At 42.0% G+C, this 72089-nt stretch overlaps 1 long non-coding RNA gene across 1 annotated transcript; it reads left to right on the forward strand.

Annotated features, from left to right (window-relative positions):
- Positions 1-31326: 31326 nt before the first annotated feature.
- On the forward strand, positions 31327-56924 carry LOC123368400. The gene is made up of 3 exons (XR_006578765.1): positions 31327-31387; positions 53470-53528; positions 56775-56924. It is a non-coding gene; the product is annotated as an uncharacterized LOC123368400 (long non-coding RNA).
- The last annotated feature ends 15165 nt before the right edge of the window (positions 56925-72089 follow it).

A 72089-nucleotide genomic window follows, 5' to 3' on the forward strand; every position in this document is an offset into this window, starting at 1 on the left:
GTAAGATGTAGTCCAGCCTGGGAGCCTGGCTAATAGAGGAGAATGGGGATATAAGGCCACTGAACTTCAGCCTCCATGAGGCATTGCAGCAGCATTTTCAATATTGAAATATTTTGGCTTTAGGGATTTCTTTTTTCAATACTTTTCACGCAGACTTTATATATAGTAGGAAACCCAATTTTCTATTGAACAGTTGTGATGGAAAATTTTTAACCACCCCTAAATTAGATTTCCCCCCGAAAAAACTGCCATGCACAACCAAGAAGTGAACCAAGAAGAATACAAACAGGAAGTGACACAGGCTGCAATTCATAGCAGATGACATCAGTAAGGTGTGAATTCCACTGAATACTTTTAAAGGTACCTTGTCATTTTCTGCCATGGTGCCTAGCTATCCTAGAAAAAATGCTCCATGCTGCCTTCAAACTTCAAATCCACTCACTCATCATAGGATGGAGACCAGAGCACCTTTACCCCTGTGGTATGGAACAGAGACCAAACATTTAACTTGCTGTCCTTCATACTTCATACTTCACCCCTTCCCCCAAGACTTTGCCAGCAGTATGTTCCTCACAGGTATAAGGATCTGCCTTGTATAGATCTGCTTTCAGTATTGGAACCATAATTCATACGCTCAACTGCATGCATGTAGCACAAGGAATTTGAGTGTGATTGCATGATGGTGCTGCTGATGATGGTAGGGGGCAGGGCTCAGCAGTCCTGGAGCTCATTCTCAGTTTCTTATGTTCCTAAAAGCTCATGCTTCATGGTTTCAGCCAGCCACCTGCAGAGGTCAAGAAGGCATCTTTTCCCCCCAAAAAATCTTTCTCTGAAGCATCAGTGATAGTCATGGCTGGAGAAGGAACCAGAGATCTGAGGAGGCACTGAGGGTACGTTTACACTTACCGGGACGGTCGACGCGGCGAGTTCGACTGCTCGGAGTTCGAACTATCGCGTCTGATCTAGACGCGATAGTTCGAACCCCGGAAGCGCTAGTTCGAACTCCGGTACTCCACCGCGGCAGGAGGAGTTGCCGGAGTCGACCCTGGAGACGCGGAGTTCGCTTCCGCGGCGTCTGGACGGTAAGTAAGTCGAACTAGGGTAGTTCGAATTCAGCTACGTTATTCACGTAGCTGAATTCGCGTACCCTAGTTCGACCCCCGAGCTTAGTGTAGACCAGGGCTGAGCATTCCTCTCTCAGGGATTTGGCTGTCTGGTTCTTGCTCTCATACTCAAGGTCTAACTGATCACCATATATGGGATCAGGAAGGAATTTTCCCCCAGGCTAGATTGGCAGTAATCTTATAGGGGGATGGGGTGCCTTCCTCTGCAGCATGTGGGTGCAGGTCACTTGCCAGGATTATTTGGATATATCTCACTTAACTATTTCCCTGACAGCTCAGGGGCCTTGGGCATTGGTGCACTTTGGCCATTCCTACTCTCTGTTCCTGTGGCATATAATAATCTGTAGGTCTCCTGTAGGCTGTAATACTTTGGTCTAATTTTGGCTGTTGGGTTTAGTGTGTGGATGCTGGTGGCCTGTGATGTGCAGAAGGTCCGATGAGATGATCTGGTGGTCCCTTCTGGCTTTAAATTCTATTACTATGATTTTATGCAGCCCAGAAAGCATAGATCTGTTTCCCTTTTAATTGTATGCAGTGTTGTTGTAGCTGTGTTGGTCCTAGGATATTAGAGAGACAAGGTGGGTGAGGTAATATCTTTCATTGGACCAACTTCTTTTGGTAAGAGAGACAAACTTTTGAGTTTACACAGAGCTCTTCTTCAGGTCTGTGAAAGTACTAAGCATGTCACAGCTAAATACAAAGTGAAACAGATTGTTTAGCATAAGGGATTAACACATTTCAAGTGACTATTCAAGATGGAGTGGGACCATTAACACCATTCCAGTCATGGGTAAGTGATGGAGGAAAAGCAAACTAACAACACACACACACACCTGCATTCCCCCACAACCCCTCTTTCCTTTCCCTCTGACTGAAGAACTGTTAACAGGCCACTTCACCTTGAATAGTCTCTTGAAATATGGGTTAACTTTTTATGCTAAACAATCTGTTCTAGCATCCTTGAGTGATGCAGTAAAGCCAACCTAACCCCTGGTGTAGACAGTGCTAAGAATTCTCCTGTCAACCAGCCACCATCTCTCAGGGAGGTGGAATTAGGGTTGCCAACCCTCCAGGTTTCGCCGGGAGTCTCTCAGAATCTGGCTCATCTCCTGGAGATGTTACTGTAGCCAAATTGGGAGACTTTAGGTGCTAATAGTCTGGCAGGGCTAAGGCTGGCTCCCTGCCTGCCCTGGCCCCGTGCCACTCCAGGTAGCAGCCTGTACATCTCTGTGGCCCCTAGGGGGGAGGCAAAGGGTCTCCGCACACTGCCCTCACCCCGAGCACCAACTCCACAGCTCCCATTGGCCAGGAAATGCAGTCAGGGGGTGGTGCCTGGGGGCTGCAGGGGCCGCAGGGACATGCTCACCGCTTCCTGGAGTGGCGCGGGGCCAGGGCAGGCAGGGAGCCTGCCTTAGCCCCGCTGTGTCTGCCGACCAGGAGCCACTTGGGGTAAGCACTGCCCAGCCAGCTCACACCCTTCACCCCTCCTGCACCCAACCCCTCTGCTTCAGTCCTGAGCCACCTCCCGAAGCCAACACCCCAAATCCCCTCACGCACCCCAACCTCCAGCCCTGAGACCCCCCTCCTAGGGTGACCAGATGAGATGAAATATTGGGACACATGGGGGGAGGGGGGCAAAAAAAAAAGCAGAGTGCTGCCGCCGGAACAAAAAAAAATGTTTTTTAAATGAGTGCTGTCAGCAGAGTGAAATATCGGGACAAAGATCAGTCGGGATGCGGGATAACCACTCAAATATCGGGACGGACCCTACCCCCTCCTGCACCCAAACTCCCTCCCAGAGCTTGCACCCCCTCCTGCATCCAACCCCCTGCCCCAGGCTAAGCCCAGCACCCCTCCCACACTCTTAACCCCTTGACCAGAGCCCAGAGCCCAAACCCCCTCCTGCACTCCAATACCTTGCCCGAGCCCAGTGAGAATGGGAGAGACTGAGCAACAGAGGGAGAGGGTATGGAGCGAGCGGGGTGGGACCTTGGAGAAGGGGTGGGGTGGGGCCTCGGGGCAGGTTCGGGGAAAGGGTGTTTGGGTTTGTGTGATTAGACAGTTGGCAAAAAATCTAGAGCCACCCCTGTATCACGTAAAAGCAGAGTAAATGAGAAGGATTAAGATCAGTATTGAAAACTTGCCAGAGTATTTCCAGCCTTTCTGTTATTTAGGTTTTTTTCAGCTACATTGAGCCTAAAACATTTATTTGCTTATTAAAGTTACATCTTTAATTTTAATAAGGATGAGCAGTGCTTGAAAAGTTTGTTGTTTCTTTTTTTGGTTTCTTTTTACTGTTTTATTGCAATAAAGGAAGATATCTGCAGAAGATGTTGAATTTCCTCACTCTAAAAATTTGTAATACTGCACATATTTTAAATATATCAATAGCTGTCTGTTAACCACCTTTAGTATGATTTTTGTCTGATTAAGATATATGTACTAATTGGCAACTTAATTGTTGTAAAATTGTAACACAGAAGTGGTGACTTTACCATTTGTCCACTAGAGGGAAATTGCAGGAATGTCTAGATTAAAAAAATAGAATGAAACAGGAGAGACTGAGCAGAGCTTGAAAAGTGGTATGTTTTTTGCTGTTTTGTTTTTATGGTTTCAGTGTAATAAATGAATATATCTACAGACAATGTGAAATAAACAAAATACATAATGAGTGGTGCATTTCCTAGATATTGATTTCACTAAAGAATGCAAATTAAGACCCCAGTCCTGCAACAATTTATGCATGAGATTAAAATGATATACTGTGTGTGCGTAGTACCATTGGCCTATGTTAAACAGTAATGATAAGCACATGCATAAATCATTGCAGAATTGGGGCCTAAAAATGAATAGGGAAAGAAAGGCTGCATCAATCCTATTCCTGGAAACATACGTGTGTGTGTGTGTGTGTGTGTGTGTGTTTATGTGCATGTGTATACATGTATCCAGTCATGGATTGTTAAACTATTTAAAGCAGGCTATGTTCTTGCAATACTGTATTTGCGCCCTCTGTATAGTATGGGACTCATTCACCTTTGGTGAGGAGCAACTGTCCTCTATAGAGTTGAATTTTTGTCTCCTGCTACATCTATGCAGTTTTCATTGATGTTCACTGGAGTTGTGAATGAGTATCTCAGGGAACTGTTTGGCTCATTGTACACTGTATTTAGCAGCAGAATTAGTACCCACAATATTCCATAGCTATGATAAGAGTGAGTTAAGTTTTCTATGAGAGAGACTGTGCACTTTTTTAGCTGGTATTCTCTTGGTAAGGGACAACTCATACACAATGTCCAATTCATAACCACATCTCCAAAGCCATGAGAGTTCCACCTTACCACTCCAAGGGCAAGTTGAAATGTTGGTGAGACATTTACTTTTTGTTTTCTGCTATCATGTGGTGTGGAGAATAAGCTCCTGCTGCTTGATTAAGAACACAGTGATAACATTCTCTGGAAACCACATCTTATCCTTTATTGTCAACTTGGCTGGGGCAGAGCAGAAGTTCTCATTAAAAGGAAACGCTTGCTCTAACTTCTACACACACACACAAGTTCTTAACTTGTATAGTTATGTTGTCCCTCTCTAGCTGACATATAAATTTGGAGCAGGGGATGGACAGGCTTGGAAAGGGAAATCTCCTGGGAGACCCCAGGTCTCCAAGGCCCCCCAAAACCAAGCAATGGCAGTTCAAATACAAATACCAATGATCTGTTGATCTAAGTCGAGGCTGGCAGGGGCCCCGGGACCAGTAGAACGTAGATCCACATGCATAGGTCAGGGGGATCCAATCGCTGGAAATGCATGCGTTCATGAGGTAGGAATTGAGTGAGGGCATGGGCTGACCCCAGCTTTCCTCCATTGCTTTTTGTGTTTGAGTTTAGTGTCCCGATACAGGCAACACTGTTGCCTCATGTGTTTCAGTTAAGCATTCTCCTAACAGCAGGAGGTAAGCACATGTGGCAGAGCTAGTGCAGGGGCAGTCAGACCCACCAGACAATCACAACATGAAATGGGGCCATTGGTGTTTCCAACCATCTTATCTGAGTGACTGGAGCAAAGACTATCCCCATGCCCCAGGTCCAAGAGGGAAAGGTGATGGGCAAACACAAGCTATCAATATCCAGATGACCCTGGGAGCCCTCTCTGCTCTCCCTGAAGGCCCTCACCTCTCCAGCTCAGTCCTGCTGATGGTCTGGAATAAGACGAAACATTACAACTTGGGCTTTATAATGGCTGGCCCAACCAAATGGGGACTTTGAAAGGCTCCTGGACTTTCTTGAACTGGCCCTGCTCTTGGTGAGATGAGCTGATATTAGTGCTCATTTGTGATGTGGCTTCTAGGCAACCAAATGCTATATATGTTTAGTTTAGCTGTGCATCACTTTAACTAAAACAAAAGTCCAATGTGTGAGTATATGCTGTGTATTTTAAAGCATTCTGCAGATATTTTTCTTTAAAAGGCATCTCTTTCACAAGAGGGATTGACAGGGATGCTTTAAATATAAACTTTATTTGTGACTAACCAGAAGAACTGGTTAGAAAACAGAAAATACATTTCCCAACTATTTGCATAAAACTGTTTCCATTCTCATGAAGTTTTCAAAGCACAGCTCTACTTAAAAACAGAAACTTACTGTCAACATTTAAAATGACAAGCAAATACAATTAGGTTTGCTACCTGCATGCAGTTAGCAGCACAGCAAAATCTGTTTAATAGAACACCAATTTCTTGTTGCAAATGACAGAAAGGAACAGGACTGACATAAGTTGCAACACATATTAAAAATACACACTATGCTTATGATGTAGTATTATATAAACTTCAAATACTATCTCTACTTTATTTAGTGTGAGATGTCTGCAGAAGTGAGGATATTTGTCCACAAGAGGGGGCTAGCAGTCTTTACTAGGATATGTAATTTCTCTAAGTACTACTAGAGGTTCCTTCATCAGAAATCTGAATCTTACCAGTGCTAAGGCCTGGTCTACACTAGGACTTTAATTCGAATTTAGCAGCGTTAATTCGAACTAACCGCTCAACCGTCCACACCAGGAAGCCATTTAATTCGAACTAGAGGGCTCTTTAGTTCAAATTCGGTACTCCACCCCGACAGGTGGAGTAACGCTAAATTCGACATGGCTAGCTCGAATTAGGCTAGGTGTGGATGCAAATCGAACTTAGTAGCTCCGGGAGCTATCCCACAGTGCACCATTCTGTTGACGCTATGGACAGCAGTCGGAGCTTGGATTCTCTGACCAGCCACACAGGAAATGACCCGGGAAAATTTGAATTCCTTTTCCTGTCTGGGCACTTTGAATCTGACGTCCTGGCTGGACATCGGGGCGAGCTCCGCAGCACCTGCAACGATGCAGAGCTCTCCAGCAGAGGAGTCCGGCCAATCCAAGAATAGAAAGAGGTCCCCAGCATGGACAGACCGGGAAGTCCTGGATCTGATCGGTGTGTGGGGCGAGGAGTCTGTGCTGTCGGAGCTGCGCTCCAGCAAGCGGAATGCAAAGACCTTCGAGAAGGTCTCCAAAGCAATGATAGAGAAAGGATACAGCCGGGATGCAATGCAGTGCCACGTGAAAATCAAAGACCTGAGACAAGGCTACCAAAAAGTCAGAGCGGCAAACGGACGCTCCGGAGCCCTTCCCCAGACATGCCGCTTCTACGAGGCACTGCATGCCATTCTAGGTGGGTCTGCCACCACTGCCCCACCAGTGACCGTGGACTCAGTGGATTGCATAGTGAACCGGGACAGTTCCTCCTCGATGTTCGCCGATGGGGAAGATGAGGAAGGGTCTGTGGAGGACGGCGCAGGCGACAGCGAACACAATACCGCTTTCCCTGACAGCCAGGATCTCTTCATCACCCTCACAGAGATCCCCTACCAACCCTCCCCGGCTGTTAACCCGGACTCTGAATCAGGGGAAGGATCAGGCGGTAAGTGCTATAAACATGTAAACATTTATTTTTTATAAAACAGGTATAAAAAAATAGAAATACTATATATAAAATTTTCAATGAAAAACTATATGAAAAGTAGGTCCACACATATAGGGATTGAACAATAATCCTCCAGGGACAATTCAACAAAGGTCTCATAGAGATCTTCGAAAAGCCTCCGCAGGAGGTTCCTGGGGAGAGGTGCCTTGTTGGGTGCTCTGTGGAAGCACACTCTTCCGCGCCAGGACATCCTTATGTAGATGGGAATCATCGCCTCCACAAGCATGGCCGCATATGGTCCTGGTCTCTGCAGGGCTTCCCTTAGCATCCGCTCTTTGTGACTCCGAGGGACCCGCATCAGGGTGATCTCGTTCATGAAATGCTGCATCTAATTAGGGCAATTAGTGTATTGTTACTGTTGTGAATGGTTGACTTTTACTTTGCATAACAATGACCCTCGCTTAACAGCCACGTGTTGTAGGCCACATAGGAAAAGCATACATTGATCTTTCCCGTGCACTAGCGGGAGTGGCTGGAAAAGGGTCAGAGTATATGATTTCCAGATTGCCTTTAGCGGGAGGGCACAGCTATCCATTAACTGATAAGCAGAATGTACTGTAAGGCTTACCAGGACTGTCTGCTAGACGGATTCAGCTGTCTCTCCCCACTTGTCCGCTCTCCTGTGCAATGCCGCAGCCAATGAGAGCGTATTCCGAAATCTCGAACTTGTCCTGAGATCTCGTGAGACTTGTTTCCCTGTATGGTCTTGTTCAGAGAAACTGACTAGACTGTGTTCACTGTTCGCAAACATGTATCTGTTCAAGGAAATCAGTTACTTTTCCCATCACACAGCTTCGGCTCTTTCCCGGACTGCCCCGGCATCCCCCTCGCAGAGGCTGGCGCAGATTAGGCGGCGAAAGAAAAAGACTAGGGACAAGATGTTCGCGGAACTGATGGCCTGCTCCAGAGCCGAGGCGGCAGAGCAGAGACAGTGGAGGGAGACCCTATGTCAACAGCATCGCACACACATCAAACGGGAGGACAGGTGGCGGCAGGAAGACCAGCAGGCGACTCAAACACTGCTTGGGCTAATGAGGGAGCAAACGGACACGCTCCGGCGCCTTGTTGATGTTCTGCAGGACCGCAGGCAGGAGGACAGAGCCCCCCTGCAGTGTATCTGCAACCGCCCTCCCCCGCCAAGAAGTCCTGCCCCCCCCTCACCCAAAAGTACAAGACGGAGGGGCGGTAGGGGCCGTGAGAACTGTCACTGCACCACTGCATAGCGCTAATGTACCACACACCTCTCACGCTATAAATTTGTAGAAGTGCTTCCCTTACAGGCTCACCCAGTCCCAAATCCAAGTTTCATCCCCCCACTGTGTATTAGATTATTAAAAGCTGTTTGCTGTTATTCACTGTTTCGGTCACGTCTTTCGTGTCAGAGGATTTTTTTGTGTATGGGGGGGGGAGGGGATTTATAATTGCACGGTATAGCCTACATTACCAGGGTACAGACTTGGGGCCATGATCAACTGCAGGGCACACACACACTGCAGTCAGTAGGCACCAGGGTCACTCTTTTGGTCCCCCGGGTCATTCTGTGATGTGTATGCTTGTCCAGGGTCCTAGTGCCTGCCACCCCCTTAATGTTAAGGCACGCTGCCCTTACCATGCACTTCCACCGTAGCAACGAGCCTCTCCGCTGCCCTGAGCCCCAACAAGAGCCCTCATCCACGGACAGATACTCACCCTTCCCCCACACCCTTCACCCCTTCCTACGCCCAAACCCGCAGCCCACTGCCGTCATCCAAACCCCTATCCAAAGAAGGCACCACTCGCCCCTTCCTGCAAACCCACCCCTTCCTGCAATCCCTCCCCTTCATGCACAACCACTTGCAACCGTCCCCCACCCCAGAGACCTATGTAGGAGCAGGAGGATGTCATTCCTCTATGGAACAAGCGGTCTGTACATCAGTGCACACTGTGCCCAGCACAGTATGCGTCCATGTTTCAACACCTGAACAGAAATGCAAAGTAAAACAAAGATTTATTAATAATGAGTGTAACAATTAATTTGCTTTAAAACGTGCTTTGGAAGTGGGGGAAACTTGGAGAACGGGGTATGTAACCGCAGATCGAAATCGACACATACAGACACAGGCCCAGGGTCAGTTTCTCTTGAAAGCAAGTTGAGAGTCATAGGTTACCCTGCTCTCCGAGGAAACTTGCTTTCAAAGCCTCCCGGATACACAGCGCTTCCCGCTGGGATATTCTCTCGGCACGGGTGTCTGGCTGAGCGTAAACTGCAGCCAGGCGATTTGCCTCAACCTCCCATCCGGACAAAAAGGTCTCGCCCTTGCTCTCACAGAGATTGTGTAGCACACAGCAAGCAGCAATAACTACGGGGATATTCTTTTCGCTGATGTCCGAGCGAGTCAGTAAGCGCCGCCATCTCCCCTTGAGACGTCCGAAAGCACACTCCACCACCAGTCTGCACTTGCTCAGCCGGTAGTTGAAGAGTTCCTTCTCTCTGTCCAAGGCGCCTGTATAGGGCTTCATGAGCCAGGGCATTAGCGGGTAGGCTGGGTCCCCGAGGATCACTGTAGGCATCTGCACATCCCCAACCGTTATTTTGTGGTCCAGGAAGAAAGTACCTGCCTGGAGGCGTTTAAACAGACCAGAGTTCCTGAACACACGCGCGTCATGAACCTTGCCCGCCCACCCAACGAAGATGTTGGTAAAACGTCCCCTATGGTCTACCAGTGCTTGCAGCACCATTGAAAAGTAGCCCTTTCGGTTAATGTACTCGCTGGCCTGGTGGGCTGGTGCCAGGAAAGGGATGTGAGTCCCATCTATAGCCCCACCGCAGTTTGGGAATCCCATCGCGGCGAAGCCATCTATGATGTCCTGGACGTTTCCGAGAGTCACTACCTTTGAGAGAAGTTGCTCAACGATTGCGTGGGCTACTTCAATCACAGCAACCCCCACGGTAGATTTGCCCACGCCAAAGTGGTACGCTACTGACCGGTAGCTGTTTGGCGTTGCAAGTTTCCAGAGGGCTATGGCCACTCGCTTCTGCACACTCAGAGCTGCTCGCATCCGGGTGTCCTGGCACTTCAGGGCAGGGGACAGCAAGTCACAGAGTTCAAGGAAAGTGCCCTTACGCATCCTGAAGTTTCGCAGCCACTGTGATTCATCCCAGACCTGCAGCACTATGCGGTCCCACCAGTCCGTGCTTGTTTCCCAGGCTCAGAATCGCCGTTCCACACCATGAACTTGACCCATTGCCACCATGATCTCCACTGCGCGGCGTACCCTGCTTTGTGAGAGGTCTGCGCCACTCTGTGAATTCCTGTCCTCACCGCGCTGCCGGAGCCTCCTCGCCCGATTTCTCAGCAGCTGACTGTGGAAGAGGTGGACGATAAGGTGCGAGGAGTTGACAACGGCCATAAGTGCAGCGATGATCGCAGCGGGCTCCATGCTCGCAGTGCTGTGGCGTACGCGCTGTAACTGACAAGAGAAGGGCGCGAACAGATTTCCCGCCGGAGCTTTCAGGGAGGGAGGGCGTGATTGACGGTTCAATGACAACAGTTACCCAAAAGCACCCTCGACACATTTTTCCCCCAGGAGGCATTGGGAGCTCTACCCAGCATTCCAATGGGCAGCGGGGACTGCGGGAACTGTGGGATAGCTTCCCACAGTGCACCGCTTCCAAAGTCGACGCCAGCCCCGTTACTGTGGACTCAGAAATTCGAATTAGTGTATTTACTGTGGATACACAAATTCGACTTCATAAGGTCGAATCCACAAATTCGACTTAAGTAGATTCGAAATAGTCTTGTAGTGTAGACAAGGCCTAAGAAGGATGACTAGTGAGGTTACTTTCTAGTTTAACATTAGTTTTACCTTTAGCTGGTGCCCTTACAATGTGTAAGAAGAAACCGGGACCCAGAGAGAAGCTGTCAGATTTTTCCTGACCAATAGTATAGTAGCGGAGAGACCAAGGGTGTTATGATGGAGAGGGAATAGTGTACAACTTCTTAACAGGAACATTCATTAGTCTTTTCTTTTTCCATGAAAGGCTCTGAATCTGTCCTCAGGCTATTTATTAACACCTGTTAAAGCAGCACTCCATATTTGGAATGTTATTAATGAAAAGCTACGCAGTCAGGACTGAAAGCTGGTGCTGGTCAGGAAATAGCTTTTGTTTATATGAAAAAAATACGATGAAAATTCAAAATGCTTTCTTCTGAAGTTTTATGTGTTTTGTGTAAAAACAGATTTTTTTATCAAAATCAGAATGTCCCAAAGAAAATGCCTTGTTTTTCCCCCAAACAAACAAAAAAACCTTAATTTCAAATAAACCATTTTGACCAGCTCTTCTGAAAATTGACAGGAGGCCCATGTCCTCCAGATGTGTGACATACAGAGTAAGAAGCAATTGAAATTTTGATGATTACTATTATTATTCATTGTTTTGGAGGGGAGGGATTGAGAGTTTATTCCTGGATGGTAGGAACCTGGTGGAGATGAGACGGCCTTTTCTATTGCTTTGATTTACTAGCTGGCTGGATGAATTTGTTGTTTGCTGTTTGACTGCTTTAAGCTACTGGCTGGCTCCGTTTATTTTTGTTACCTATGAATACTAATTCAAAACAGCATGGCTGAGTGAATAAAACAGCATAGTTGAGTTAATAATGTTAGCTGTATATGTGTATTGAATGCTGCCAGATAGTCATCATTATATTGCTGTATGTCTAATTGTTAGGACATCTACAGCTGTTTTATGTGGGTGTACTTGGTTATTTTTAAAATCTAATTAGAGAAAAGAAATATTTATTGTTAAATGGTTTATTTTTCTGATTGCAGCTGGTATGCTTTACCACATAGGTGAAAGACCTGTGCCTTAGAGGCTTTACTATCTAACCAAAGCAGTTGAGCATCAAATAGGAAAAACATCTTAATGTCTAGTCATTAAAATTAGAATATTCCAGGGACAGACAAGCTTTTGGAGTTTTTGAAGGAGATGAGTGAGAAGTGTGATGGTTATTGATTAGGAGGTTGTTCCAAGCACACACACTGGGCACAAAAGAAAGTCTAGAGTGGGTGAATGAGCCAAAGGGAGAGATCAGGAGTGAAGCACTGCGAAAGAACAGAGTGTATATTTAGCTGGAGAAGAGGACAGAGATGTAGGCAGGGTTATGGAAAGCTTTAAAAATAAAGAAATGGTTGAACTTTACACAGAAGAAGAGTGGCTTAGAGAGAAGCATTTAAGGTCTTTTTAAGTATATCTGTGGTTTCAAGGGTATCTGTCTAGTACTATAGGGCCGGTGCTAAACCAAATGGCCCATGCGAGGAGCATCTCCAGTGCCTCCCCCCCATTTGTGAAACTTTTGAATACCTTATTTTTATTGCATTTGTAGCCCATTTCACAACTTTGATTCATGATTTGCATGCATGATTTATCCCTGTTATATGAGACAATACATTTGCATGCAGGGCCGGTGCAACCATTTAGGCGACCTAGTTGGTCGCCTAGGATGCTGGCATTTGGGAGGTGCCATTTTCTTCGGCAGCGACCGCGGCGGCCGGATCTTCGGCCACCCCGGTCGCCACCGGCATTTAGGCGGAGGGTGCTGTGGCAGGGGAGTGCGGGAAGGGCTGCCTGCAGCAAGTAAGGGGGGAGAGGGCGGCACGCAGGAGAACTCCCTGCCCTAGCTCACCCCTGCCCCGCCTCCTCCCCAAGCACGCCGTGGCCGCTTCACTTCTCCCACCTCCCAGGCTTGTGGTGCCAATCAGCTTAGGCACCGCAAGCCTGGGAGGCGGGAGAAGTGAAGCGGCAACGGCGTGCTCGGGGTGCTCGTGCTCGTGCACGGAGCAGGGGTGAGCTGGGGTGGGGGGGTGCCTCAGGGCGGGGGGTGGGGGGTGGGGATCGGGGAGCTGCCACAAGGGGGGCACCTCAGGGCAGAGCGGGGGAGCATTGGAGAACTTGGAGTGGAGAATGCTTGCAGTGAAGAATGCTTCCTGTGTGGCAAAATGTGACGGATGTTGTCCAATTCGACATAGCGTTCTTTATCACCAACGTCCAAACAGTTCCCATGTGTCGGCATTCGGTGAAGGTCTGTACAATTGTTCAAGGGTGTTTTCCTGTCCACAGCAGCATACTAAGGTCATGCAAAAAAACCCAGGTCTTTTCATGGTGCTTCATTTGTCCACATTTTTCTTCAATGAATAGTCAAGCAGTGTCAATGAGCGAGCAAAAGAACTCCCTCTTCAATTTTTCTTCCAAGCTTCCCATCACCTCATCATTGCCCTTGCAACCAAACTGTCTCTTCTTCTAATTAAATAAGAGTTTCCCTGAACACAGACTCAACTTCTAAGTTTTCCACTATTTCTTTGGCAGCAGTGATGGCATCTTCAAATCCATTCTCTGTAGGCCACAACAAAATCAAGGCAGCTTCTCATCAAAGTAGTAGCAGTCACAATGTCCATCAACTGAGTTTGTAATGCTTACAACATTTACTTGAAACAGGATATCATGCCAAACCACAATTGAGACCAAAAATTTGAAGTCAGTGATCTGCAACAGTTTACTTCAAACATTCTATTTTCACTTTTGTCGCTCAAAACAAAAACAGCACCCTGAGCCTGGCAACCCCAAGCCCAGCAGTTGCCTAGGTCACCTGCCCCTAAATCTGGCCTTGTAGCACTACAGTTGTCTACAGCCAGCTAAGTCAGGTATACCTTAATAAGTATTTACAGTACAAATTATGACAGATGTTATTGTCCATGTCAGTTTTCCCCACTTGTTCCTGTATTTCAAATCATACACTATGTTGATGATAATGTGGAAAGTATCTAGCATAATAACAAGCACTTGGAAATTTAAAGTTCAACCTTAAACCTCCATTCCACCTCTGCCCTCACTGCATACAGTAAAGTTAAGCACTGGCAGTCAAATTCAATTCTGAGGTAAGTAGGTGTAACTCAGTTGTTTTCAATAATTACATGAGTTGAATTTGGTCTTGAGCTTCAGATTTCACTCTTGGCATTTATAATTTTAAACCAAACTCTTCATTTGAACCTAACTTTTTGTATTTATCACAAGCAAATAGCTTTTGAACACCCTTGCTGATTGAACATTTTCAACATCAGCCTTCAGATATAAAATTTCAAGAAAGCATCAGTGTAGCTATTCAGGAAAAATTACTACATTGGTACTACATTTTTCAGGGTCTCTTTCAAGTGAAACACTTATATTTTTCTAGTTTCTAGTCACCATTTATTATCCCTCTCACCAACCTGTTAAGTGTCTGAGAAATGTTTCTGTAAGAAAGTGACAAATGTTGGTGACTGGTCATTTTTAAAAAATATATTCTTTTTTTTAACTATTTTTCAAACTTTTTCATATGTACATTAAAAAAATCTGTATATGGACATTTAAAAAATCATGAAATGAGCATGTTTAATCAGATTCATGTTATGGTTTCAAGGTCAACAGTAATCAGAAAATTGCTTAATTCACAGATCCTGATGTCTCAACTATCTTTCCCATGCTCATCACTGTGGTCACTGAGCCTAAGAGGAGTCATTGTTAGTTCAGTAGGATTCTGAATGTGTGGTTGAGCCACAAAATAAAAATTCTGATGAAATGCTTGACAGCAAAATGTTTCTTTTTTTAAAGGTAAGTTAAATCTGTTCTGTTTTTCCAAAATAATCTTTGGTCTGGACTAATCATTGATAAGATTTGTTTTCTGTTACAAGAATATAGAAAGCCAGTTAAATAACACTTCCACCATTTAAAAATAAATTTATTTCTATGGTTTGACCTTATATGTCAAGCCTGTTGTGAATTTTTATAGCCAGTTATAAACCCATGAACACAGGGAATTCTAATGGAAATGCTGAAACAATTACTCATGGCTTCTAAATTGCTCTTCATAAACTTTAATTCAGTTACCATAAAATAAGATGTCTACTGAATGTTTACCCAACAACATTCCTTTACACTCTGAATGCGACATACAGAAGCATTTAAAAGCATGTGCTGCCAGGAACACATTTATTCTGGACTGACATCTTGCCTAATTCAATACCCAGCTAATGAGACTCCAGAAGTGGTAAGCGTGGAGATGGTTTCCTGTAGCAAATCATGCTGAAAAGCATGAAATATAAGGCATTCTACAATCAATCCTGTAGAGCCAAATCTCCACCCCTTATGCAGGAGCAAGTGCAAGTTGCAAAGTGTCAGGGCATTGCCAAAGAGTAGGCACATTTTGGCTTCATTACTCTTTCTTCCCTTCTGTGTATTTGATGTGCACACTCATGAACTAACCCAGAGAAACAAGGAGGAGTCCGGTGGCACCTTAAAGACAGATGTAAAGCTTTAGTGGGTAAAATACCTCACTTCTTCAGATGCATCTCCTTGTTGTTTTGTGGATACAGACTAACACGGGTACCCCCTGATATTTAACCCAGAGAAGTTCCCCCAAATTTTAACTTGAAGTCAGGGGCGGCTCTATGTATTTTGCCACTCCAAGCATGGCAGTCAGGCAGCCTTCGGCAGCGCGCCTACAGGCGGTCCACTGGTAACGCGGATTCGGCGGCATGCCTGCGGGAGGTCCGCTGGTTCCGTGCCTTTGGCATACCTGCCGCTGAATTGCCGCCGAAACCGAGGGACTGGTGGACCTCCCACAGGCATGCCACCGAAGGCAGCCTTACTGCCACCCTCACAACGACTGGCAGACTGCCCTCTGTGGCTTGATGCCCCAGGCAGGTGCTTGGTGCGCTGGTGCCTGGAGCCACCCCTGCTTGAAGTAACAGGGATTAGTCAGCAATAAGTCTGAGCCAAAGCCTCCTCTTGAAGGTCATGTCTTCCATTACCCAACTAGATGCAGGTGTGTCGTCCCATGCACAATGAAAGAGAAGCTGCCTACATAAAGATCGTGTTTTTCTGATATAATGGGGGGAGGGATAGCTCAGTGGTTTGAGCATTGGCCTGCTAAACCCAGGGTTGTGAGTTCAATCCTTGAGGAGGCCACTTAGGGATCTGGGGCAAAAATTGGTCCTGCTAGTGAAGGCAGGGGGCTGGACTCAATGACCTTTCAAGGTCCCTTCCAGTTCTAGGAGATTGGTATATCTCCAATTATTATATTATATTATAACTTTCATGGAGCAGTTGGTAGTACATGGTTATACATCATCATGCTCTGAATGACTTCATGAGGGATGGGAACTGTACAGCGCTAATTCACTGGGAGCAGAAAAGTCCAAAGGATGGACCAGTTGATCCAGTTAGGTCACCCAGATTTGTTGTTGCATGTCTAAGTGTTTGCTTGCTGTGGAAAAATATAGCAATGGTTTGTTCAAGAGGTACCTAGTAACTGTCCAACAGTGACTGTCCCAAGAAGCAAAAGTATCATATATGCATGGTCGGTGGAGACAGATGGCCACTCCCACCAGTAGCTAGGCTTTCTTCCCACATAGCCATCCCACAGTTGTGATGGTAAGCTGTATGTAGGGTGTGACAGTCCTGCTTGTGCAATGCGCTGGCTATAAAGACATGGAACTTCTCAGATATCTCCTCTAGATTTGATGCCATAGTCTCACTGCTCAGTTCTGGAAAGGACTCTTTTCCCCTGCAGTGCCGAAAGGCCTACATGGTCTCCATCAATCATTTATACATGCACTGATGCTTCTTGACAGCCACTGAGGAGAATCCCAGTGTTCCAAGAAAACTAGGCCTCCTGTATGGCAGTAGTTTCATGCACCATCACTATTAAAGAGAAATCCTTGACCAGAAAGTTGCTCAGAAGACAAAGCACTAATGGGAAGAGACAATGTTAATGATTTGCAAACCCAAGGCCCCAGAGCCCCTGAAATCATGGTAGTGCCAAATTATATGGGCGCTCATTGAACTTCAGTTTAATAAACATTTGTTTCCTCTTGACAGAAAGAGGGCCAAGGTGGTAAGAGCTATTGCATCCTGTTTGAAGCTATTTGTGCTAGTGGAGGGATATTCTTAGTCAGATATGAATGCATCATTTCCAGAGGCATCAGGTTCAGGTGTGTGACTAAGCACAAAGACTGGCCCACAGATTGCATGGGGATATTTGTGTGCCTTGGGGGCCATAATTTTCCTCTAGGTGGTAATTATTACAATAAAGGATATTGCAAGTTTCTAGAGCCATCACTGAAAGATCATTGTGGGCTTTGAGCATCACAAGCTTTGTAGTTAGAAGAAGAGGTTTTCTTTTTCATGGGCACCCTGAGAGAGAGAATTCCTAAACAGGGAGTCCAGGCTCTTGTTTTCTCAACTCCAAAAGACTTTGACTATCTAAGTGAAATATCTACCTTTTCTTCTCTCACCAGAAACACTTGGGTCATAAGATGCAGCATTCTTAGCTTTTCTTCCTTCTTCTCCCACTCTTCATTGTGAGGAAGTATTCCCATCTCCTGAATGGACCTCTACACCAGATGGAGACATGAAATAATCCCTAAATGAAATTAGTTACCGGCTCTTATTTTCTTAAGAAGAAAAAATATTAGTTTTATAATTAACAGAAATAGGAGTCGGTCCCAGAAAGCTAAGTGCACATAATCAATAAGTGGAAAGGACCACACTCCTCCATATGTGTCAAGATCTAAAAGTAGCCATACAAAGGGTATAATTAAAAAGAGAAAAATAACCCCACTCATTTACATAACATTAGAGGCTGAAAAAGGCCTTTTTGCTTTTGTGCTAACTATAGAAATGAGTGAAACAGACATAGATACTACTGAGACAGATAGATACTGCTTTCAAAAGTGCATTTAGAGCTATATTTATTAACTATTAATCACATTAGAGGTGGGAATTCCAAAGGCATCTACTAGAGTTAGGGCTCCAGGTCTTATTAAAATTAAATGGTATTTATGTGCTTAACTTCCTTAGATTCCTTTGCCTAGGCTTAATGGGAATATATGGCTAGTACCAGATTAATATTTTTCAATCACAACTATGAATCTCTCTGGAGATATAAAAAAGAACTCAAATACTTGATTAATGACTGGCGAAGCTCAGATAAGTTCAGAAGGTACAATAAGATGGCAAAAGATTCCTGTCCAAAGTTTATCTGAACCTACTAGATTTATAATACTCCAACAAGGTAGTGTGGGGGTTTTGTTTTGTTTTGCATTTGTTTGTTTTCCTTTTTTGTTTTCTGAGCACTAGGGTTTCTGATGCTGGCTGGAGCACAGATGGGAATGGGCCTGGGAAAAGGAAAATCATGAAGATAAAATTACAAATCCTTTGGCACTTCAAAATAAATAAATAAATAAAACAGAAGGCGTAATTAGTTATTTTCTGGATTAGGTTTTTCTATTATTGATCCCTGTGTTTGTGTCCTAGGCTATTACCTAAGAGCACTGGAATGCAGTTTTGATTTCATGGTTTGTCTTTTAGGAAAATGTAACAGTAAGGTAGAAATAAAATTTTTCTATTTGACAATGAAATAGGCTATCTCTGAAATAAATCATTCATCTCAACTGCCGGAGGAAAACATTCTCTGATATCTGGTCAATATTACATCTAAATCCTAATTCAGTAAAAGTAATATGCTTAGATCACTTCCATGCAGCATAGACACACATCAGAGTATTAGCCTGCACTATTTTAATTTTAAAAAAGAACAGGAGTACTTGTGGCACCTTAGAGACTAACAAATTTATTTCAGCATAAGCTTTCATGGGCTACAGCTATAGCCCACGAAAGCTTATGCTGAAATAAATTTGTTAGTCTCTAAGGTGCCACAAGTACTCCTGTTCTTTTTGCGGATACAGACTAAGGGTATGGCTACACTTGCAAATTTGCAGCGCTGCAGCAGGGTGTGAAAAAACACCCTCTGCAGCGCTGCAAATTGCGGCGCTACAAAGCGCCAGTGTAGTCAAAGCCCCAGCGCTGGGAGCGCGGCTCCCAGCGCTGTCCGTTATTCCCCACAGGGAGCTGGAGTACGGACAGCGCTGGGAGAGCTTTCTCCCAGCGCTGGGGCTTTGACTACACTTAGCGCTTCAAAGCGCTGCCGCGGGAGCGCTGCCGCGGCAGCGCTTTGAAGCGCTAATGTAGCCATAGCCTAACACAGCTGCTACTCTGAAACCTATTTTAATTTAGTAGTACCAATTATGCTGTTGTAAGTGGAGAAACAGGCCCGATATTGTGGGGAACTTTCCTGGCTTATACACTACCCCGGTGAAGTGGGCTAGCAAAAGGCTCTGAGTCCTCGCTCCCACTTCCTTTACCCAGAGGCCTACCTGTCCTCGAGGGCTCCCCTTCCACTCTCCTGTGTGGCAGAGTCCTCATAACCCCAACAAGGCTGGGCCCAGGATTCCTGGGCGGCTTGACCCCCAACCTTGTTGTGGTCACTTAAGGAAGGGGCTAGGGTGTCCCCACTCTGGGGTGCTCTCTCTGCACTGGACACTTCCCTGACCCACTGATCATTATATACAGTTCAAAGCAAATACAATTGACTAAACATCAATCAATTTTTAAAAATAAGGAAAAAATGGGAAAGGTTAAAGGAAAACATACAACCCCACTCTGTGGCATAGGGATATCACAACCAGTCTCTGGAATGTAAGGGAGGTTCACAGTCTGTTCCTCACAAGTCCCAGGCCTCCTTCTCAGGCCCTGGCTGTGCTGCAGGGATGCTGCAAGTCAGACACTTGCTGTGGCGGTGGCTACACGCTCTCAGGCTCTATGTGGCAGGACTCTTCTTCCCAGTGTCACCACCACCCCTCATCAGGATTACGATCCCACTCCAAGTCTGGCCAGCAAGGCCTCTTGGCTGGGGCATCTCTCTGCACTGGGCCAGCTTCCCATGGTCCCTCTCACTCTCCCCAGCTGCTCACCACACCTGGATCCGGACTGCTCCAGTCCCAGCTCCACTTTGTCTCAGCACTGATGCTGCTTTGGCTCCAGCCCCCTGCGCTGCTTTTTCTGGCCCCTCTGGCTCTGGTTGCTACAGCTCTCCTTCCAGCATAGGTCTGCCCTCTGGGCTGCTTCTGGGCTTTTGTTGCTGTGGCTCTACTCCCAGCACTGACCCACTCCCTGGGCTGCTTCTCTGGCTGACATGGCTCTTCTCCCCAGCTCAGCTTGGGCCACTGCTCTCTCCTTAGCTCGGCCTCACTCTGTCTGACCCAGGCAATTCCAGCTCACACGGAGGATAAGACCCCCCCCCCCCCCATCGCCTCCTGACTCCTTCATTAGCCTGCCTGCCCCATCAATCAGGCTGACCTGGAGCAATAGCCTCTCTCCATTGCCCCTGGGGACTGTCAGTCAGCGGGTCCTGATTTCCCATTGACCCTTCCCCTTACTTTTGGTACAGGGAGCTAGCCAATCAAGAAACCCCCACTGAGTTTTAGTAAGGGGCCAACAGTTCCCTTACACTATGATAAATAGGGATTATTACAGATTTCTTGACAAATTCATGAAGTAATGCATAGTTAGGTACAACTAACCAAGCCATCATTTTCTCTTCTCTTTGTATCATCTTTTGGGCAATAATAAGAAATATTAATGAATTCCTGGATCTTACATGGCACTTTTCATTCACAGATCTCAAAGTGCTTTACAAAGGAGGTAAGCATCATTATTCCCATTTCACAGATGGGGAACCTGAAGCACAAATAGGTGAAAAATCAGACAGCACCTGAAGTTGTAAAATATTTCAGCCCTGATCCTGCACTCAAATCTGCATTGCTGGTCCCCTGCACCTATCTAGAGCCCCAGTGATTTCAGGATCTTGGCTTTACAGATACCTTCCTGCTTTAATCATGAATTGGAGGTTATTCACAGCATACAATATCAAAGTTGTGAAAGACTGTGCAATTTTAACAGACTTTTGGATGTAAATAGTTGCTTCCCCCACAGCCTGACCCATAGAGTGACCAGACAGCAAGTGTGAAAAATCAGGATGGGGGTAGGAGGGTAATATATAGAGTCTATATAAGAAAATGACCCAAAAATTGGGACTGTCCCTATAAAATTGGGACATCTGGTCACCCTACTGACCCATAATTTTAGATACCCTCTTCCCCCCACCCATCTCAAATGTTGCTGTGTTTGGAAAAGTTTACCCAGTGGCTTTTTTCCATACTGCAAATGAGCAAAAAGATGCAATTTTGCATCTTTGTAATGTAAAGGTCATTGTTGCTTGAAAAATTGACTCCCTACCCCCGGTCACTTTGCTTGAAAACTGGTCTATTTCACTGGGAAAGTGGGCCTGGTTTTGCTTGAAAAATGTGCGTGCCTTAGTGACATTTTCCACAGAAATAGGCACCTCTTCAAGTTCATAACAAAATTAAAAAAAAACCCTAAATGTTAAGTAGTCCTGCATTAAATGAAAAGCTATGCCTATGAGTAATCAAATTCAGTGGCTCCATAATGAATGTAGTTTGCACCATTGGCTACTAGATGGCACTGTTCTTCATTACTAGTCAAACAGAAAAACAGTATCTGGATTCAACATTACAGTACGTTAATCCTTCAGCATTAACAAAACACCTTATTGAAAAGGGGAAAGAAACAACTCTTCATTCTCTCTTCTACCGTAGTTTTTCACTTCATTTACAGTTGTATCTTTAAAGAAAGCTGGTTTGTTTTGCTTAGCACTGCATTCTGAAAGATCACAGTATTTCTTGTCGTGGATTAATTAGTGGCTTTCTTGTAGCTTTTCAAGAGACAGCAGTGCGCTGGTTGCACAGACAGGGAGAGGGGAATGCAGAAATATAACACCCAAGTGACAGTTGCCAGAGGAATTGTGCCTATAAAAGACAAAGGCAGTCAGAAGATTTCTGGAGGTGCTGAGGGAGATCATTCAAAGACGGCTACTGTGCCGTCTAAAACAGTGTATCATGCATTCTTCCACAGCACTAGCTGTCACGAAAAAATGATAAACAATCACAGAGTCACTTTCACCTGACATTGAGCAAGGAAATGTATTAGAATAGGGAAAACTTTAATGTTGCCACCTCTTGCAATTTTATTGCAAATCTTGTGATACTTGGTATTTTATTTAAACCCTGGGATGAGCGATGAACTGAGAATCTGAGCTTTTGTTGTTTTTTTTTAATTATATGTCTCGTCCTCATGGTTGCAGAGATAAATTTGAAAATATGATGATAATAGCTAGCTCTCTCATGGCACTTTTCATCCAGAGATCTCAGAGATTTACAAAAGAGGCTAGTATCATTTCTCTCTGTTTTACAGATGGGGAAACTGAAGTACAGAGAAGTGAACTGGTCATCCAGCAGGCTAGTGGCAAAATGACTTGAGTGCACCCTGAAGGCAAACTTTTACCAAAAAAATATTATTTAATCTCATAGGTCTTAAAAGTGTGAGTCTGGCAATATTGAACAGTATTCCCCCTAAAGCTGCACTCTGTTTCTGTCTCTGCTTCACTATTGAGCTTCTCTGTAGAATCTTCACCAGCTTCTTGCAACAGATTTAAAGAAACAGTACACACACTGGCTGCCAGCTACTAATGAGTGGGCAGAGGTATCCAGCTGGTATCTATTTGTGCTGGCCTGCCCTCTTTGCATTGTCATTTTGACTGCCTTCTGCATGGGATGCATAATGGGAGGGCTCCCTATCCCCTTCTCTCCCCCCGCCCCCAACCTGCCCTTGGGCACCTATGCATATGTAGCCACAATGAAGCCCTATGAATGGAGCATAAAACTAAAATGTATAATAGGCACATCCAAGGTGACCTGTGAAGGCTGCATGTTTGCATAAGTGTCAGTCTTGCTCCAGGTTTCAGAGTGGTAGCCGTGTTCCAGTATTTCTAGGGTCCTTTTACTATTGGCTAGAGGAGCTGTCAGTACAGTCCTGTGTTTTCAGAGTTAAAAGATCATGAGAAGGATTCCTCATGTTCTATTTACACTCAGTGATTAACTTATGAGTTTGTCTGTGTGAGCACCTCCAGGCCAATACAAATCTAACATTTACAACATTGATAGGGAATCAACTGTCAGAATACAACGTAGATTCTCTTTTGTTTTTATACTAAGTTGATATGAACAAAACCCTTTTGTGTGATATGTAGGAGTCTGAGTTGAAGTCTTCCAGGTAGCTTTACATCGACTGAAATGATCAGCTGAAAAATCACGTGGATTTTGGAACTCTGGTCTTTCTGCAGAATTTTTATTTCAGCTGATACAGTTTTCCAGTTGATAATTTGGGTTCAGGAGTGTGGTGAAAAGCAAATACGGTGGCAATCACACATCTGGATGAGAAGGGAATAAATAAGGCATATTGGACATGGAAAGTCAACATAGAGAAATAATAGAAGACAAAATCAAATAGGAATACTTCTTGTATTGGGTTTGGATGGACAACAGTCCTCCCACAGCAAATGGAACGTGATCCAAACCAGATACAGTATAAATATCACTTCCATTGCAGTGCGTAGAGACACGTCAAACATTTTCACTTGCACATTTTTAATTCAAGGAGGGCATGGTTTGCCTATAGGTATCCAGAAATAAAGCAGTAAACACACACACACAACTGATTAGTAAAACTGGAACACAGGATGACTAATTGAAAACTCAATTAAATCAATGGAAATGCACTCATTGCTGATAATGGGCTTTTGATTGGGCCCAGGGTTTTTAAGACTGGATAGGACAGGCCTGATGTCCATGATGGCTAATAACCATCTTCTGGAAGTGACCAGTACATGATTCTTCAGAAGAAGGGAAAACAAACAAAAAAACCCCAAATGCATGTAGCCAGTTACAAATGACTAGGTGAAGAAAATTGTTTGAATAGAAATTTGTTTTTTTTAATCTGAGAAAATGATAATTATTTTTTTGAACTTTTCTTGCTGACAAAGTCTCTGAAAAGCACTAAAGGTATATTGTTGTGGAAAGTCTATCTTATTGGTCAAATCTTCATATATTTCCTAAATCCCTTTTAAATTCCATAATAATTACCCACTTTCTTTTTCAGTGTCATCTGTTGAAATTATCTCTATTATTCAGAGAGTCTTAAGCAAGGTTGTGGTAATTAACCTGAATAAAGGGGAGTGACTCAGATGCTCTTTATTTTTCCTAGAGCCTAAAATTCCAAAAATATCCTTTTATTAATCCAAAGAGACCCTGTCAATAGCATACTTGGTTCAGAGCATATGGTAATTAACTCTTTGTTCATGGGTAAAAATAAGCAAGAGGCCTTTTTCATTCCATTCTGCCCTTCAATCTGGCAATTTCCTCATGTAGATTTCTTGGCATTCAGCATGGAGAATAAACTCTTTAAAATGTAACCTTTAAACTTTTGATGCTGGAGGGAGGGACTCAAAGAAAGTTCTCAAACGCATCTGAGATGCTTTGGTCTGAAAATCAGGATGCAATCTCACAAGGACAGGCTTTCTTGCAAATTTTGTAATCTATCTTTGCTTTGGACAGCTCCAGAAATACCGCTCAGAAATACCGCTCAGAAATACCGCTCAGTCAGAAAGCCCGTTACCATTTCAGCTTCTGTTCTCATCCAAAACCAGAATAAGTCAGCACCAGATCTTATTTTACTTGCATCTGCTTAGCCTTCTCTAGTCATAATTAGTTATAGTGATTAAGACTGTAGGCCAGATACTCTGTCACACTGAGATATTTTTACTCCACTCTGATGGGGTACAGGAACCTGAAATGGCAGGAAATAGCTCCCTGAGGAGAGAATATGCCTTGTGCAGGGGACCTTCCTTGCCAGTGCAGAGCTGACATAATAGGGATCTCCCCCAAGAAAAGGCAGACCAAAGTTTGGAGTTGGAGGTTGGGGATAGGGCAGAGAAGACACAGAGAGGGAACATGTCTAGAGTGCATGGCACTATGACTCCCAGGAGCAATTGAGGGACATGATAAATTAGAGCAGATTCATGACTGCTAATTTATAGCTCCTGCACATATTCCTGACTGTCTCACAATTCAGGGATACAAAGCTGGCTTAAGGAGCAGGAATCGAGAAACAGATAATTGGGCCTTGAGAGAGGTCAGGGTTGATATGGTAAAAACCCAGGATGGTTGGATGCTTATCTAATGCTCCTGAGCCTGCAAAAATTGGAAGATTTCCGTTACTTCTTGATTCCACAGAAAATACAGAAGAACATGCATTTTAGCGCTTCCATTTCTGAAAGGAACAGACAGAGCTAGATCTTGGACTTGTAGAGTCATATGAAAATGAAAAATGGGATTTCACAGAAAGGAGCATCTTGGGATCAGTTCTAGGTCACAAGCAATGTGTCAGGGAGCCTGACTCCCCTGTGTAGTTACTCTCGTAATCAGAGTAATATGTACCTCATGATGGAGACCCAATTATTTTATTCTTATTCATTTAATGATCTCTAAAAGCACCTATCAACATACCAGCTAGATACAGTTTACAGCAGTTGAAAACAAGTACACAGGTGATTCTTGCAACACAACAATGACTCAACCTTCAAAGTAAATTAGGTTGCTTTACAGTGCAGACTTCTAACAGAAAATTAGCAACTGGAGTTATACAGTATTTACATTATTAATGTCAAATACTTAAAACACTAGAGGCAAATCTAATTATTTCCAATGTATGGAAAGGAAGGAATTTCAGGTTGAAATATGCATGGAACTAAACTAAACCTCTATGGGAATGTGCAGGAAGGGTCATAACTCTGTTCTCAGTTACACTAGGATAAATCTACGGGCTTCAGTGGAGTTACTTCACATTTATACTGATGTAACTGAGATCAGAAGCTGTTTAATATGGGGCACTGAAAAACAACAACAAAAACGCTGGCACAGAAACTGAAATGCCCCCTGTCCCAGTAAGCCCTAAAGGATTGCATGTTTTGCTTTGTCTTTTCTCCTCTTACTCTTAATTCTGAACTAAGGCCAGACAAAAGCTGTACCATTAGTACAGCATTTGCCATTTCTCACCCTTTCATCTGTTTGTTTTTCTTTCTCCTTTTCTTTTTAAAGTTGACCTGCCACCGAAGGCTCTGCTCTCTGAACCTGGCGCTGTGCTTAACTGGAGTTAAGAACCTAAGGCGGAATGGAGGGCATGTCTAGAATAAGCTCCTCGTACTTGAGGTAATAAAAACAAGGGGGTGGAACTGGGCCCTATATATAAATCTCTGTCCTGGGTGGTAGTCAATTTGGGCTAGCCCTGCATGAAGAAGGAGCTGAAGATACTTGCTTTAGGCTTGTCAAAGCCATGTTCCCCTGTGGCTGTGTTCCAGACATACAGACTTCTTATCCTGTGGTTGAGTGGTAGCCCTATCATTAGATAAATCAGTGACATGGAGTCGTGTATTTTCCAGTGGTATTTTTCTACACTATGTGCATAAATTCTGTTGATCTTAAACACCAAACAGCGCACAGGCACCTCCCTCTGCAGATTAACCTCAGTTCAGTCACCACAGCCCTGCTACCTAGAAACAGCTCTCTTCAGCCCCATCATACTTGGTCCCCATCTGCCTTTTGTTCACTCACTCACTCCAGCACCAATAGACAACCTGCTTCTCTCACCCACTCCTTGCCAATTGTTTCCCCAGCTGCCATGGAACCTAGTAACTTAGGTCCTTCCAGTGCATGAAGGAGAGCAGGAAACTCATTCCTTAACAGATTCATCACACCATCTTAACTGACCTAAGACTGGGCAGGAGATTCATCACAGCCTATGGTATTGTTCTGTTCATTTTTTCATTATCTGTCATTTGTACATTATAACCACAATTTGTAATACCCAACACAACCACCGTGACTGACAACCAGCACTCTAATTTGCCACCTTCACTCCCCTTTACAGAATGACAATCTGTTCAGATTTTGCACTTTAAAAATGGGCTGCGGTGTCTAAAATTAGGATATGTAACAGGTGAATTCACCTGCCACTAAGATATATGGGCATGTTTGGCCTCAGTCAGAAAGTTCTATAAAGATAGCTCCCTGGTGGCTGTATAGAAAAAGAGGTCATAATGGTGCTTGCAGTGACTCAAGAGCACCAACCAAGAATACCAGCCTCAGGGTAGACTGTTCGGAATGAGGGCAGAAACACCAAATTGGTTGTAAATTCTATACTTACATTTCACCAACTGATTATCAAGTGTAAACTTCCTCAGGCACTATAGTAGCCTTAACTTGGACTCACAGACAGTCCCCTTGAGATCTCTCATCTATCTTGCCACCCACTTGAGTCTACCTTTGTGACAGAGGGTCCTTTATACCAAGAATAACAGTAATATTCAAGTTACTCACAATCCCAAAGGACCAGTCACTTACTCTAGGTCAATTGTGCCATAGATCTCACACCAAAGACAACATTTGTAGCCAATTCTATAATAAACTATCTACATCTTCCTTAAATAGGAAAAGGACATGAGACTTATTTACAAGATTAAAGCAGGTGAACATATTCACAAATGAGTTACAATCTTAAATTTCAAAAGTTAATACAGGCTTCTATAATAAGTAAGCTCAATATGTCCTTTAGTGCTACATAGCTGGGGATCTCTTGCTTATGCCTATAAAACCTTGCCCCAGAGTCCAAGCGGCATAGCCATACAGTTCCTTCTTGTTAGAGGTTTTTATCCCCCTCCTCCTTTGTGCTCAGAGATGCAAACTCAGCTGATTGGAGGAATCCACTTTCATGATTCATTTTCATTGGGAGAGGAGGCTGAACACCCAATGCCTTTTGTCCTCTTAAATGTCCCACAGTATTCCATCTGTTGGCAATGGATCTTTCCTGTTGAGCAGGATGTAAATGAAACTGGGCCCAACTCTCCTGTTCCAGTCCAGCTGTACCCTCATTTGGTGTAATGAACCCAGAAGGGCTGCCCTAGGGAGTTATAAATGAGGGTTTGGAGGAAAAGAGAGAGAGTTCAGAACCCATAGGGAGTAGACAGTCGAGAGAGGGAGAGTCCAGAGATGAAGCTGAGAATAAGAGTTGAGTTGGACTAAGAGCAAGAAGGGGATATCCCTGAAGGAGGGAGTGCTGAGAGTTCCCTAGTTGGGCCATAGACCCAGATCTGGCTGGTGAAAGAAGTCATTCAAGTAATCATCCACAAACTTCCCCAAGCCCGTGAGCCATGGCAGGAAAGGGCTAAAGCCTGAGAGCAGAAGAAGGAGATGGATCCAGGCTCTCAGCCTGAGAACTGAAGCTAAAGGGCCAGAGAGGGCTGAAGGCTGGGAAATGATGGAGGGGTGAGCTGGCTGATGTCTCCTGGCAATAGCGAGAGTCAAACCTGAGGATAAACAGGGCAGAGAAGCACCCTAATTGAAGGGTGTAGTGAGGCATGGTGAGAGATGCTGGAGCTGTACTAGAGAGCTGGAGCATGGTGAGAGATGCTGGCACTATACTGGAGAGCTGGAGCACAATGAGAGATGCTAGAGCTGTGCTTGCTGTGTTGATTGACTGGTGGGACTATTTAAGATCTCAGATAACCTTTATAATTTAGGAGAATAAATAAGTTCTTCCAATCAAATTCTTGACTATAACTAGACAATGTAAATAACAGATAATCTATGTAGCTTCCATATACTGGATGGGCTAACAAGACACACTGTCTGTCTCACATGTATTGTGGGATCTGCTGGTGTTTGCAGATACCAGTAAACTGAAGTTCATTTTCTCCTTATCCTCCAGATTCTACAGATGCTGCAGTTGCTTGTCAGACTCTTCTGTTGAATGGCAGCTTTCCAAAGAGGAAAATAAGGCTCTGTTGCCTCTTCTTTCACAGCTAGTTGTGGTGCTATAACATCATGACAGACACTTTGCCTAAACATATATTTCCAAAGAAGGCTCCTTTACCCTTCTCCTAGTGACCGATTCAGTTTTCTTTGTTGTTTATTATACTTCAGACCAGGGCCAGCTCCAGGCACCAGCTGAGCAAGCTTGTGCTTGGGGCGGCAGATTCTACGGGCCGGCATTCTGCCCAATCCTAGGGCGGTATGGCTGCTTTTTTTTTGGTTGTTCGCTGCTCCGGCCACCCTGTTTCCTCCCCTCCCCCACTTTGCCGCTTCAGCCGCACTGTTTTAGTTTTGTTCCCGCCCCCCGCTTTGCTGCTCCAGCTGCGCCATGTCCCCCACCGCTTTGCCGCTCCAGCCGCACCATGCTTCCCCCGCTGCTTTGCCACTCCAGCTGTGCCGTTTCCCCCGCACACTTTGCCGCTCCAGCCATGCTGTTTTTTGTTTTGTCCCCGCCGCTTTGCCGCTGCAGCTGTGCCTTTTTTTTCCCCCTGCTTTGCCGCTCCGGCTGCCCCCCCCCATTCCATTTTTTTGTGCTTGGGGTGGCAAAAAAGCCAGAGCCAGCCCTGCTTCAGACCCATTATGCTTTGCAGCCGATGTAGAACCTCATCCAAAGCCAACAGAAGTTGATGGAAAGATTCTCACTGACTCCAGCAGACCATGGATTAAGTCCTGAGTGAATGAGCTGATGCTGAACTATTGGATGGTATTGCCATGGTCACAGTTTGCAGTGATATCCTATATGTCACTGGATGTGACTCATACTGCCACCAAATGCTTATAACTGTGTTTATCCTGTGTCAGTCACCTGTTACATTTGATAACTAAGATCCTGCATTTGTTCTGTGCCTGAAAACAATAATAATAGCCTATATATTCAGGAAAAAGGTAATTCTTTCTTACAGACCATTTTTGAATTGTGCAGTTTTGCACATCCCTTTACACCCATAACTCTCCAGCTGAATAATTAATTTGGAGAGCCATCCTGAAGTTGGCTTTTTGGCTGAAGTCATCACAAATGTTATTTTTCTATTTTCAGCACGTAGTTACCATAACTGTCCTCCTGCCACCACTTAAGAATCATCCCAGCCAACCTATATCTATCTGTCACTTACCAAGAACTTCTTTTCACCTTGTGAAATTTCTGTTCCTCCTCTGACAACCTATGCTCAGCTCATTCTTTTGCCCATGTACCAATTATTACAGTTGTGACATTCAAAAGCTGAAAAGCCTATGGTGGGATGAAATCTTCAAAACTCTGACATCAAGGGATGCAGCATAAGCTTCTCTACTTTGCTATAAGGTCTTTGATGTAGTAGGCCAATGTTTGATATTGCATTCATTTATTTTGTTTATGTTCTAACAAGCATACATACAAACAAACTAACAGCTTGTCTCACGCTAAAGAGAAATAAATAAATTTATAGCTTTGGGTTAAACGCTATTCATGTCTTAGAAAAATGATGTAAGGATTCACACGGACATCACTGGGCATTAACCCTCAGTTAACTTCATTGTTATATTGAAAACATGTACCTATGGAAAGGCATTGTAGTGATTAAAGTACAAGACTGGGAATCAGGAGATCTTGGGTCCATTCCTGCCCCTCTGATTTTGTTCTTGTTACTTAAGTTCTCTGCCTCACTTCTTAAACTGTGCACTCTGAGGGTAATAACATCTCACATAGGACTGTTATGAGGCTAAATTCATTAATGTTTGTAAAGCACTTAGTGGTGTTACATAACTGTTGTGGAAAAAGAATATCCATAAATATGTTATTAAAATTAAATGCTTCCTGTGGGGTAGAAATGATCTTAGGTTCTGTCTACACACAAAGTGGCAGCCATTTAACTAACAGTGTATTTTTTAATTGACTTGGTGAAAATGGTTCAAAACCCTGTGGGGATCTGATTTTAAACCTGGCTAAACTGAAGTGTCTTCTCAGGAGTTTGCAATCAGATTTTTAAATTATTTTAGTTGAACAAATGCAATGTTTGTGAGTAAACACGTTTGCTACAGCAGCAACACCCAAACCAGCAATATTAACAGGCTCCTACCTGTGGTAGATATTTGCTTATATATTAATAACCATATTGCCATACCTATTGGTTTAGAGGCAGCATAGTTTTCATATGTGCTCAATGAGTGCATGTGTAACTTGTGCTTTATACTGTAGCATTTGACTTTGGCTCAAAGAAAGGGAGAGAGAAACAGTGAAGAGGAGACATGGATTTTAGTTGGCATAGTGGGTTTCCACATACCTGCAGGGCAACTCAGCCACAGGGGCCCAGAAACACCTAGAACGGATGTGGCAGTTACTGGATATGTTCAGTAGCTGTTTCTGAAGCTCTCTCAGAACCTGTAATTGTGAGCAATCTGCTTGGTAGGTCATACCCTAGTTACCCCCTTAGAGCTGAGCCAATCAGAGCACACAATGGGGAAGGGGTGTGGGGAGGAAGGCTACAAATAGCGGAGTTAAAGAGCAGCAGCTGCTCCAGGTAGGACTAAGAGATGTGTCTGCTGTGGGGGCTGGCGTCTAATACCTGTACTACTTTGGATACAGGTAAGTGCTATTCCAACTCCATTTACAAGGGAAGCTCTCCATTAGGATAATGTTTGTCCACTGTGGTGTACTTTATGGCTATAGGAGAGCTGGGAAGGGATATTTGTTGCCCCTAGAGACTATGCTACCTAATGGAATTTACACTTACCAGCTAACTGCTTTAAACTGGGATTCTGTCTCAGTTGAAGAAAGAACAGGAGCAAAGCTGAGTGAAGTCAGGGTTTGCTGGTTCTTGCCTGATTTAGCTGGGCTTATGGTGAGAAGATACTGTCCTAGAGAGTGACACTTTGGATACTGGTTACAGATTTCTGTTTTACCTGTAACTGAGAGGGCCAATCAGCTGTTAACCCAAGGGCTGAAATGGTGGTACCTGTCAAGTACAGCTGGTTGAAATATGGAATTGCCCAGGTTGCAGGAGTTTTGCAATTTGGTTTCATTCCTAATAAATCCAAACAAATCTGAACAAATCCAAACTTTTTCAAATTTCTTGCAAACTAGAAGTTTTTTCAGGATTTCTGTTTCAGAACACCAACATATGGTATTACCTAAACAGTCTGCTCCTTGGATCCTGACAGCTGCTGACTGGAACTGACAAGATGTCAGTTTCACTCTGTAGCCACCTGGGCTCTCAGGCCTGCAGCTCTGAGGCAGCCCCACTATGCATATGACCCTTTGGCCAGGAACTCCACAGCTTCCAGACTTCGGGGCCAGAGTCAGGATCTCAGCTGCATGGCAGGGAGCTTGGAAGACTTGAGAGCCTGGCTTGAACTGGAGTTGTCAGGGTTCCAGGCTCCCTGCTGCAGAGCCCTAGTTAGAGGTGAGGCTTTCAGGCACCTGTCCTCAGGGCAGTTAGCCTGGAAGCCCTGGCATGGCAGGACTGCCTCAGAGCCCCAAACTCTGGAAGACCCGACTCCCCAGACTTGAGGCAGCCTGCATGGTGCAGTTCTCACTGCCTCTCCAGTTCCTGGAGCTGGAGCCATCTGGTGGGAAATTTCAGTTTTGCAAAAGGGGATTTTTTAAATTAATTTTGTTGTTGTTGGGAAGTTATTCCAATGAAAACTTTTCAACCTGCTTTATTGTGGAAATACCCAGACTGTCTGTTTGCTGACAGAGAGTCCTGAAGAGTTTGAAAGGACAGAAAGGCTGCTGCTGTTAAGTTTGGGAGAGTCCAGGTGATTCTTACTATGCACTACAATCACACTACAAAGGCTGAGAAATTCTATCTGAGAGAAGATCAAAGGGAAATGTTTATATATGTGTGAGCTAAAGTATAGAAGTGTAGATGTAATGGTGAACATATGAATCAGCAACAGTGGGGAAGTACGTATGAGGAACACCAGTAGATTTACTGTCTAACTTTTGTTTAAAAGTCATTCATAGTATTTGGAGTCCTATTTACAGTGTTTTATACTATTTAGTATGCATTACGTATTTGTTTTATGTAAGATACTCTGTCTGATGTTGGCTGAGAACTGTTAACACTAGTTTTTCAGGATTTTATGTACAATAGCCCGGAAGTTTAACTCTGTGTACTGCTTTTTAACTCTTTGCTGAAGCACAGACCAGACTGAGTGCAGAAAGAAGGGGAGTGTGATAGAGTTGCCTGGGCATCCCCTACACTACTGTACTGGTCTTTTCTTTTTGAGCTCAATCCTGCAAGGTGACAAATGCTTCTTCTGAAGTGCTAAGCACCCTCAATTCCCTGTGAAGTTGGCATTAAGGCACTCAACACTAAGGGTATGTCTACACTATGAAATTAGGTTGATCAGTAATATCAGACCCTTTGAGGCCTATCTATATTGGGAAAGTGCTGTGCCATTACATGGCAAGGCTTACCCTGGTGTGGCATACAGTGGTAACAGTCGCTTATGTGGATGCCATCTTAACTCATGTGCATATCCTGTGAGATAATTATTTCCTTAGATGCTGGGTTACACCATGGAGCAAAGCACTTATGTAACATCCTCTCTTGGCCATTCTAAAAGGGGTGCTGATATAGTTGTAAGAAGTCCCATGAATGCCTCATGGTTAGGCAATGTTGTGATGCATGCAGAGGTTTAAAGGAGGCACATGAGCATGCAGATTAAGCCATATTGCTTGTGTGTCTAGAAGGGAGAACCAAAAGTGGAAATGAAGGGGATGAGTCAGTGGATCAGGACGTTATTTTCTTTGGTTTGTACTTAGAGTTTGTGATCCTTTAATGCCTGTTAAGCTTGTTTTTTCTCCGTCTGAATATAAAATAAGAACACAGATTCCTTTGAAAGTCTGTTTAATAAAAACGAGGGTGAGAGAAATCCAGAGTTAAAATCTTTGTGAGTTCTTAGGACAAAATTATCTACCTCTTAGATCTAGGAAGTTCTTACAGAGACCAAAGATCTGTTTCTATACTACTACTGGCCACCAGCACTATGAAACTAAAGAACATTTTTGTTCTGGTTATTACAAAACTCTTTTCCAGTGCACTCTCTCTGGTATATTTGCAAAGGGATAACCATGAGATTTCTCTGATACATTATTAGCAAAGATCTCTTGTAGTTGTCTGCCATGATTAATAAATGCTGAATTAAAAATCCACATCCCCAGACAAAACTGAAGTGTGATAAACAACAATTAATAATAGTTAATGAAACATGAGTGTAGTCAGTCTTGCAACCCAAATTGATGATAGCACTAATTTTCTGTGGCTTGAGTCTGAGTTGCCAAACCAAGCTATTACATGCAATGGCAATTCTGGGATCATGTTTCATTTTTAAGGTTCAACTCACTTTCCCTGGATGTTCTTTATTGTTTGTTTAAAATTTGTTGTGTTAATAATATGTGTTCTTACCAGAAAATTTATATAAACTAATGCAAAATATGTACAAACAGGGAAAGCTACGGAAAGCCTGATTCTACTACCTGTATTTTGAAATTACTATGGCTATCAGAATGACAGTTCAGGCTTTCCAATCCTCAGGACAGCCTTGGACAGCTTTCTCTCAACACTTTTTTTTAGAGAGGATTCACAGTTTCTTTCCCTTTGACCAGGTGTGCAACTCTTAACTCTTTCCCACTTCCACCTCACTTAGGTTCAGCCAGGGTGGATTTAATCATGATTTAATTCAGCAAACAGGAAACCTTGATTAAAAGTGATTCTTTAAATCTTGTTTTGCATTTGTACTTTTTAACTATTTTCCTAAAGTAAGTTTGAGTCTCATATTCTAATGGTTATTAACCAGTGCTGATTTGCAACTCAAGATAGCCATTACACCAAATTTGCTTTTTGATAACCAGGAAGATACTCTGTATTTATACATATCTATTTAAGCAATTTAATAGCTTAACTTACATTTATTCAGATGCTTAATTTGTATACTTTTATTATATTAGAAAATAGCGAATGATGCATTTCTTATTTACTAAATACTCTCTTTCAACCTCTATTTGAATGGAAATCAAAATTCAATTAAAATGGAAAAGTGTTTTCAAATTTGTATTAATTAAATGAAACTTTAAATATGCTGAATACATAAGAAAAACGTTTATCAAAATACATTCTGCATTTAAAACTAACTGATTTATTAAACAAAGCAAGTATTTGTAGTTAGTGAATTGAACCAATTGTTTCTGGTCTCCATGTCCTTTAAGATTTTAGAACTAGTATATCTCATCCTCTCACACCTAGTTTTTATTCATAGATTGAAAGAGGAAAATAAGCTTTCCTGTTTTTTTAACTCCCATTGGTTTCTTAATTTTGAATGAATTGGTCATTGAGCTGAACTAATTGAATAAACTGAAATGAAGAAAAATGAAGAGGCTACTGTTGAGAAAAGCTGGGTTAGCACTTCTGGTTCCATGTGCCAAATCAGGGATTTCCACCAATTCAGTGCTTTGACTTTCTTGGAAACTTGGCAGTTTCATGACTTCAAATTTAATTTTAAATTAGTTTATTTTTTTTCAATAAAGCTGTAATTATTTTTTTACAGATATGATTTTTTTTTAAAATCATAGATTTTTATCCACGTTTTATTAAGCAGAGCACTTAAGTCCCATTGACTTCAAATGCGACTTACAGACACGATTAGAGTTAAAAAATAATATCTAGCTCTTGTCTAGTTGCTTCATCAGTGGACCTCAAAGTGTTTACACAGGAGCTCAGTATTGTTATCCCCATTTTACCCATGGGGAAACTGAGATCCTTGAGAAGTGAACTGTCTTGTCCTGCAGTGGAAGCAGGAGTAGAATCCAGATCTTGATTCCCAGTCCAGTGCTCTAACCACTAGGTTTAAGTGATTTATTGATTTAGAGTGTTAAGGTTAGGTTACTTTTCTCTTGGGTGCCTGACAGTGATTTTTTTCCCTCACTAACAGTCTCTGCCACCAATTCAGGAATGTTAAATAAAAGCAAAGTCTAAAACTTCATGGAACAATTAGCTATCTGGCTCTCATCTTGGTTACACAGAATGTTATTGAAACTACTTGAAGATTCTATATATAATAAAAGTTCTGTCTATCTTCTAGCTCTGACTGTATTTACTGCTAGAACTTCAGCATCTTCCATATAGGTCTGTTCAGGGCCTGTATGCGTGTGACCAGAGATTCCTCTCCTTAGTGTCCTCTGTCAATTTGTGAAGCTAGGTTTTAAAAATCTTCATGAGCATACAATACAATGCAAAAACCGAGTTGGATTTCAAATTTATATTATTTATTAATCATTCCTTGTCTCTAGATGCATCTTGATTTCTTTCTTCTAATGTGCATGGGTTATATGGTGCATTTCAAAGATCTTTCACCTCTTTGTAAAGAAACCTTTCTACCTCGCTGAGTGATTCTTTTAAACTGAATACAAAATGCCTGCACATCAAAAAGTAGCCCAGAAGATTTAACAGCTTTGAGCATATCTAAAGGCCTTCACCTCCCTCTTGTGTATCTGAGCACACATCCTCCTTAAACCAATTTCTCTTAGGTAGAGGTGTGGTTCATTAATATGCTAAGTATTCTCTCCTGTGTTCTGACTGAATATAGCTTGGGTGATTGAAATTCATAGAAAACATACATATCCAGTGTACTCCAGTATGGAGAGCTACATTGAAATAAATAAATGGACAACAATGAAATATTCAAATCTAATATATCAGACTGCAGTGTTTCCATCAGCTGTCACATCCCCTCAATACTTTCATCCTACAAAGTATTGATTAATTGCCTGGTATTTGAAAACTCTGACTTCACATCTATTTAGAATCATTAGAACATCAGTCCTGCCTAGAAATTATAATGTTTTGGTTTAATAGCGGAGTAAAATGGTATAATATGGCAAGTAGCTGTGATAAACAAAATGTATCATGCACCTTTGATGGTCTCACCTGCCCTCTGTTGCTGATTTAAATCCCTATAATTTATTCTAATTTTCCAAACCCTTGAGCCCCTTCAAGCAGCTGCCATCTGGAGATTTCCAGCTTTCAGTGAGTTTCAACAGTTTCCCTTAGCTCAGCAGAGCTGTGAAATTATGGTTGTGCTTTTTTAAGTAGAGACACCCCTTTAGGTCATTTTTCATACTATTGTTTCACTTGCTTGGGATCACCTGCACAACCTCATCACGGCTTTGCCAGTCTCACACCAGTAAAACCTTTTAAACATTACCACATCATGTATTCAGGCAGTCAACTTAAATTCTGCTCCCCTGTGCTTATCCCTCAAAATAGGGTCTTATAAATATAAATTATTTGCAAATAGTACAATTATGACAAATTATAGTAAGGAGCAATATCTTCATCAGCTGCTACTTAAATGCTGGAAAGAGGCTGAGATACCACAAGAGATGTGTGATGCAAAAATCCTCATTCTGTATAAAAATAAAAGTGAAATCTTCAAGCACTACTGAGCTGATACATTAATCATCCTGCTGATGATTGGTCTTCACTTTTCCCTTGCATGGAGTTTACATACAACAATGCGGACCATGTGTCTATGGGTCAAAGCCCCTTTTTTTAATAACTATGGGTAACACCCACAATTCCACCTACAATTACCCATGTTCTTTCCTAAACCAGTCAACTTAGACCTAGCATAGCAGATTCATTGGGCCCAGGAAGAAGTGAAGGATCATGTGGAAAAAGCAAAGGCAGACTATAAACAGTATGCAGACCAGCATCGACAGCAAGACCCCACCTACTCAGTGGGGTAGACAAGACTCACCGTGTGTTTTGTCCACAGAGAATCTCCTCACACAGAGTTGCTCACAAGATGGGCTTTCAGTTCCTTGCCCCATTTAGGATCCTACAACAGGTTAATCCATTATTTTTTGAACTTCAACTTCCCACTCTCTGAAGATTCACCAATGTTTCCTGCATCACTTTTGAAACTCTACATGGAAAACTTTCCTCACAGAACCCAGCCACCTCCTCCACTGGTACAGGGCCATGAAGAATAAGTGGTTCACAAGATACTGGACTCTAATTGTAAATGTGGTAGGCTCTGGTATTTTATTGATTGGGAGGGGTATGGTGCTGAGGAGCTGGCAGAAAGTGTACATGCCCCTGCACTTGTGTAAGAGTTCCATAGGACTCACCCCAAAAAGCCCAATCTAATGTTGCCCTGAGGGTATCCCATAGGGACGGGGTGATGTCAGGGACTAGAGGGCTCAAACCCTGATCCACAGAGCACTTAGGTACTGGTAAGCTCTGATCTACCACCCAGTGATGTGCTAACAGTTGCCAGAACTAGAAGCTGAACTTTGACAGGGGACTCCAGTCCTGGTATCTGATTGGCAGAGCTCTGGGAGTCCTGATTAGTTCCATACTTGTATTTAAACCAAGCACAGGAACAGGAAGTTGTCCATGGAACTGTGCTTCCCTTGTGCTGCCTACTCCTGCTTCCTGATTCTGATCTCCTGGTAACCTGACCCTGCCTGACACCTGACTCTCGATCCACCCTCTGGCATATCTCAGACTCTGATCTGGTTTCTGACCTGGCCTGGTGCCTGACACCCTCTCTGATCACTAGGTCATATTGCCCACACTGTTGTGTGGGGCTAGCTCTACTGATCTTGAAGTGCCGCTCTGGATGGGGCTTGGATTTTCCCTTTCAAGGATACACCCCTCTCCAGGTTTGACAGATATACTGGGTTAGGGCTGATTCTGCCCAGAAGAGCTCTTTAACCCCTTTCTGACTGGGGTGGAGACCTGCCCCACCCCACTACCTCTTACTTGTTGGAATACAGTGTAGTAGCAAGTAGTAAGCCAGACAGTCCCTGACCTGTTAAAGCTGGAAGCTGTGTTTTGGCGGGTATGTAAGCCCTCTTGTTCAGTACTGTGTGTAGTGCCTTTTGATATTCTATTTATTATTGGTTAATAGGGATGGGGAGTTGCTTATATTGAAAACATTGCATTTTTCACATTGGCATGACTTCTACATCTTCATACGTTCTCCTTGTCTTGATGCCTGTGTTGTTCCTGGTACTAGACCAATAGTACCTCACAAGGAATGGATCAAAGCAGTGCTATAATCTTTCATTTTTTCTAAAAATGGATTAGCTTGTTTTGCCTCATCTCAAATCATACATACATTGTGGGTTCAAAAGTTCAGCTCAGACTCATGTTATTAGGTTCATATTCTGCCTAGAAGTGGCTGTGAAAAGAGGAACAGAAAGAAAAAAAAATTCCAGTGGAAAAAATAAGATTAAAATATCTAAGAGAAGAAAGGCGAGAAATTGTAACATGAAAACCAGATATACAGGGAAGATAGGACTGGAAGGGACCTGTAGAGTCAAGTCCAGTCCCATGTTATCTTTGGCAACCCCATCATATAATCCTGTTCAGAAACTTATCAAGGGCTTATTTTTAACATGGCTGAGAACTGACCTCTTTTTTGCACTCAGGTAGTTAGAGGTTCAATTATCCACATTTGTACCTGCAATTTTCTATTTGCTATTTGTGCCCTCAAAAAGGAGGCTCCCTCTTACGGGGAGGGATAGCTCAGTGGTTTGAGCATTGGCCTGCTTAACCCAGGGTTGTAAATTCAATCCTTGAGGGGGCCATTTAGGGATTTGGGGCACAAATCTGTCTGGGGATTGGTCCTGCTTTGAGCAGTGGGTTGGACCAGATGACCACCTGAGATCCCTTCCAACCCTGGTATTCTATGAAAGTTTAGACTACTGTGTATCTACCATGTACAAGCAAATGACTGAGGATCACTAATGTGACTTCAATTTTTAAAAAGGGCTCCAGAGGTGATCCCAGCAAGTACAGACTAGTAAGCCTGACTTCAGTATCGGGAAAACTGGTTGAAACTATAGTAAAGAACAAAATTGTCAGACACATAGATGAACATAATTTGTTGGGGAAGAGTCAAGATGGCTTTTGTAAAGGGAAATCATGCCTCACCAATCTACTAGAATTCTTTGAAGGGGTCAACAAGCATGTGGACAAGGGGGATCCAGTGGATATACTATACTTAGATTTTCAGAAAGCCTTTGACAAGGTCCCTCACCAAAGGCTCTCAAACAAAGTCAGCTGTCATGGGATAAGAGGGAAGGTCCTCTCATGGACTGGTAACAGGTTAAAAGATAGGAAACAAATGGTAGGAATAAATGGTCAGTTTTTAGAATGGAGAGAGGTAAATAGTGGTATCCCCCAGGGGTCTGTATTGGACCCAGTCCTATTCAATATATTCATAAATGATCTGGGAAAAGGGGTAAACAGTGAGGTGGCAAAATTTGTAGATGATACAAAAATGCTCAAGATAGCGAAGTCCGAGGCAGACTGCAAAGAGCTACAAAACGATCTCTCAAAAGTGGGTGACTGGGCAAAAAAATGGCAGATAAAATTCAATGTTGATAAATGCGAAGTAATGCACATTGGAAAACATAATCCCAACTATACATATAAAATGATGGGGTCTAAATTGGCTATTACCACTCAAGAAAGAGATCTTGGAGTCATTGTGGATAGTTCTCTGAAAACATCCACTCAATGTGCAGTGACAGTCAATAAAGTGAACAGAAAGTTGGAAATCATTAAGAAAGAGATAGATAATAAGATAGAAAATATCATATTGCCTCTATATAAATCCACGGTAGGCTCACATCTTGAATACTACATGCAGATGTGGTCATCTCATCTCAGAAAAGATATATTGGAATTGGAAAAGGTACAGAAAAGGGCAACAAACATGATTAGGGGTATGGAAAGGCTGCCCTATGAGGAGAGATTAATAAGACCGGGAATTTTCAGCTGGGAAAAGAGATGACTAAGGGGGGATATGAGAGAGGTATATCCAATCATGACTTTTGTGGAGAAAGTAAATAAGGAAGTGTTATTTACGCCTTCTGAAAACACAAGAACTAGGGGTCACCAAATGAAATTAATAGGCAGCAGGTTTAAAACAAACAAAAGGAAATATTTTTTTCACATAATGCACAGTCAACCTGTGGAACTCCTTGCCAGAGGATGATGATGAAGGCCAAGACTATAACAGGGTTTAAAAAAATACTAGATAAGTTAATGGAGGATAGGAAAGCCAGCATGCTAGAAAACTCTTTGCCTAAGCTAGCCATTAGGAGGTGCCAAGCCCAGGAGTGTGTGCTAAGCCCTGTCCCTGTCTTGGAGAGAGGTAACTACATCTGAGCTTCAGAAAGGCACCTCATTCTGCTTGGGATTCTCATCTGCAAACCCTCTCTTGGAGTTAGGCAACTGTGTTGTTTTGGGGGGAAGGGGAGACTCCTTCCCCTGTTCAAGTCCTCCGCCCTCTACCTGAGAAATCTGTCACCTGCCAGGTAAGTATCCTAGCCACTGGGCTATGGAATATTCTGATGTAAGGATTTCTCAATCTCTACTATTGAAGCTGTTCCACTGAAGGAGGGCAGGTGGGCACAGGGCTGAGGGGGAAAGCATGAGACTGGCTCATGCCAGTCTCATCACCAGGACAGGTGATTAGGGCATCCACCTGGGTGGTGAGATACCTAGGAGCTAGTCCTGCTACAATGATTTTTTTAAAATTTATTAGCCACAGTGTAAGTTCACCAATGAGGGCCCGATCTGGTAGGCAAGATCTGAGCATGCTTACCAGATCAGGAAGAGCAGGTGTGTTAGGCATTCCTCTGCCTATCTTTCCCTGGTTTGTGCACCACTGTGATGCTTAAGTGTCTAGATGCCTGGCTTCAAGGCTCATGCTAGAGGTGGCAACATAGGCACCTAGGAAACTTTTACTGCAAAAATTTAGGTGTGGAGCAATTTTGGGTGCCTACATGGTTCCGGGGTCACTGAGCAGGGGGTTGTGAATGCCAGTGGGGCCCGATTCTGGCATTTAAGTGCCTAACGTGGCAGTTATGAACCTAAGTCCTTTTAGGGAACTGAGGCATACAGGGCTAGGTTCCATATCTCTAAAATAGGGATGATAGTACTTCTGGACCCCATTATGGGGGGCCAAATATGTACCTAAGACAGAGGCCATATGTTTTTGCTTTAAAAACATACAAGAAAAAGAATTTTGTCTTGTCGCTGTAGCACAAATGTGACCTTAGATGAAATAACTGATGGCTGTGCTTTCTGTGATTGAGCCAAATCTCTCATAGTTCCAGACTGTTTCTGTGACACCTGCTTACCCTGGGAGTAAAGGCCTGGCACTTCCTCCATGTGATTTAATCTAACTACGTACAAAGAGGAAAGATGACCTCTCATTTTGAAAAGGACCCTAACTGCTGACAACTCAGATTTGGCTTTTTTTTTTTTAAAGGGTCAGAAGAAAAGGATCAGAAAGTTTAATCACAGTAGTCTTAAAAGAGGAAGGAACTTTAACCAATAATATAGAGTGAACATAGAGTGCATTTTGTCTTAGGTCTAAAGTTACATTCTTTATTTATATATACAAGGAAACAGCAGAGGAAAATAAGGACATTTGATTTACATGTAAATCATTGCAGCAGAAGAATAATGGTAGCAAAAGTAATTGTTTAATGCCTATGCTGTGTGCAGCTATACATAATGGCATGGTTTATTAATATTAATCCAATGAAAGCAAAACTCTGAAATTGCCATTAATGGAAATTTACATTTTGCAGTTGTCATAATTAGAGCCACTCAAAATGTATTCATAATTATGGTAATGAGACTTGTATTCAAATATACCTGCCTAAAGTTCTGCAGAAGAGGCACATTTAACCTCATTTTTGGTCAAACTAGCAGTACAAAGCAGCATAGTTAAGTCTTTGAATGTATAGGTAACTGTTGAAATTGTGAGACGAGAGAACAAGCTGAAACTTGATATCCTTTCTGAACTCGGGCCTTGAAATAGATATGGATGCACACTCCCAAAACTTAGTGTTAAGGTTGCTAAGTTCATTTCAAAGCAACACATACCATCACACCCCCCTCTCAACTTTTCAAGGCCCAGATAAACAACACAGTGTGTGACATCAAAAATGTATTCATACAGAAAACTTTAAATGCTCTAGGATTCCTTCCTTTAGCATAAACAATTTTCTATAACCTCAGTTCCAGGAGTCTGTATTTTTAATGTTAGTAATTTTCAACAATATAAGTGAGTTGTAGCCATGTTTGCATTGTGAGAGTACTTTTGGTGCTAAAATGAGTAACATCCCTCCAACTGAGGGACAGCACACATGACTGAAGAAATCCAAATGTGAAAAACTAACGAAGTCCCAAGCTAAAATTACATAAACATTAGTCACAAAAGTTGTAAATTTAAAATTGATTGCTAATTGTAATTCAAAAGAAGGCATATTATTACACACATCATTCCTTAGAAAAGAAGAATGTAAAAGGAATACTGCTGAGTACCCAACATGGATGTCAGTGGAGCGTTCTCTGGCTCCACCAACACTTGCATGTTGCATATTAAATAGCCCTTTCTGCTGATGTACTCTGGGGGGTAGGATGGTCTGATGCTAAAATAGGGATGTGTAGGGTCTATTACTTCACTGTCCTGCACATTGCCAAGAGTCGCAGTCCAGCATAGTCATTAATTGCCCTGCACACTTGCATGACAATGGCCCCTGCAGTGGATTTTCCAACCCCAAATTGAGTTCCTACTGCCTGATAGCAATCTGGCGTTGCAAGTCCCCACAGTGTGATTGCCATTGGCTTCTCTGCTGTCAGTGCAGCTCTCACTGAAATGTCCCTGCACTAGAGGGATGGGGCGAGTTCAGCACACAGGTCCAGGAATGTGGCCTTGTACATCTGAAAGTTCTGCAGCTCTGCTCGTCATCCCCAAACTTCATTACAATGCAACCACCAGTCAGTGCTAGTTTCTCAGGCCCAGAAGCAGCACTCCACCATTAGCAGCTGCTCCATGAGCTCCACCAACAACCTTGAATTGGTTCTCACTATGTTCCACAGCAATCTGCCCTCCAAGAAATCATGTTCCCTGATATTGAGTCCAATAGGTTGCAATAACTGTGGTTATACAGTTGGTTCAGCCACATCAGTAGGTGTTAATCATCTTTATCACATTCTATTTTTTTCTGTAACATACTTAAAATATCTATTAATCTCTTATAAATGCACCTTATTATATAGTGTTAGCCCTCTTTTTATTTTTCGTTAGGTAGTTTCCTAGGTTTGTAAGAGTACTAGTTGCTCTATAAACACATGAAATATTTCACATAGAGTCATGAGTGAAGGATAATGCATTATTCTACCATACCACAATATGAAAGCCTTTTTATAGAAGCACGGCTGAAGGATAGAATAGTCTTCACCTGTTTAAAAAACAAAGTATGTTATTCTGCAATATTATTTATTCCATTTAGATTTATAGGAATGATGATAAGGTTAGCCAGAGGCTATAGATGGGTGCCCTTGACACAATTTAAAACCTATCTAAGTGCAACTTAGATAACCTATCACAAATCTTCTTCCTTCTTGAATAGTACCCTACTCCTATAACAGCCACGAAGGTCATGAGATATAAACAGATCTAATGCTTTATGCAGCCATTTGGCTTTGCAAAGATGTTCTTCTGAATATAGTAAATGTCTGAATTTAATGAAAATGTGGTTGAATCTGTTGCTACGAAGTTACAGCCAGCTTGTCCATACTACTATATGGTATTTACAAGTCAGTACTACACAGTTGAACAACAAGGAATATCGGAAGTCTCAATCCTCATTAAAGTTCTTGCCTTTAAAATGAATTCGCTCTTTAAAACAAATTTTTTATCCTTTACCAATGAGATTTGCATACACTTAGTCTTACATTTTCAGACTTCACAGAAAGTTCAAAAAATAAAATAACTGGCTTACCCATTGCCTCTTATGCAATACTGATTTTTTTTTAGGTTTTTGTTTGTTAAAAAAAATATCAACAGATTCTAAATGGCATTGCATTTCATTCATTAGCATTCCTGCTTATGAAGACATTTCCTTCACTGGGAAAAGTGACACAGTGGAATTTTTCATGGAGGATTTATAAATACAGATTTTGCCTCAGTTTTCAGATATACCAGTTTAAATCAGGCATCGGATCCTCTTCCTTTGTTCTGGCCACCCTACAATGCTGGAAAGCTGCTGGCATAAGGGAATCTCTCAGGTGTCATAAAGCTGTCATAGCAGCTACTCAGTCACATAGCTCTACACTGCTCACAGCCATAGAGGTTGTTAGCAGTACTGCCAACCCCAAGGGTTTAGAAACCAGGACCATAAATTATGAGACTGACTTAAAAACCATGAGATTTTTAAAGAATTGGTTCTTTTTATTTGCCTGTAGGTATTTGAGCCTTTAGGGTTCACATTTCTCAGCTTTTCCCCCCAATCATGAGGACTGGAAACTTCCTCTAAATACTACGGAAAGAAAGAAAGCTGAGAATCAACCATAATCAGGTGAATCCTGGAACCTGTACTTTAAGAAACACTAAATATCATGAGACTCATGATAATATCAAAGAGCTGGCAACTCTGTCAGGCTGGGGGCAGGACTCGATGGCATTCTTAAGGTAGGTCTATGATGGCATGTGGAGTACGTATATTACAAGCATCCCCTAGCACAGGCATAAGTAGAAGTGTAGCCAGTGAGTAAAAACATGCCTGAACCCTCTCTGGGTATATACCCTGCACAGCTCTCTGCTAACCCAAGCAGGGCCAGCCCACAAAATTTTGGTACCTGAGGCAGGGAGCTCAAATGGCACCCTCATGCCCCCTCGCTTGGGCCAAAACTTTGAAAGGTCTCAGTTCTGCCTTCTTCCTGTTCTACTCCTCTCATGGTACTGCTCTGCTACCTACCCCAATAAAAGATAACTAACAACTTAAAATGCCTTCTTCAAAAATTTTAAGTAACACTTAACTTTCAAACGCCTGAACAGCAAATGTAACTTTTCTTGTCTGCATAGTAAACACTGGCATTTTTATCTGTTTGAATAATCAAAGTGGTGCTTTCCGTGCCTCCTTGGTTGCAAAGATTTGAACTGCTTCCTGCTGAAGGTCCATAGTCTGGGCCAGCTCATGCTCTATTGAGATGGTTGCAAGGAGGACCAGCCTCTCCTGTGGATGTGTGTCAATTATGGAGCGTAGATGTGTTTTTTATTAACTTCAGCTTGGAGAAGCTGCGTTCTTCACTAGCAACTGTTAGAGGAAGTGTTAGAAGTATGCGCAGAGCAACAATAGCATTTGGAAAGAAGGTGGTCATCTTATTTGTGCACATATATTCCAGAACAGCCTTTGGAGTTGATCCTGCTGAAATGTATCTTGAAAGGGCTTTCAGTTAATCAGCTAAATCACTCGCATCAATATCATGCATGTCATCATGTGTCAACACTGTCTGTAGTGCCCTGCATTGCTGGTGTAGGTCTTCTTCAGGTATAGTGAGGAGTTTTGGAATATCATACAACACCCCAGATATACTGCTGTGTTCCTTGAGCTGCATGAAACATTCTTCAGCTGACTGTATTGTACAATCTAGCACCTGATTAAAGAATTCAACTTTAAATTGTTGTTTGGGGTCTCTTATGGGATTATCCCGTGCCTCGTAATCAAAATGTCTTCTTCAGTGACTCTTGTATTCTTGAATGGGTGGGGAAAATAGCTTTAGTGTGACGTTCCTCTGCCAATTTCTGTGCACTCTTCAGAATGTTTTGAAATCCCTCATCTGACCAGTAAGACTGTAGGTATGACTTTGCTTTGTCCAGTTGTTCCATTACTCCAGATATATCAAGGTCAACACCTTGGAGTCTCTTCCTTACAACATTTATTTCAAACAGTATGTCATGCCACAACACTAAGCCTCACAGAAATTTGAAGTTATGTATGTTTTTGGTGATTCCATTTCCCTCTGCCACTGTTCTCCCATGAACAGTTCCTGTCACAGCATTATCCTCCATAATGGCAACTATGGCATCATCTATCTTCCCAGTTTGGTGTTTGATAGGCTTTATCGCCTCCTCTCGACTTTCCCATCATGTGGCACTCAGTGGTTTCAGTATCAGAGAGGATGTTCCCAGATGTTGCTTCAAAATTTGTCATCGATGAGTTGATGCAGCGAAAAATACATAGATGCTTTGAATTACATTCAAAAATTCATCAGCCTCACTAGAAGCTGATGCTGTATCACTGACCACCAAGTTCAATGAATGAGAACTGCATGGGACAAAAAAAGCTCGAGGGTTTAACTTTGGCATCTATATCTGCACTCCTCTGTTCTTTCCTCCCATGTTGGCACCATTATCGTAGCCCAGACTTCTCATGTCAGCTATCGCAATTCCTGTATCTTCCAGCTTTTTAAGAAGCACATTCGTCATACCAGCTCCTGTAGTATCATCAATGTCAATAAATTCTAGAAAATGCTCTCTGAAAGTCACCTTTGCAGGGACATCTTCACTCTGTTCTGTTGTTGTTACAAAATGCACCATTAAAGTCATTTGTTCCATATGGCTAATGTCAGGTGTGCAGTCCAGAATAACAGAGTAATATCTTGCTGACTTCAGATCTGCCACAATCTTCTGTTTGACTTTTGTTGCCAGTAACTGTATGATCTCATTTTGAATTGTTTTTCCAAGGTAGTGGTGTGTGTACATTTCTTGGGTGGGGATTCGTCTTAGATGCTCCTGGAGAACAGCATCAAACTCAGCCATCAGCTCCACAATTTTAAGGAAGTTTCCATTGTTTGGCAAATACAGCTGATCGGAAGTGCCATGCAGTGCTAGGTTTTGGGTAGCAAGCATTCTCACAATGGCAATGAATCTTTTCAGAACATTTTGCCAGTAAAGAGACTCTGATGCAATCTTCTCTTGATGCTGATCATCTATGGTGGCCTTTAACCTTAGTCTCATCTCAAGCTCTTTCCACCTATGGAATGCTCTCTGGTGATGTGCTGCCTTTTCATGGCATGCCAGATTTCTAGCCAGATTTTTCCAGTCCTTTGTTCCTGTAGAACCCAGTGTGGCTGGAACATTAGACTGGAAGAGTTTGCAACAAAAACAGTATGCAGCATTCTGGGTTTTTGAGTACATAAGCCATGGCCTCTCCACTTTGTCACCATTGGGGATTTCACGCCGGTAATGTGTTGGATGGAAACTTCTATTTTCATTGTCTTTGGGGAACGTGAAGTTTTCACTTGTTGTGGTCCATACAGTACAAGGAAGTCCCTCAGGCTACTGCTCAAGTGGGTCCACAATCCTGGATCATCTAGACTTAAGGAACTAAACTCAGCAGCAGCTGTTTCTTGCGCCTCTACCACACTCTTCCCTGATCTGCACTTTTCTTCAGGAATGTGCATACTTACATCCAGTTGAGATGTATATATGGATGCTGCAGTAGCTGCCAGGTCACCTGCACTCTGACTAACTGGAAGATCAGGCATCTCCTCACCATTCACATCCTCACTGGGGCCAGAAGGCTCACTGTGAACATTTGTGTCTATGTATCTCAGGAGAGCTCCTTCCTGCTTAGATAGAAAAGCTTCCTTTGCTTTCTTTCTTTTTCTGAATGCTGCCTCAGAGGGACGTTTTCTTCTTTCACTCATGACTGCTGTTCTGTGCCAGCTACAGTGGCTCTCCAAAGGGATAAATAAGCAGGCTGGTAGCAGGTCCTGAGTGAGGGAAGATATCGGCATTTTAAGGGCCTAACTGGCTCCTACTAATTCAGTTGACTACCTGTTCTCCTCGAGTGGGTTCAGGGAAGCAGCAGGAAACAGGAAGATCCCTTGAAAGCTGGTGTTAATCTGTCCAGGCTTTTGGGAGTGCTACAGAGGTACATAAAAGGCTCCTCCTCCTTTCTGTCCCTGCAGCTCCTGCTGCTTTCTGTTAGTCGCTCTCACCTTTTCTCCTGCCTGCCTGTTATGTCTCTTGTGCCCTCCTTCCTCCAGAACAGCACTCCACCATCTCTGTGCATCTAGAGCAGACAGAATACATATGCACCAGCAGCAGACATAATTTTCTACACTCTGGGTCCTAGTGCCCCCCCCCCAGTCCAGCACCTGAGGCGGCCGCCTCAGTTTGCCTTGTGCCTCCCCAGTGCCCCACTGCCAGAGCCATTTCCTGTCACAGGGAGCATTTCCCAGCAGCAAGGAAAGGCTCTGACAAGGTGAGACAGAAGTGAAAGGCTCCGACAACTCCCACTACTGTGGAGGCTTTTCCTGTGGCAAGGAGCCTTTCCCCCCTACCTCCCCCTGTCAGAGCCTTTCACTGCCACGTGTAGCTACACGCTACCGTGTGGACGGATACACATACCCTACAACACACCAGTGGTGAGCAGAGTAGATATAGCTTCTGTTTTCTTCTGTCCCTCTTTTTTTTTATTTTTATTTTAATTTTTTTTGCCTATAGCTTCACATACTTTGCTTTTTCCTTTTTTTTTTTTCATTTAAACAAGCCATCAATAAACCCAAATAAGAAAATAAATTGTTACTAAAAATACTCTGGGGAATGTGCTACTAAAACCAAAACACACAAGGACACTGATCTGCATTGTAGAGTTTGCTATACAACAGCAGTTTTGCTTTGGTGAAGCAATAATTGTCTGATTCCACAGGCATTTATTTGAACCCAATAAAGCTAATGTACCGTTAAAGCAAATCTCTCCAACAGGAAGTTGAAGAGGCAGCAGTTAGGATATTTCTGGGGAGAGAGGCGGAAGACTGTAAATTCCACATAATCACTATACAAACTGCATCCAGACTGTGCTACTGATTGTTAATGAGAGACCTCTGCAATATTGAAACAAATTGAGCTAGGTCTTGATAAAAATTCATAATTTCAGAGTAATCATGCCATGCTGTTGTCATGGGTTTCAGTTAATCTTCATTACATTGTAAAGCTGTATCACTTTCAATTATAAAACAGATTTTTTTTATAATAAACTGCTATTTTTGTGCAAGGGTAGTAAAAGAGACCACATCCATGATCCATCCATCATGGCAATCTGGTGTACAAAACAGAAACTGCAAGTGAGACTTTACTGCTCCTATCAGGCTAGTCAGGACAAAAGATGTACTGTTATATGCATTTATTGTATATAAGTCATGTTAATTGTTATACAGGGTTTAAACTGATTCTAAATACAGTGTGATGCCACAGAGTTCTCAGGCTGGGATCCATGTCTTCCATGGAGTCTGTGGAGACTTTCTGTGGGGCTTGCGAAGTATCTGGAGTTTCCTTGTGAAATGTGTTCAGTCACATGCATCTGGAAGATTTCCCCTTCCCCACCTGCCTGTCCTCCCAGCCCAAACACCCAAAAGGATAAATGTGATCCTCCATCTCAAAGTGGGAAAAGTAGAATAGTAGACCTTCCTCCTTCAGTCATAGTAATAAACAAGTCTCAAAATATATAGGGCCTGATTTTGATATCACACTAATTTGGCATTTTTGTCACTAAATTGACTTCATTGGAGTTACCTCCTGCTGTATTTTTAGTAATAATTTTTCTTCTTGGAAATGGAAGCAGTCAAATGGTTCTGATTAGAACCAGAGCCTGCCACCACAAAGGCTACAGATAGCACAAAGCAACCTATAGCTGTTACTACTCAAGAACGATTACCATTCAGTGTTCTGAGTTCACGTAGACGTCAGTGATTGTCCTCTTATTTGCATGAGTTTATTGATGGTTGATTTAAAAAAAAATCAAAGATAATGTGAAGCTCTGCCCAAAAAATGGAGAGAGACATAGACAGCATATGTGCCATTACATCCCACACCAATGTATAACATTAACTTATTTTTTTCCTAACGTGATAAGCAGTGAAATAATCAATATCTACTTTTGTAATCATTACTTTTCCAAGTGAACAATTCATTAAGATGAGTGTGAGTAATTCACACATTTTGGGGGTATTGTTTACATTTATCAGCAGGTACAGACAGATGTTCACTGCATCAGTAACACATGGTTCACATTTTGAAATTTCTTTTAAACTATATTTTCTAGAGAAGAAAAAATTATGGAATCTCAGACCACATATATGCAGCCATTTAAAAAAAATGGGGAATTATGCAGCCACCTACACAGGAATGAAGTTGGATTATACACAAAGCTCCAACAGGTGAAAAGGATATATTACTTAGTTGTCTAGATTACAAGATTTTAGGGACAGGGCCTGTGTCTTCCTGAATGTGGAAAGCATCTAGCACATTTTGGATACCACTGCAATATAAATAATTTGAGGAAAGGGTCTTTCCTTACTCCGTCAAATAGGCTTCGGTTATAACTGCAAAGGTTGCCATTTAATACGTTTAACTTCCAATACAGTTTTTTGTGCTGATCATCCTGACATTTTCCCCGATTGCCATAATGACTTAGTTGCAGGGCTGTTGGAAGCATTTGTGATAGTGGGGAAAATATTTAAACATTTGTAACCACAGAAGATCAAAATGAAGATGATTCATTCTGTACAAAGAGATTGATGTTGCAGGGATTCTTTCTGCTACCAACCCAGTTCCCTTGCCCAAAGGTAGTTTTTGTTAGTACAAGTAGCTTTTTGTAAATTTTTTTTCTTTTAAGCATAGGTTATATTCATAACTGTGGAAAAACAACGACAAGAAAGCATTTACTTTGGACTTATTTGAAATATTCAGAGCATTCTGCCTTGATCCCGGCACAGACAGCACCCCTGTAGTTAGACAGCAAATGAGGTCTCTGGCAATAGATAACCAGTAATTACTTTTCCTGAAACCACATTAACGTTCTAAATAATGCAACAGTTTCTGTGTTAAAATTTCATGAGCTTGATTGTAATTATTCTTCAGTATGTGACAGTCTAGGGTGCTACAGTGTATTATCACTTAAAAGGAGGCCTACACTAAATCTAAAAATAACATCAGCTGTGCCTACTTTCTCTCTCTCTCTACACCAGGAAAGTGGAAGTATGGATGGAAAATCCATTTAATATGTTGTTAAAAACTCACCAGCTATGCACAATAATGACATTCTATTTAAAGTCATTCTACCCTCTGCCTCTCTCTAGCTCAGTTAGCAAAAGAGACTTTTTTTCATTTTGAAAAGCATTTTATGTCAGGGACTACAGATCTCACACCCTAGTTCATAGGGATCTTAGGTAGCTGGAAAGTCTGACCTGCCACCCAGTGACTTGCTAACAGGTGTTAGAACTAGAAGCTGAACTCCAACAGAAGACTCCAATCCTGGGTTCTGATTGGGTTAACTCTAGGAGTCCTGATTGGGGCTGTGCTTCTATTTAAATCAAGCAGAGGAACAGGAAGTTCTCCATACACTGGGTTTCTCCTGCTTAGGGTGGCTTTCCTGCTGCTACTGCTTGATTCTAGTAACCTGATTGTTTGTCCTGCTGCATATCACAGACTGATCTCTTGGTAGCTGACCTGCCCCTAGGTCAGACCACCCACATCCCAGTCTTGACATTTTATGAATGAGGGAGAGCCTTTTAACAGAGGTGTGGTCTAAGCACAGTATTAGAAGATGATACACCAACAGCAGAAACAGGATTTGTTCTCAGATGTGATGGCATTAACTATATTTATTTTCTCTAAAATATGATGGTGTTTTTCCTTCCTTTTAAGTTTGTTAACCTATACATTGCATGTGGACCACAGGGCAAACTGCCACTACCAACAAAGAAGAGAGACAAACAATATTTCCAAGACAATCAATCTCGTAAAGGCTCTATCTATCTGGTAATTTCCACACATGAAGAGAGATGATCCCCATAAAGAGTAAGCATGTAAGGGTACTTGCTCCTGCCCTGAAGAGCAAGTCATTTCTGGACCCCCAATTAACTGTTAATATGCAGCCATATGAGAGGATGGAGTTCTGTCTCTCTCTCTGCTGGTGCCTTGTGACACAGCTTTTCTCCACCCTACCACGTCTCCATTTTGAGGCAGGTGGGGAGTGAGCAGGAGATGAGCATGCCTCCCTCCCCCATATGCCACAGTATAATATGGAATAATTATTGCTCCTGGGCAGAATGCATGCACTGTGGAGGTTCTGCCAAGCAGTGATTTGGGTGATATTCCCATGAAGAATGCGCCTGAACATGCAATAGGAAACCAAGCCTGTGAGTTGCTGAGGTCCTAATGCCTTCATTTGGAATTGAGGTGGCTCAGCAAGATCTCCCTGGATTAGGGCTGCAGTGCTTCTTTTTAATTAATTCTGAAGTCACTGAACATAGGCACCAACTCTGTGGTGCTTGAGAGCTGGAGAACCCACAGAGGAAAAAATAGTGGGTGCTCAGCATCCACCGGGAGCCCCACAGATCAGCTCCTCCCCCTCATCCCCCACTGCCTCCCGCTGCCATGATCAGCTGTTCAGCAAGGTGCAGGAGGCACTAGGGGGTGGGGGGAGTGGGAATGGGGGAGATGAGGGCGGAACAGAGGAGGAGTGTGGACTTGGGGGAAGGGGTGGAGTGGGGGCAGGACTGGGGCAGAGCGGGAGTAGAATATCCCCCCCACACACACACACACACACCCGGGAACAGAAGAAGTTAGTGCCTAGGTCACGGAACCCAGCTCTGTGTAGAGGCACTGTAAGGCTTTGTGTATATGTTGTTGTTCCACCTTCTAGGTGGCATTAGCCCCCCTCTCTTCAACTTCAATTGGTAGATGTCTGTAGTTTTGGATTTGAAAGGCCAAGATTCTAGTCCTTGTTTCCCAGATATGTGTATAATTTTTCTAATAAGTTTCTCTTGTCTGCAGTGTTTGGATGCTGTACAGAGCCCTGTACAGCCCTATTGAGGGCAAATGGACTGCATTAGGTATGTAAATCAGAGCAGAGCTTGGCTTATTAATTTTACTTGAATAATCAAACAGCTATATTAAAATATTGCTAGATATTCTTATGACAATGTCATACTTCATTAGAAAGATAGTTGAAAATGATCTTTCATTCAACCAGTAAATAACTTGGGCCAGATTCTGTGCTGCATCTCCTGAGACATAGCACAGAGGGTGTAGCAAAGTGGGTGGCTTTACATACCTGGATTCTAGGCTACTGCAGTGGGTAAAACGGTGCAAGTTGTAAATTAGAGCAGCTCTGAGTGGCCTTGCAAATCCATTACAATTAGTTAGTGGTAAATCTGAGAAGAGAACACAACTCTGGAATTCCAGCATGTTGTTCTTGATATGTGCAGCTACAGTCCACGCTGTCTTATGTATCTCCTTACATTCCTTTCTCCTTTTATTCTTGGTTCAGTAATCTGTTTAAGAAACTCAGGGTCTGATCCAACTCCATGGACTTCAGTGGAAGTCTCTCCACTGATTTAAATGGAAATTGAGTCTTTTTCTTCTCTACCGCTCTTCTAGTTTTTATTAATAAAGACTTCTTGTAAACATTTTTAATCTTGCTTATAATTCAGTCTTTCTCCTGCATGCTTTCTTGAGAATTGGTTAAATCTGATCTGGTGCTAAATTGCACCTTTCAGAATATATTCCAGTTGCCTCAACAGCTTAACCTTTAAAACAATTGTTTAGTTTATCCTTTAGAGTACACTTGGGGGAAAAAAGCAAATAAAATTCATAGTTTTATAGGGAAATTGAGGGGTCAGATTTAGTGGCAGACAGAAATAGGAAGGCAAAAGAAAGTGTGTAAGGAAAAGTCCCTTATGAGAACTAGGTGCTAGCATAGAGAACAATTCCAACTTAATCTCTACAATGGCACTTTTACAGACACTTCCTGTCCAGTTGCAAAGTAAGAAAAGCAAAAATACTTTTACCCATGCATGCTTCTAAATTACAGGCTTTTTATTTCATTCATGCACCATTGGCACTAAATTGCTTATTATATAACATCCAACCACTTCATGTGGAACAATTTGCTTTTAACTTTAAATAAAGCTGATATAAATGCCAGGGCCCTGATTCAACGAAGCTCTTAAGCATGGGCCTAGCTTTAAATACATGAGTAATCCCACTGAAGTCAATGGGACTGTTCATGTGAGTAAGCGCTTTGCTGGATTGGGACTCTCATGTCCCAATGTCTCAGATAAATCTTGCATTTTGGTAGGAGGTTAATCTAGATTACCCTTGTGATCCCTTCTAACTCTATGATTCTGTGTCTGGGACGCTACAGTAGAAAAACATAAATGGTAATGTTTTCAGAATTGGCTCCTCAATCACTTAAGTGCTTTTGAAAATGTTTACCCAAAGAATCAAATACTCTGCAGAGTGGTGTGCCTGCTCAAACCTGTTCTGAATTTAGCCCATAGTATATACTGTACATTCTGTTTGGCCTTCTGTTGCTGGCTCCCTGCTCTTTCCCCTCCTTTCAGTTGTGCTGCCCAGTTACATTGAAACGAATGAAATGTCAGTTTATCAACCGACCAGTGATAACATTGAACATATGTCTTAAAATTCTGTCAGAAAACAGAATACATGCTGTTACAACAATGATCTCATTGCCCCACTCCTATACAGGGCATTAACAATACTCCCCTACCACGCAGGTAGGCTTGGAAGAATTAGATTTTTATAGTTAAGTGTTTATTTCACTGTACACCACAAACCAAATAAAAAAGATTTCCATTGATAATGATCAAAATTTACAGGTAGGTAAAGTAAGAAAAATGCTGCTTGGGAACTTACTAATGTTTGATTTAAGGCTAACATTTTGACATATGATGTTGAAATTCAAAATGTTAAAGCTTTATAACCATTAAAACACAAACTGTCAACATCTATTGTCATTTAAATTATTGTCTGACTCCCCCACCATAATTTCCCGCACCTGTAAAAATTTAAATAAAAATAGGAAATTTTAAAGGGAAACATTAATATCTGTTGACATAAGAAAATAAAAATTGAATTCTGCCCACCATAAACATAGAAAAGTGTATGTATATATGTGTGTCTGTGTATGTGTCTCTAGACTATAATGTGTATATTATATGTATGTGTATATAGGTGTATGTGTCTCTACAACCAGTGTCTCTTTTCTTCGCTTTTTTTCTTTTTTCTTAATGTCTGTTGGAGGTTTTGACTCAGACCTGTATCACTTCACTTCCTGAGAATTACATTTTCCAAACACAGCAGAGCAGATGTAACAATCAGGTGGACTTCTGGCTTTAAGATTTCAGTGTTTTTCTGATTCCTTTTTTTCTGATTATAAGACAACTTTTTCTGTTTAAAATCAGTGTCACATAAAAGCTCTGTTTCCACAAGATCCTGCCCTTTGTGATGAGAGTTTGAAAGTAAAAAGGATCTCTCTGAATTGAAAAGAAAAGTATATTTCTGATTTCTCTGTTTAGCTGAGGTTTGGGAATTTTTCTGAGAGAATGGAGTGTAATACATAATGAATTGTATAGACAAAAGTATGTGACATCTTTTCCAAGTACAATTTACCATAGAGGTGCTGAAACCTAATTATATAACTGATTTAATTATATATCAAATGATACCATGGTAAGGAGATATTTATGAAGATATTTAATTTCTTTATTCTAATTTGTTCTTTTGCAGCAAGCCCAGTTGTGTTATCTAAGGAGGAGCCCAGGGTTGGGAGGCAGATTGTAACTGTTGTTCTACCTACTGAGTTGTGGGGGCGGGCAGAGTCAAGCCTCCAACCAGTCTGTCCTTGCCTACCCACTGCCTGCCCACCTGTGACATAGCATCTCTGTACAGGCAACACAGATCACTACACCTAGCATACAGCCCCCTATGCCAGGTCGGGGAGAGTTGGGGAGCATTCTGGGGGTGGGATTTATGCCTGGCCAAAGGCCATGATGAATTTAGCCCCAAGTCTCTTCAGTCTTTAACATCTATGATTCTGTGCTCTTATAATTCTTCATTGCAGCACAGGCATTTCTGCAGTAGTGTGAGAGAACTGTATTCTCAGTATAAAACCCTTCTGACTATACATCACTTTTATAAATCTTTTATAATCCCATTGTAATTGCTATTTAAGTAAAATTATAGTTCCGCAACTGAAACAAATGACAGATATAAAATCTCCATTAAGCTGAAATTTTAAAATTACATTTTCTATAATTGATGTTTGTTTGTTCCAGATTATGCAGTTGGAAATTGGATGATCAGTGTTTGGGAATCTTTACAGATGGCTAAAGGAACTTGTTGCTATTTGAACTGTTACAGAATTTAGGGATTTGTGCTACAGATTCATTTGCTCTTGGTGTGGGAAATTAACTCTACAATATGAAATGGGAACTAACAAATATTGTCAAACTGTCATTTGAGATAAATACGGTAAATGTTCCATTATGGTCTTCTCGGGTATATTTCAGGGCATGCTGGTAAACTATAGATCACTTTAGAAAGAGATCAATTTACTGGTTAGACTGATCCAATTGACTCAGCAAAAATGATAATGTTCTTTTTCCAAACTATGAAAAAGGCTGATTAAACTTTTGTAGTTATTTTTCTGGTCATATATTCGAAGTAAAACTAGCATTTTTAAAAGACTTGCCTTTCTTAAGAACATAATAACAGCCATACTGGGTCAGACCACTGGTTAGCCTAGTATCCAGTCCTCTGGCAGTGGCCAGTGCCAGATGTTTGAGAGGAAATGAACAGAATGGTAATTTCAAGTGATCCAGCCCTAGTGTGACAGATTTTCATTACCAATCTGCCTGGACCCACAGCTGATCAGGCTGGGACCACAGAATCTTTTTGGGGAGGAGATGACAAGGCGCACCAAGTGTCTGAATTTTAAAGCTTTATTGATAAAATTAACAGCAGAGAGTGCTGGGAATGCTCCCACATCACTCAGGGGAAGGAAGAAAGCGTTGGTGCCCCAAGCCCTAACCCACTTTCATACTCACACACACCCGACCCAAGGCTGGTCAGGCCTGGGTGTAATATTAAGAAGAAGAGGGGGGGAAGGGTGGATGGGAGTGCTGTCCTGGGCCCAGGTCATCCAAGGATCCGCTGTTGATCTCCGAATTGCTTCAGCTCTCAGAAGGGTTTTAAGTCCTGGGCTCCTTTGGGAGTGTTCCATTCTGCGACCTGGTGTTCCTGGTGCTCTTTGTGCTAGTCCAAACTACTTTCTGTGGTCTCTTTCCCTTCCCCAAAACATCCCGGCTCCAGAGACTGTTTTCTTTTCTGTCTTGGCCTTCACACGTCTTGCTGTTATCTCTGCAGCCCTGTGTCTTACTTAGTTCCTCTGTTCTCACAATTGGTCGGGGGGTGTTGGACTTCCGCCCTTTTGTCTTGGCAGGTAGCAGCTGGCCTTGAGCTGGCTGGAGTTAGCTTCTTATCTTTGGACTGAACTTGCTAGCTGCAGTGTTGAATTAACCCATTATCTGCTCTTCTCCTTCCTCCCCTCTCGGCCTCTAGTACCTACAAAGGAAACTTCCACTCCCCACTCACACACCTTTGACCCTCCCCAAAATGCTTTGCGATGCAATATACAGTGCTGATCTACCTTCCCGGGGGACTCCCTACGGGGAGGGGGTCATTGGGGTGTGACACTAGCATCTGGCAGTTGGATGTTTAGGGACACCTGGAGCATGGTGTTGTATCCCTAAAACTCTTGCCTAACAGCCATTGATAGATCTGTTCTCCATTTTCTAATTCTTTTTTAACCCCATTATCCTTTGGCCTTCACAACATCTCCTGGCATCAGGTTCCACAGGTTGACTGTGAGTTGTGTTGAAAAAGTGCTTTCTTTTGTTTTTTTAAACCTGCTGCCTGTCTGTTTTTTTGGGTGACCCCGATGAAGTGGGTTTTAGCCCCTGAAAGCTTATGTCCAAATAAATTTGTTAGTCTCGAATGTGCCACAAGTACTCCTCGTTCTTTTTGCTGATACAGACTAACACGGCTACCACTCTGAAACCTAGTTCTTGTGTTATGTAAAGGGGTAAAGAACACTTCCCTGTTAAGTTTCTCCACACCATTCATGATTTTATAGACCTCTTCTGCATCCTCCCTTGGTCACCTCTTTTCTAAGATGAACAGGCCCAATGGCTTCAATCTCTTCATATATGGAAACGGTTTAATACCCCTAAGCACTTTTGTTGCCCTTGTCTGCACCTCATCCAATTCTGATAATTTTTTTTTCGGGAGGGGGGGGAGATGGAGCAACCAGAACTATATGCAGCATGCATTCAAGGTGTGGGCGTACCATGAATTTATAAAATGGTATTATAATATAATTCTGTCTTATCTCTTTCCTAAAGTTAGCTTTTTTGACTGCTGCTGCACTTTGAGCAGACGTTTTCAGAGGATGATCCATGATAACTCAAAGATCTGTTTTGAGTGATAGCAGCTAATTTAGATCCCATCATTTTATATGTATAGTTGAGATTTTTTTTTCAATGGGCATTGAAAATTTGAAAGTGTTTAATTTGTTGTACTAATTTAGGGGGAAACAGTAGCATCTTTATTCTAATGCATTGCATTTTATGTGTTCTGAGTCTGAAATAATTGCATGCTGTACAGTATATTCTCCATTACCTATATCTTATTTATTTATATTTTATTGTTTAAGAACCTACATATAGCACGTAACAGAAAATAAAAAACAATATATACGATATAACATTTGTTTGAACAGAATGTTATGGAATCTTGTGATACCCTTATAAAGTAGTCCCATTGACTTGTCACTTTCTATTGTGGAGTAAGGCACTACTCACTATGAGTAAAGAGATCAAAAATTTGTCTCTATTTATCTTTCACACTGATACTTTTAAGAGAAGGAGTCATTATAGGCTTATAAACTATCATTCTTCCCTCAAGTTATACCTGCCTACATAAAAGATGGGCTTTGTATGCCTGAAAGGTTAAGGAATCTGGGATGCAGCAGATCATCAAGGTGAGCAATTTCCAGAGTTGTATATAACATAGGCCAAATCCTCAGCTGGCATAAACTTGTGTAGCTGCATTGAAGCCCATGGAGAGTCACACTGATATACAGCAGCTGAGGATCTGGCCCTATGTTTACAGCATAGAAGCAAATACACACCATTAGGTGTGTAGTTATTCAGATAGTTTTCTACCTTCTGAACAGAGCTGTGAATTTCTCCAGTTTTGCTTTGGAGGTGTTTCTATTAATATTTTCTTTCTTTGAGTCTGCATCTCATAACTCAAGATTTGCTTTGTTTGAAACTGAAACTCAAAGTTAAAAAGGCAAAGCAGAATTCAGTGCAAAGTGCTGAATTTTGCAAGCCAAGCAATGTAAAACTGCACATAGCTTCCATGAAAAGTATAAACAAGCATGGATTCATGTGCAACAAGACCTATCAAAATGGAAAGGTTCCTGAAGCTTAGTAAGTAATTCAGCAAAGCTAATCTGGGTTCTGAGTTTGCTAGAGCACAAAATTGGCATTTTCCATGTACTTTCAGATTCCTCTGCAAAGTTTGCACAACTCTAATCAGGAGACAAAAGATAAAAAAAGCTAAGAGCTATGACTGGGAATTATGCAACATTGTTGCCAGATTACATTATTCAACACCCTTCAGTTTTATTGCAATAATTCTAAAAATGAATCCAAATATATAACTATTTATGTATTTATTTGTACAGTAGAAAAGGAATAATTCCTGCTGAAGTTAGGAATTCCTCAGGAGAAGAATGTTTTTTCATTTGTACGGCAGGGGAGGGAGACCTGCAGAAGCAAGAGGGGCTGATGAGGTCTCTGGGCCAATTCCAACATGGTAGCAATTAGAGTCTGATCAAATACACTGAAGTTAATAAGTAATTTTCCATTGATTTGTTCATAGATTTTAAGGCCAAAAGGAATTGTTATATCATCTAGTTTGATCTCCTGTATTACAGATCATAGAATTTCAACCAGTTACTCCTGTACTGAGTCCAATAACTTGTGTTTGGCTAAAGCAGGGATCGGGAACCTTTTGCACGCAGCCTGTCAGGGAAATCCGCTGGTGTGCCGGGATAGTTTGTTTACCTGCAGCATCCGCAGGTTTGGCCGATCGCAGCTCCCACTGGCTGCGGTTCACCATTCCAGGCCAGTAGGGGCAGCAGGAAGTGGCGTGGGCCGAGGGTTGTGCTGGCCACCACTTCCCGCAGCCCCCACGGCGAACTGCGAACAGTCAGAGCTGCAGTTGGCCAAACCGGTGGATGCTGCAGGTAAACAAACCATTCCGGCCTGCCAGCAGATTTCCCTGACTGGCCGCATGCCAAAGATTGCAGATCCCTGGGCTAAAGCATATCTTCCAGAAAGGCATGCACTCCTGATTTGCAGACTTCAGGAGATGTAGAATCCATCACTTTGCTTGAAAATTTCTTTGAATGGTTAATCAGCCTTAGCGGCTTCAGCTTCCAGCCATCAGTTTTGTGATGCCTTGCTTTGCTAGATTAAAGAGCCCTTTAGTAAGTGGTATTTTCTTCCTGTGAAGGTATTTATACACCACAATCAAGTCACCTCTTGATCTTTTTTTTTTCCATAAACTAAACAGATTAATCTCTTTAAGTCTCTCACTATAAAAAAAGGCATGTTTTCCATCCCTCAAATCATTTTTGTTGCTCTTCATTGGGCTTAACCTTTGGGTGGACAGCACAGCAGAATATGCAGACATAGAGGGGGGAAAAGCTAAATGATGGGCAGACAGGTTGATAGGCTGAGGATGGCAGGAAAATTGGCCAGTTTTGTGGATTTATGCAGGGCAAACAAATTTATATGCATTATCTTGGAGGGAAAAAAGATAAATTTATGCAGGCTTTTGCACTGTGCATAATTGCATAGACTCTGCATGGACAAAAGCTGGTTTCCAATTGATAAAGCTTATTCTCAATTTAAATTCTGTGGATAAGGGCTGTACTCCAGCATTCTGAGTGGCTGATGGAGCGTATATACAGTATTTGTAATTCACTCACAATTTAAGACTAAAGAGCAGTATGTTGGCACAGTATAATTTTAATAACACTGACATTTTTTAAAATATACTTCTGCATGCTGGTAAATTAATTAGAAAGCAGTAACTAACAGTAATATCAAGCTATTAACATGTGTTTTTTACTGTAGAAATATTTCTTGTACAGTGATTGTTCTCTGTCCAAGAAAAGAAGGTTAGGTGGTACAGCATTAAATAAAAAAAAGGTGAAGTTATGGAAGAGCTAATTCACCACCTTACCTCAAGCAGGAGCAGTTGGGATTGAAGCACAGGTTTTTCTCCAGAGTGTTGATGGGGGACTATCTATACATCAGGCTATAGGGCAGCCCCCTCACTTGGTCAGTAGCTGATGATGAATCCTTCTACTGATCCCACCCACATAAAATCCCACTGTGCAATGCTGCAAAGATAGGACCCCATGGAGAGGGGCTGTATGCAGGTTCCTTTCACTGGTTTCCTACATCCTATGGCCTCTGCATCTGTATGCAACTGAACCACATCTGGACTGCAACACCTAGGGCTTTTGGTGAAAATTAAGACGAGAGCAGGATTTATCCCCAAAACTTTAAAAGTACATACCAGACATGGGGGTTTTCTTGTGGTGATGAAATCTGACCCTTACTTGGTGCTTAACTGGGAGCTGAGTAGTCCTGAAAATCTGGACTCATTGTGCTTTCCCAAAGGTGCTATCGGTCTCTTTTTTTCAGTGAAGTCAGTTGCAAAACTCTCCTGCAGGGTTGGGCTGTCAGGCTTAAGAATTTAGCAATACCTACGAACTAACGAGCATGAAATTATCTCCTGTGATCTTCTTAGTACTCATGATCATACATCATTGTCCACTAATTGGACAACACACTATTAAGATTTTACTTGTATTACCTTTACTTTTATTGATATTACTGTTGGACTTATTCAACAATGCAATGTTAATTAAATCTGTTGTTTTTCCCTTTCTGCTGTTATGGACCATTAGATATTAGTGACTGACTGGCAGCTTAAACTCCTACCACTGTGGGATGTCTGCACTGCCATTAAAAACCCATGCCTGGCCCATGTTAGCTGACAGGCTCATGGGGCTTGAGTTAAGGGGCTGTTTAATTGTAGTCTAGATGTTTGGGCTCAGGCTAGGCCTGGGCTGTAGGACTCTCCCTTCTTTCAGGGTCCTGGAGCCTAGCGAGAGAGAAAAGAAAATCTGCATCTCAGCACACACAGGTGAAAGAAAACAGCATGAAGCATCTTTCCTCATTAGACTCCACTTTAAAAGTGGACTTTTAAAAGTGAGGGGCAAACCCCCCAAGGTATCTCTCTACATATCCATCTCCCTTCTTGCAGCCAAAAAGACAAAAGAAACATCTGTTGGACTTGGGAGGAAGGGTCCAGATATGAAGATTTGGGTCCATAATGCTGTTGGAAGGATGTGGAAAGGACATTACCTTGAATCAAGTACAGTTTCAGTTAGGCACTAGGAAGCATTTTCTTTATTTTTCTTATAACCATTTCAGACTTTTTTTATGCCTCATTACTTGTACTCACTTAAAATCCTATCTTCTTTTGTTTGTTTTATTGTTTGATCGAACCCACTGTGTTTAAGTTAAATTGTCTTGGTAACTCCATTGAAGGTGGCAAATTGTTGTGTATTGTTTCATTAGAGGAACAACAGACCTAATATCTCTGCGACTGTCCAGGAGAGGGCTGGACAGTACAGAACATACATTTTGGGGGGAAAATCTGAGACTGGGAGTTTGTTGGGGTTACCCTGAAGTAGTAACCAATGCTGCTGACAGCTGGAGTGTGACCAGAGTGTGGCTGGCAGGCTGCAGTTACATGCAGGTGCTCCTTTGAGCAATCCAGGTCAGGAGCTACAGCAGCAAGGCATTGCAGGTCACCCCTTGTTACAAGGCAGGTGATGACAAAGCCTCTCACTGGTCTGGATAACACCCTGGAATGTCACAGTTTGGCTTTTTTAATGAATTTTCTGCCACAGTGACAGAACTGGAGAATGAAGCTGTCTCCATCATAAAGCAGGTACACTATGGGTAGGGCCAATCCAGATTTCCCAATTTCCCCTAGGGAGGGGAGAGCTGAGTCATCCAATCATTCAGTCCTTTGATTCTTCTTTGGGTCTGCCATCAAGTTTACTATATGGTGCCAGTTGTTAGGTGCACATCTACCCAAACAGAACTGGACTCACTTCACATAGGCTACTGAACAGCCATCAGATAGTAATGAGTTTCAGAGACTGCCGATCTTTATAATTTAAGTCCTATTGTGAAGTAGCCAGGAAGTGGATGTTTGGGTTTCTGTCCTTTCAAGGTAACATTAGTGGTACTGTTAATGCTGTGCCACAGGGTAAGTGTTTGGCTCTCTGCTTTGTAGCTAATAGGATCTTCATAGTACTTAAATGTGTGGTTCAGAAGAACTGTAATTAAGAAGTTTGCAGGCATCACAAGGCCAGCAGCTTCCTTATTTTGAGCCATCGTTGAGCAATGGGTTGGATCTGAGACTCTCCTGGGATTTTTGCTCTTCTAGGAGCTGTTTGTTGTATTGTTGGAGTACCTGCTTGCTTTTGAAGCTTTGGTATTACAGCCAATGACAGAAGGAGAAGCACAGTTTTCCTGTTAGAAGGCTGGCTGAGCTTAGGAAATGTTACTTGCCACTGCAAAACTGGAAGAATAGTTCTGGAGCTGTTTGGAAAGCCTCTTTGAAACATGTCATCTCAGATTTTAAGGAAGTTATTACTGTTCTCATTTACAAAGCTGGTTCTGCTGTTGTTGCTGCAACTCATTTTTTGGACCATGTTGTCCAGGCAGCTTCTGTGGGGACGTACTAATGCCAATATTCCTTTTTATTACAAACATTAAGAAGTCTTCCAGACGTCTGGTAATTTCCCTGCTATTCTCAAACTGATGGTAAGCCTCTCCTTTCCTTGCAATGTGTTGATAGTCCTATCCTGAAGCATCTTTAATTTGCCATTTCTTTTGAAAATGTTTAGGGTACCTTCCAGCTATAGCAATATGATCAAACTCAGTCAGGCTTCAGTCAAGGTCATAGCAGTGAGAAAGCTAATGAAGATTTGTAGTAATCTTTTTCTTGGGCGATGTTCCATATTTTGTTAATTAATTCTGCTATTGGTATAATTCCATGTAATACTTCGGAAGAGGGTTGTCTAGTTAGACCAGAGGACCTGAATGGTGAGATTATTAGCAACTCTGTTGCCTTGAATTTTCTTTGCACTTGTTTGAAGCAATTTAAAACTTCTTAAGCATCACATGAATTTCATCAGTTTGAAATCTGCTAGCTAGAGTATCCCAAGACTGCTCTTGATCCCATGTTGACTAGCATCTGCATTACTTGCACAGCATCAATTGCTTAGCAGTATAGGATGTATAAACACCAGACCTGATCTAAAACCTCTTGAAGCCAATGAGAGTCATCTCATTGAAAAGAAAGCATTATTTACAAAGGAAAGGCAAATTCCCTCCCAATGCAATCAGGGTTGAAAATGGATGATGCAATATTTTCAGAAATGTATAACTTTGAGGTTTTCTCACCATCAGAGGAGTGAAGTTCTGGAACAGTCTTCCATAGGAACAGTGGGACAAAGAATCCAACTTGTCTGAAGATGATCCTTGATAAGTTTTTGAACAGAATTGTATGATTGGGTTGCCTGTGATAGCAAGGGATCCTATCTGATGACCCAGGAGGTCCATTCCAGTCCTAAATCCAATGTTCTTGTATTCCTATTTATTCTGATGGAGGCAGATAATTCTAAAGGTATTATGTCATCCCTTCCCATGAGTTAGCCATGGGATGGGAGTAGCAGTTTTTCAGCACCTCTGAAGATCAAGCTCATGATAATCATGTTCACAGGAATTACGTAGGTTGCATATTTGAATTTTATAATTCAAGATTGTCAAATAACAGGTTGAAATGGAATTAGTTAATCAAAGATTATCAATCTGAAATTAGTACAGCACTATACAGAATAAAGAAATAATAGATACATTATCACCCTGGGGGTAAGGTAAAGTGCTGGCCTTTGTGTCTCTCGCCTCTGTAATAAGTGGGATGCTGGCAGTTTGTACTCCCTGACCTAAGTTTCAAGCCCTCTGCTTTTTATAGGGTGGGAGACAAGGAAACCCATTTTTGGATGGCCAAAATATTTTCCCATGGTTATATTTATCATGTGTTCCATTTTCCTAATTACTGATGGAATTTCTTTATGGTCCTCAGTTTACCTGATTGATGAGTAAAAAGGAATCTCTAATCTGGTCATTATTACCAACTGCTGTGAAAATGGACAGTTCTTAATAACTTAAACATCTTTCAATGGTTCATTATTTCATCCATTACAGAATCCATCTGTAATAACAATTATTCCTTATTTATCACCCAAACCACTACAGAAAACATCTGCTATAAAAAAAAGTATCCCTTATCAATTACCCAGTTTTGTTTATAACATACTTCTGTAGACATTCCTAGTAGTTTGAAGGGGTCTTTTCTCTGGATACCTGGATTCCTCAGACCTGGAGATGCTGAGAATAATTAGATACAACCCAACACTCAATCACATAAAAATTCCTGAGTACAGGTCACTCACAGTTTAAGAACTAATGCTCTTAAAATTCAAACCTACTTTCTGCTAATGTCATAAAAATTCTGGGGGAATTAATATAAAAAAGAGGACTAAAAAGGTTAATATATACTAACCCATGTATTTTGCAAATCTGGAGACATGTGTATGTTCCATAGACGTCGATGAGAATTTTGTCATTGATTTAAATGAGATCGGGATTTCACCCTCTATAGCTACTATAAAGAAGACAACATTTACCATTGAAGACAGAGCTCTAGATATTGACCTCTGCTATTTCAAAACTACCTGGAAGGACATTCATTCCCTGGATAAAAATGGTTATTTGAACAGTCTATTTCTGGTACTCCAAGAAGTCAAAAACTGTCTTTCAAACTAGTCAGTCACTAGTCCTCATGAAGTCTATGTCCACTATTAGCCAGAAACTTCAAAAACCATTAACTTTTATCCTAGTGATATTGGGGAAGGGGAAGGTATATAAGTGGTTTTGATTTTTGTCTTTTTATCCATGCTAAACTCAAACAGCTGAAGTCAATCTGCTCAAATACTCCACCCTGCCACACATACACAACAAACAAAAAGAAAACCCCAGAGAGTAACTTGAATTTTTGAGTACAATAACTGACCCACTTTTTCTATATAAAAAAGAATTAGTCTGCTGAAACGTCCAGGAAGAGTGAAATTTTGAGGATGAAAAACACATTTCAGGAAAACTTGCATGGAAAAAAAAGTCTTTTCAGAACTTTAATTCTATTGAGGGTTTGTTTTTTGTTAAAGCTCATAAAAATTCAAATATGAATCTTTCCTGCACCATAATGCATTGCTTAGGGCATGAACAAGGCTCTGCCATCCTTGTCTATCATGCTGTTTTCCAGACTAGCAAGCTTATGTTTCTATAACATAGATAGGTTGTTGACCTACTGTTCAACTCCCAATCTCTAGGACCAATGTACTGCTTTTTGTCTGGTCTCTACACTTTCACCTGTCTGGCATGAGTGGCCCTGCCAAGAGTTAAAACTCCAGACAGTCATAGGGTCATTCGAACACATGCCTTCACAGCATGTCAAGGTGCAGTCCCCTGGGAAGGATTAAACATCATAGACATAGAATAATACTACCATCCTGTCAATGTCACCTTCTTAAGTGTTCGTCAGTGATCATCTGAAATGTTAATCTGTTGAAGGACACCTATTATTATATTACATTATTATATAAATAAACCACTCTTGATAGTAAATTTCATGTCTTATTTAGCAGCTGCACTTCTCCCTTCATAGGACAGCCATCTACTAAGTTCAACAGCACTTTAATTACATTTTAGGCTTAATTAAATCTTTACTCCAAAGTGAGTACACATTTGATAGAAAAAATAGGATTTAAAATCTGACTTAAGTCACGAGGCATAGTGCTATTCCTGCATTATTTTTAGATTAAATGTTTCTTCTTTACTAGAATATTAAAAAGGAGGAGCAGTATGCTCTTAGTCAGATCAATATAAAAGTTGGGAGGAAATCAAATCACGTTCAATGCTTCTGAAGTCCATTGAACACCTCAACTTAACTTTCTTAGCATCAAGCAAACCAGTTTTCTGAATGATGTAATTGACATCTGCCTGATCCTGCAAACACGTAAGTTACTCACATGTCTGAGAGCAATCCCATTGTATTCTGTAGGATGAGTCATGTGAGTAAAATTATCCACATCCATTAGTTTGTAGGATTCGGTTCCCACTCCTGCTTTCTATAGGGTTCCTCTTGGGAGTAAGTGAGGCCTGGGGACTCGTTGGAACAGTACCACAAAGGAAATGGAGTACAGAGACCTATCAGATGTCAGAGCAATGAAGATATACGGCCTTCTGTGGATTAAAAAGGATCTACTAGGGTTTGGAAGCAGGCTCCATAGCCTATTCCTTTGGGAGCAGGTTGAGCCGCCATCACTTTCCTTCATCCCCCTCCTCCCCCCAACAAATGGAATAGTCAGGAAGCAACTCTAAAGGGAGAGACTTCTTCCTCCTAAACCACCTCCCACTGTAAATTTCCTTTTGGGAGAATGATCTTGGCCAAAGCTATTCCATTTACAGCCAGAAACATTTTGACTGGTACATGCGCCAGTAGAAGAAGAAATATAAAAAGATTTTCCCTGAGTCTGAGTTCTGCTTTGTACAGGGGAGTGGAGGGTGAGGGAGCTCCATGCTCCTGTGGGGCTGGCTGGAGTTGGCTCTGGCCTGAGTGTACCTCAGCATAGCCTAAAGACTGCTCTAAATTACACCTCTGTTTGTGAGGTCCTCAAGAGACCCCATTCACAGGAAGTATCAGCAGTGGAGATCAGGCTATGCCATACCTTCTCCCTACACAAGACATGCCCCTTCTCTTTCATGGCATACCCCACACACTGGGGTGAATGTTGGCTGGAACTGGCTTTTCTGGCTTTACCCAAGGAGAGTTCCCTTCAGCTGAGGGAATTCACTGGCCATTTGTAACCTGAGCAAAGAGGCCAGATCATATCAGAGAATTTGGCCCAAACCTTTTGCTGTTCTGGATCTGACATGAGTAGGAGTTCTGCATGCAGTTCTACGATGGTATTATGGATCTAGGTACAGTAGTGCCTTTGCATTTAAATGGTTAAACAGAGTTTGAGAAGATTGCTTTTATTAAATCAAGTGGTTGATGCTGTGACATTTTAAAGATTAAAGCCTTTTTGTGACTTGTTCAGTGGATTGTATAAACAATTTAAGAAAGATTAATGAGCATGGCATGATTTTCATAAACAACAAAGGATGAATAAAATGAATACTTTCAGTATTCTAGGTTTGTTGGAAAAGGTCAGGCTTGTGAGATACAATGAATAACTTGTAGCAAGGGCTGGGAGATATTTGTTAGGTATCTATGGCATATTTAATCTTCTAGTTAAAAAAGTTAGAGGTATATTTGAAATTCATGTTTTCACTCCCTATCCTCTGCCCCACACACAAACCAAATCTAAACTTAGTTTTATATGGACTATCATATCAAAAGCCCCCTCTTCAGCTAAAGCAAAATATAAAAAGATCATATGAGAGCACAAAGGAAGCATAAGGGTTTTATATAGTTATCACAGTTCGAATTTTTAAAAAATATTCATTCTATATATCATTTCTCTTTTTTGTCAATGGAGGAAAATATCCCTGAGCAGAAAGATAAGATTTAAGTTCATATTGGAACAGTCCTAAAATGTTGGGTTGTTTTTAGTTGATTTAAAATAGGTGTACGATATACACTCTATTAGAAGAGACCTTAGACTAGTTTCCCCTGACTATAGCCCTTGGAAAAATTGCATGAGATATCAATCTCCCCATGCTGGACTTTGGCTTTCAGTGGTTCGAATGGACAATTGTTTCAAGTATTCCACTACTTTAGAACCTTTAACACAACATTCCATGCTGATCTACTGTAAAATGTAAAGCTTGAAGGATGCCCGTGAATAACACTTCACTTAAATAGCACTTTTAACTTACAGATGTCCAAATGTCTTATACAAATTAAGTAATTAAAGCTCGGAACACCCTAGGGAGGTAAGAATTATTATTCTGTGTCTTCGCTAGACTTCCTGACCCCATTATTATCCTTCCAATCTGTTCAAAATACTGCTGTGAAAAAAGGCTTTATCTTCGCTGCTTTAAAAGATGTGTTTTTATAGTAAGAGGACAAACCATGGATAGTTATTGTTATGATCGGGGTGAAACCTTGTTACAGGTTGAGTTAAAACCTTCTTAAAGTGATATGTGAATGAGTCCTGCATCTAAGTCAGTTGTAAGATGCAATTAAGGGGCCACATATAAAACAAATCCTAATGGAGTCTGGCCAGAAACTAGCACCACATGGACTGAATATTGTGACCAGGTATAGGGGAGTGGGAGGGGCAGGGGAAAGGGACAACTGAGAACAGACTGAGTGAGACAGACATCCTGAAGGAGTAATTGAAAATGTGTGGCTGACCCTCAAAGAAACCTGGGAAGAGGTTGTTGGGTCAGGGCACAGGCTGAAAGAGTGTTCTTGGTGCTATGAGCAAAAGAAGCTGTTTCCTGCTATTTGATTCCCTCCGTGTTCAGAGACACAGGGCTCTGTACATTTGTAAATAAAAAACCCAGCATCAAAGAAATACCTGGTTATTGCCAATTTCTACTCCCAACTGGAACACCCACAGGGCCCCAAACTTTGTCTAGCTGCTTGGGTCAAAGGGGGACACCATTATCTTGCTGTAAAATTCTAAATGGAGATCAGGCATTTGTAGTGCTTACTTCCTGATAGGTGGGTGAGGTCAGCTCTATACTCCCACCTGGGGTTTAGCTCACAGTAAAACTAAGTGCCTACTCTTCACTAGGATTTGACAGCAGGAAAGCTAATAAGTGTGAGTTATCCCATGGTAAAAACACAACTGCTTTTTTTTATTATTATTTTTGGTTGACTCTCCCACCTTGCAGGGTCCTGGATCCCAAAACTGTACCACCTTCTCTGACACTGTGCCTCTGTTCTGCCCTTATTGCATTCGTTGGCTCACCATGTCTTTCCAAATCAAATTCAAGTGCCTCATTTTTGCCCTCCACCATTCAGCTCCTTCCTACTTCAGCTCTTCTCCTTCCATTCTACCCCCTTCCTTCTTTTGTCAGACCAAGCAATGTGTATGATTGGGAAATGGATATGGAGGGGCATTTACACCTCTGCATTGCCTTAGTCTTGTGTAGTTTAAAAAGCCCATATATAACTTTCAGAATGCATTAGTCTCAAACATCGTTACTCTGTTGTATTCATTTTGTCCTTCAACAAATACTCCTCATTGCCCTGATGTCTCCTCCTATTCTTGTCTTAGCTTAGACAGTAAGATTCATAGACAGTAAGATAGTAAGATTCATAGATTTAATAGTTTTAACCCGGTCCATATAATTTTATCCAGTGGCTTCTGCATTTAGCCCTATAAAGTCTGAGTTAGAACATATATTTTAGCAAGACATTCAGTCAGAAGTCCCCTAGTGACAGAGAATTTTCTGTACCCTTTAGTAATCTGTTCCAATTTAATTACCCTCAGTTAACAATGTGCCTCTTCTTTCCAGTTTGAACTTTACTGATCTCAACTTCCAGTCATTGGATTTTGTTATGCCTTTATCTACTTGATTAAAGAGCCCTCTAGTATCTGATATTTTCTACCACTGTAGGTAATAATAGACAGTGACTAAATCACCTCTTAGCCTTCTCCTCAATGAGCTAAATAGATTGAGGTTGTTTAATCTCTAATTTTAAAGTATGTTTGCTAGACCACAAGTAATTCATGTAGCCCTTCTCTGAATCAATTCAGATTTTTCAAAATCCTTTTTAAAGAACAGCGGGGACTCTACTATGCTACAGAAATAATATAACCCATTTTACAGATAGGGAAACTGAAGCATAGAAGTTCTATATCTTGCCCAAGGTCATGTAGTGAGTAAGTAGTAGAGCCAGGTCCTGACTGAAAAATGCAAACACTGAACTGTACCTGAGCCACTAAATCGCACTGGGCTGACCAATGAGTTATTTGGAGGATACTACAAAAGGAGAAATCACTGACAACAAGATCTCCTGCTAATAAATGTGCATTGTCTCTCCTGATACATAAATCATAACCACCGACAAGAAATCAGACTAGTAGCCTATAAATATTTGTATGTAGAAAGTGAAAGTAAAAATACTACTTAGCTTTTGTATGTGCATGTTAGGGTTTTATTTTGCTGCCAGTCACTGGCAGCTTGGGCAGTTCATTACATTTTCTAGAAATCTGTGGATTTGGCTGTGCAGTACCAAAGATGCGTGCTTATGTGTTTTGTATTCTCACAGCTTTAACTCAGTCTGGACCTTATGTTTGAAGGGCAGGGACTGAAAAAGAATGAAATACTATGAGCTACTAT

This window comes from Mauremys mutica, chromosome 4, assembly GCF_020497125.1.
Source record: "Mauremys mutica isolate MM-2020 ecotype Southern chromosome 4, ASM2049712v1, whole genome shotgun sequence".
NCBI lineage: Eukaryota > Metazoa > Chordata > Testudines > Geoemydidae > Mauremys > Mauremys mutica.